General features: G+C 42.8%; 1 protein-coding gene and 1 long non-coding RNA gene across 6 annotated transcripts; both read right to left on the bottom strand.

The window, feature by feature from the left end:
- Positions 1–15,982: 15,982 nt before the first annotated feature.
- On the bottom strand, positions 15,983–37,265 carry LOC124020197 (NACHT, LRR and PYD domains-containing protein 3-like). Of its 5 annotated transcripts, XM_046335525.1 has the most exons (11): positions 37,107–37,265; positions 27,241–27,357; positions 26,777–26,861; positions 26,415–26,643; positions 23,484–25,275; positions 23,029–23,202; positions 22,748–22,921; positions 21,248–21,421; positions 17,447–17,620; positions 17,034–17,080; positions 15,983–16,637 (listed from the first exon to the last, which is right to left on the bottom strand). In XM_046335525.1, exons 1-11 carry the CDS (start codon positions 37,232–37,234, stop codon positions 16,114–16,116), a joined length of 3,618 nt encoding a protein of 1,205 aa, XP_046191481.1. In that variant the 5' UTR covers positions 37,235–37,265; the 3' UTR covers positions 15,983–16,113. The 5 variants fall into 5 exon arrangements, with proteins under 5 accessions (XP_046191481.1, XP_046191484.1, XP_046191482.1 ...); XM_046335528.1 differs by lacking the exon at positions 21,248–21,421; XM_046335526.1 differs by lacking the exon at positions 22,748–22,921.
- Positions 37,266–37,325: 60 nt separating this feature from the next.
- LOC124020199 lies at positions 37,326–41,927 on the bottom strand. Its single transcript, XR_006835930.1, has 3 exons — positions 41,706–41,927; positions 39,211–39,278; positions 37,326–37,475 (listed from the first exon to the last, which is right to left on the bottom strand). It is a non-coding gene; the product is annotated as an uncharacterized LOC124020199 (long non-coding RNA).
- Positions 41,928–72,089: the final 30,162 nt, after the last annotated feature.

Genomic DNA, 72,089 nt, shown 5'->3' with positions numbered 1-72,089 from the left:
TTTGTGGGAGCAAGATGTACATATAGGGAGAAACTTAATACTGTACCACAAGAGAAAGATACACTTAGAGTGCATTTGCCATTCTGGTAAAATGCATTGTCTATTGTATAGGACAGGACCAGGTAAGGCCATGAGAGCATAGGACAGCTGGACCAAGGTGGAGAGCAAATGACCAACGGACAGCTGGACAAACATGAAGGTCAAAGTCCTAATAAGGACAGGACCACACCAAGCTGAACATAAGGGGCCCAAATAAGACCATGTACAAGGATGTCCTGTCACCATTATAACTTGACTGAAAGCAGATATGGGCGTTATCGAGCTGAACAAGCAGGAAGCACATATTGAAAGATAATGGTGGCAGATGGACTGAGGGAAGTAACTTTATTTGCATGTGGGATGGACTCATATGCTGTATGTGTATAAATCAGAGCCAATGCTCTGGAAAAGGGTGTTTTCCGCGGACCATCTAGGCTTCTGATATGTTTGTATTTAAAGCCTATATTGAATTCACAAGTTCTTGTAAGTGTTATATTTTGTAACGGTCCTCCACGACACCACACACACACACACACACACACTGGACACACACACACGCACATACACAACACATACTGGACACACACACACACACTGGAAACACACACACACTGGACCCACACACGCACTGGACACACACATGCTGACACACACACTGGACTCACACGGACACACGCTGTACTCACACACACTGGACTCTCGCACACACACACACACACACACACACACACACACACACACACACACACACACACACACACACACACACACACACACACACACACACACACACACACACACACACACACACACACACACACACACATACTGGAAATTAATTCGTCAACACATCATCCTCATCAACACATCATCAACACATCATCCTCATCCTCATCAACACATCATCCTCATCATAGATCAACACATCATCCTCATCAACACATCATCCTCATCCTCATCAACACATCATCCTCATCAACACATCATCCTCATCATAGATCAACACATCATCCTCATCAACACATCATCCTCATCAACACATCATCAACACATCATCCTCATCATCACACATCATCCTCATCATCATCACATCATCCTCATCAACACATCATCCTCATCAACACAACACATCATCCTCATCAACACATCATCCTCATCAACATCATCATCCTCATCAACACATCATCCTCATCAACACATCATCCTCATCAACACATCATCCTCATCAAAGATCATCACATCATCCTCATCAACACATCATCCTCATCATACATCATCACATCATCCTCATCAACACATCATCCTCATCATACATCAACACATCATCCTCATCAACACATCATCCTCATCAACACATCATCCTCATCAACACATCATCATCATCATCCTCATCAACACATCATCCTCATCATACATCAACACATCATCCTCATCAACACATCATCCTCATCAACACATCATCCTCATCAACACATCATCCTCATCAACACATCATCCTCATCAACACATCATCCTCATCATACATCAACACATCATCCTCATCAACACATCATCCTCATCAACACATCATCCTCATCAACACATCATCCTCATCAACACATCATCATCAACACATCATCCTCATCATACATCAACACATCATCCTCATCATAGATCATCACATCATCTTTATCACCAACATCATTGACATCATCATCATTGAATGTATAAACCTGTTCAGATGCATGCAGTATATGATCTTCTTCCTCTTTTTTGTATTGGGTCTGCCATGTTTGGAGGAGTCAAAAATATATACAAAAATAATTGTGTATATAAAAATAAATAAATAAATACATTATAATAATATATAACAATTCATATTTTTAAAATGTATTAATAATAAAAATTATAAATGCTTTTTTTAAACAGTTCATTTATAATATATTAACATATCAATATATCCTAACTCACTGTTTCTTTTTCTCACTGTTTGGACTTTAGGGAAATGGGTGTCTGTTGCTTGTTGACTAAAACTGTTTTCCTGCAGAGTCATGGAATTCATATTTTCTTCCCCGTTGTCCTCTTCTTGGATAGACTCTGCTTGATCCCTGCAGGCACTGTCTGAGTCTGAAACAATTTTATTAAAACATTTAAATCGTTTTTAACAGTCTTTAAAAGTAATAACTATAATAATACAGGCCTTACCGTATCCGTAAAGAGCTCTTCACTCCATTCATGTTGCTTCTTCGTCCTCTATAACAATCACTTCTGTTGGGGTGTTGGTTCTTTACCCTCTATAACAATCACTTCTGTTGGGGTGTTGGTTCTTTATCCTCTATAACAATCACTTCTGTTGGGGTGTTGGTTCTTTACCCTCTATAACAATCACTTCTGTTGGGGTGTTGGTTCTTTACCCTCTATAACAATCACTTCTGTTGGGGTGTTGGTTCTTTATCCTCTATAACAATCACTTCTGTTGGGGTGTTGGTTCTTTATCTATAACAATCACTTCTGTTGGGGTGTTGGTTCTTTACCCTCTATAACAATCACTTCTGTTGGGGTGTTGGTTCTTTATCCTCTATAACAATCACTTCTGTTGGAGTGTTGGTTCTTTATCTATAACAATCACTTCTGTTGGGGTGTTGGTTCTTTATCTATTACAATCACTTCTGTTGGGGTGTTGGTTCTTTATCCTCTATAATAATCACTTCTGTTGGGGTGTTGGTTCTTTATCTATAACAATCACTTCTGTTGGGGTGTTGGTTCTTTATCCTCTATAATAATCACTTCTGTTGGGGTGTTGGTTCTTTATCTATAACAATCACTTCTGTTGGGGTGTTGGTTCTTTATCTATAACAATCACTTCTGTTGGGGTGTTGGTTCTTTATCCTCTATAACAATCACTTCTGTTGGGGTGTTGGTTCTTTATCCTCTATAACAATCACTTCTGTTGGGGTGTTGGTTCTTTACCCTCTATAACAATCACTTCTGTTGGGGTGTTGGTTCTTTATCCTCTATAACAATCACTTCTGTTGGGGTGTTGGTTCTTTATCCTCTATAACAATCACTTCTGTTGGGGTGTTGGTTCTTTATCCTCTATAACAATCACTTCTGTTGGGGTGTTGGTTCTTTACCCTCTATAACAATCACTTCTGTTGGGGTGTTGGTTCTTTACCCTCTATAACAATCACTTCTGTTGGGGTGTTGGTTCTTTATCCTCTATAACAATCACTTCTGTTGGGGTGTTGGTTCTTTATCCTCTATAACAATCACTTCTGTTGGGGTGTTGGTTCTTTATCCTCTATAACAATCACTTCTGTTGGAGTGTTGGTTCTTTATCCTCTATAACAATCACTTCTGTTGGAGTGTTGGTTCTTTATCTATAACAATCACTTCTGTTGGGGTGTTGGTTCTTTATCTATAATAATCACTTCTGTTGGGGTGTTGGTTCTTTATCTATAACAATCACTTCTGTTGGGGTGTTGGTTCTTTATCTATAATAATCACTTCTGTTGGGGTGTTGGTTCTTTATCCTCTATAACAATCACTTCTGTTGGAGTGTTGGTTCTTTATCTATAACAATCACTTCTGTTGGGGTGTTGGTTCTTTATCTATAATAATCACTTCTGTTGGGGTGTTGGTTCTTTATCTATTACAATCACTTCTGTTGGGGTGTTGGTTCTTTATCCTCTATAACAAACACTTCTGTTGGGGTGTTGGTTCTTTATCTATAACAATCACTTCTGTTGGGGTGTTGGTTCTTTATCTATAACAATCACTTCTGTTGGGGTGTTGGTTCTTTATCTATAATAATCACTTCTGTTGGGGTGTTGGTTCTTTATCTATAACAATCACTTCTGTTGGGGTGTTGGTTCTTTACCCTCTATAACAATCACTTCTGTTGGGGTGTTGGTTCTTTATCCTCTATAACAATCACTTCTGTTGGGGTGTTGGTTCTTTATCCTCTATAACAATCACTTCTGTTGGGGTGTTGGTTCTTTATCTATAACAATCACTTCTGTTGGAGTGTTGGTTCTTTATCCTCTATAACAATCACTTCTGTTGGGGTGTTGGTTCTTTATCTATAACAATCACTTCTGTTGGGGTGTTGGTTCTTTATCTATAACAATCACTTCTGTTGGGGTGTTGGTTCTTTATCCTCTATAACAATCACTTCGGTTGGGGTGTTGGTTCTTTACCCTCTATAACAATCACTTCGGTTGGGGTGTTGGTTCTTTACCCTCTATAACAATCACTTCTGTTGGGGTGTTGGTTCTTTATCCTCTATAACAATCACTTCTGTTGGGGTGTTGTTTGAGAACCAAGGGTTCTCTCTTAACTTATACCACCTGGTGATTTCAGCTCTCTCTATCTGCTTGTAACCTGATACCAAACATACAACCTGACCTCAGACACAAACAAACACACACACCCCAATGAAACAATTTCTCTGGTGTAGAGAGAGAGAGGTGTAGAGAGAGAGAGAGAGAGAGAGAGAGAGAGAGAGAGAGAGAGAGAGAGAGAGAGAGAGAGAGAGAGAGGGCGAGAGAGAGAGAGAGAGAGAGAGAGAGAGAGAGAGAGAGAGAGAGAGAGAGAGAGAGAGAGAGAGAGAGAGAGAGAGAGAGAGAGAGAGAGAGAGAGAGAGAGAGAGAGAGAGAGAGAGAGAGAGAGAGAGAGAGAGAGAGAGAGAGAGAGAGAGAGAGAGAGAGAGAGAGAGAGAGAGAGAGAGAGAGAGAGAGAGAGAGAGAGAGAGAGAGAGAGAGAGAGAGAGAGAGAGAGAGAGAGACAGAGAGAGAGAGAGAGAGAGAGAGAGAGAGAGAGAGAGAGAGAGAGAGAGAGAGAGAGAGAGAGAGAGAGAGAGAGAGAGAGAGACAGAGAGAGAGAGAGAGAGAGAGAGAGAGAGAGAGAGAGAGATAATAGAGAGCTGTCATTCATTGAAGGTAAATACAATTTTTCTTTCATGTATTTTTATTTTCTTGTAAATCTTTAATACAGAAATACGTACATATTACTATTATTAAAAAGTTCACACTATACAATATTAAACTATGACCTTAATATTTTTTTTGCAAAACCCTTATATAAATCATACACATTATCATTACACAATACTACACATTACTACACAATACACGTTATTATTACACAATACTACACATTACTACACAATACACATCATTATTACACATTACTACACAATACACATTATTATTACACAATAGTACACATTACTACACAATACATGTTATTATTACACATTACTACACATTACTATACAATACACATTATTATTACACATTACTACACATTACTACACAATACATGTTTATAGAACAGGGCTCCGGGCAGCCGAGCGGAAATGGAGGAAAACTCGCCTCCCTGCGGACCTGGCATCCTTTCGCTCCCTCCTCTCTACATTTTCCTCTTCTGTCTCTGCTGCTAAAGCCACTTTCTAACACTCTAAATTCCAAGCTTCTGCCTCTAACCCTAGGAAGCTCTTTGCCACCTTCTCCTCCCTCCTGAATCCTCCTCCCCCTCCCCCCCTCCTCCCTCTCTGCAGATGACTTCGTCAACCATTTTGAAAAGAAGGTCGACGACATCCGAGCCTCGTTTGCTAAGTCAAACGACACCGCTATCACCGTTATCCTGGACAACACCCTGTCGTTCTCAACTAACATCAAGGCGGTGGCCCGTTCCTGTAGGTTCATGCTCTACAACATCCGCAGAGTACGACCCTGCCTCACACAGGAAGCGGCGCAGGTCCTAATCCAGGCACTTGTCATCCCCTGTCTGGATTACTGCAACTCGCTGTTGGCTGGGCTCCCTGCCTGTGCCATTAAACCCCTACAACTCATCCAGAACGCCGCAGCCCGTCTGGTGTTCAACCTTCCCAAGTTCTCTCACGTCACCCCGCTCCTCCGCTCTCTCTACTGGCTTCCAGTTGAAGCTCGCATCCGCTACAAGACCATGGTGCTTGCCTACGGAGCTGTGAGGGGAACGGCACCTCAGTACCTCCAGGCTCTGATCAGGCCCTACACCCAAACAAGGGCACTGCGTTCATCCACCTCTGGCCTGCTCGCCTCCCTACCACTGAGGAAGTACAGTTCCCGCTCAGCCCAGTCAAAACTGTTCGCTGCTCTGGCCCCCCAATGGTGGAACAAACTCCCTCACGACGCCAGGACAGCGGAGTCAATCACCACCTTCCGGAGACACCTGAAACCCCACCTCTTTAAGGAATACCTAGGATAGGATAAGTAATCCTTCTCACCCCCCCTTTAAGATTTAGATGCACTATTGTAAAGTGACTGTTCCACTGGATGTCATAAGGTGAATGCACCAATTTGTAAGTCGCTCTGGATAAGAGCGTCTGCTAAATGTCTTAAATGTAAATGTATGTAAAATAAGACTGTTGATTATTATTTTCAGAGAGAAAAAGAAGAATCAACATTTTCCTCCTTTTCAGGGGCCTTTTATAACCTGACACCCCCATCAGTCTCTCCTTTTCAGGGGCCTATCGTAATCGCACACTCCATCAGTCTCTCCTTTTCAAGGGCCTATTATAACCCGACAGACACCCCATTAGTCTCCACATCCCCGTCTTCAAGCTGGGAGGGCCTCAGACTTTGCCTCCTCCACGCTGGCTGTCCATGACCTTCCAGGTCCTATTGTAACCTGACACCCCATTAGTCTCCACAAGCCTCAGACGTTGCCTCCTCCACGCTGGCTGTCCATGGCCTTCCAGGTCCTATTGTAACCTGACACCCCATTAGTCTCCACAAGCCTCAGACGTTGCCTCCTCCACGCTGGCTGTCCATGGCCTTCCAGGTCCTATTGTAACCTGACACCCCATTAGTCTCCACAAGCCTCAGACGTTGCCTCTTCCACGCTGGCTCTCCATGGCCTTCCAGGTATCGTATGTTTTCTTTTCCCTGATAGATCAACCCTCTTGACGTTCAGCCCAAGTTTTGTCTTGAGGACAAAAGGGACCATCTTCGTAAATGTTCCCGATGGTGGGAAACTGCTGTACTTGTTTTATCCTGTCAAGCACTATAAACCAATCTCACCACTTGAAGCCAAAGACAGGCACTGTAAACCAATCTCTCCACTTGAAGCCAAAGACAGGCACAACGTAGTTAACCACTGTACAAGTGTTTGAAAATACATATGAGCCAACAGATTTGGTTGCATTTGCGCTACTGAATTCAGAAAAACCTCAAATTGTCACTTCAGAGTCTGGACTATACGCTACTGAAGAGATTCTTATGGCTTTCAGATCATCTCTCCTGCAGACTTCCTCTTCCAACACGTACCCAGGCAGGGATGTTCAGCTCAGGGCCTGTTAGATCTGACATAGAGCAAGTCTTATCTTAAGCCATTCTCTCAAAACAAAGGTTTTTGGCTGAAAAAAAGGTTGTTGAGACAGCTGTGTGTGAAAATCTTCACTGTTGAATCGTTGGAAAATATAACCCTTATGGCCTTCAGTCATATCAATCCATTAAAACAATCAGGTGCATCACAAAGAATGGCTTTGATGGTTTTGTCATTGTGGACCATAGACCTAGAATTGGTCTAGGAGACATGATTTCTGTGGTTTATCTATCTTGAGGTTTCTTGTTCACAGGACAAGTCTAACACTAACTTATAACTCAGTCAGACCGACCCGGAAATGACTTGTTCATTCTACAAGGGGTCAAAAGGTCACTACACAGCAGCTCCATAAGTTCAAACACATTTTCTTCCAGTTCAACAAGATCCCCACACATCAATCATCAGGCCATTACTTTTTATTACAAACATTTGCTTTACTTTGAAGAAACAGCTGCACTATCAAGTTACATAAGCACACCCTAAATAGCATGAGGATATCCGGACAGGATGTCCTTAAAAGGGCATAAACCTACCCTAAATAGCATGAGGATATCCGGACAGGATGTCCTTAAAAGGGCATGAACACAGGACACAGGAATAACTCATCAATCACTTTTTGACAGCAGCCGTTGACTATATTCTCTCTTACAGTTCTACAGGAATATTAAATGATATGTTAAATATATTCTCTCTTACAGTTCTACAGGAATATTAAATATATTCTCTCTTACAGTTCTACAGGAATATTACATGATGTGTTAAATATATTCTCTCTTACAGTTCTACAGGAATATTAAATATATTCTCTCTTACAGTTCTACAGGAATATTACATGATATGTTAAATATATTCTCTCTTACAGTTCTACAGGAATATTAAATAATGTCTTAAATATATTCTCTCTTACAGTTCTACAGGAATATTAAATGATGTGGTAAATGTGTTATTTTAATTGTAATTGAAACAATTGTGTGATTCCAAGTGTCTTATTGTTCGTAACAACTCAGTTTGCTGCTATAGGCAGTTAGCTGCCTACTGTGACAGCTAGTGTCGTAGATAATTGTTACAGAAATATAATACTGTCTATAGAAATATAATACTCTCAGAAGAAACTTTTGAATTCAATGTAGACTTTAATGCAAGTTATTAAAGCTGTGCTGGTCCGCGGGAAAGCCGCCGCTTCTTAGCACTGGCTCTGCTTTTATACATACATAGTATTTGTGTACATCACATATGTAAATAAAGTTACTCCCCCTTAGTATCTGCTTTTGGTAACAACGATGGCAGAACTCTTTCCATGTTCTAAAAATAATGTATGTACTGCATGCCTATGTTTTACGTGTTAGTCATCAGTTATCTTGCCTACATCTTTCTTCCTGTACCCTGCTGACCACAGCACGTTCAGCTGTCATGAATGCACGTATGGTCTTGGTTAATGTATTCCTTCAAAAATAGAGTATGGTCTAGGTGTCATATGGCCTGGATATCATCTTCTCTTAATGTGCATGTCCTTGCTACTTCAGCCTAGCAGCCAAACCTATCTACATGCAATGCTGAGCTTACTTCAACTGGTTGCAACATTGTAACTCTGTTGGGAATAGTTGAAGACCATGTTTAGTTTCCAAGTGCTACTGAATAAGCTCAAGTTCAACTCAAACATGCTCCAACATGATACATGTCATTATTCTAGTCTATCAATCCATTTGAAATCATTATCTGCAGCGCAGGTTGCTCTCTGCCATACTTTACATAACACAAGGGCAGCATATTGATATAGCCTAGTGCATCAGAACTGATAGGATACTGCCTGTTCTCTGAGCTCTTTATGTTCATGGAGGCTGATGTCCCTTTATACAACAGGCTGGACAGTCCATGTCCTTACAACAGGCTGGACCAGTCCATGTCCTGTACAACAGGCTGGTCCATGTCAGTCCATGTCCTTACAACAGGCTGGACAGTCCATGTCCTTACAACAGGCTGGACAGTCCATGTCCTTACAACAGGCTGGACAGTCCATGTCCTTACAACAGGCTGGACAGTCCACAACAGGCTGGACAGTCCATGTCCTTACAACAGGCTGGACAGTCCATGTCCTTACAACAGGCTGGACAGTCCATGTCCTTACAACAGGCTGGACAGTCCATGTCCTTACAACAGGCTGGACAGTCCATGTCCAGGGCTGGACAGTCCATGTCCTTACAACAGGCTGGACAGTCCATGTCCTTACAACAGGCTGGACAGTCCATGTCCTTACAACAGGCTGGACAGTCCATGTCCTTACAACAGGCTGGACAGTCCATGTCCTTACAACAGGCTGGACAGTCCATGTCCTTACAACAGGCTGGAACATGGGCTGGACAGTCCATGTCCTTACAACAGGCTGGACAGTCCATGTCCTTACAACAGTCCATGCTGGCTGGACAGTCCATGTCCTTACAACAGGCTGGACAGTCCATGTCCTTACAACAGGCTGGACAGTCCATGTCCTTACAACAGGCTGGACAGTCCATGTCCTTACAACAGGCTGGACAGTCCATGTCCTTACAACAGGCTGGTCCATGTCAGGCTGGACCATGTCCTTACAACAGGCTGGACAGTCCATGTCCTTAGGCTGGACCCATGTCCTTACAACAGGCTGGACAGTCCATGTCCTTACAACAGGCTGGACAGTCCATGTCCTTACAACAGGCTGGACAGTCCATGTCCTTACAACAGGCTGGACAGTCCATGTCCTTACAACAGGCTGGACAGTCCATGTCCTTACAACAGGCTGGACAGTCCATGTCCTTACAACAGGCTGGACAGTCCATGTCCTTACAACAGGCTGGACAGTCCATGTCCTTACAACAGGCTGGACAGTCCATGTCCTTACAACAGGCTGGACAGTCCATGTCCTTACAACAGGCTGGACAGTCCATGTCCCATGTCAGGCTGGACAGTCCATGTCCTTACAACAGGCTGGACAGTCCAGTCCATGTCCTTACAACAGGCTGGACACAACAGGCTGGACAGTCCATGTCCTTACAACAGGCTGGACAGTCCATGTCCTTACATGGACAGTCCATGTCAACAGGCTGGACAGTCCATGTCCTTACAACAGGCTGGACAGTCCATGTCCTTACAACAGGCTGGACAGTCCATGTCCAACAGGCTGTCCATGTCCTTAAACAGGCTGGACAGTCCATGTCCATGTCCCTTACAACAGGCTGGACAGTCCATGTCCTTACAACAGGCTGGACAGTCCATGTCCTTACAACAGGCTGGACAGTCCATGTCCTTACAACAGGCTGGACAGTCCATGTCCTTACAACAGGCTGGTCCTTGGACACAGTCCATGTCCTTACAACAGGCTGTCCATGTCCTTACAACAGGCTGGACAGTCCATGTCCTTACAACAGGCTGGACAGTCCATGTCCTTACAACAGGCTGGACAGTCCATGTCCTTACAACAGGCTGGACAGTCCATGTCCTTACAACAGGCTGGACAGTCCATGTCCTTACAACAGGCTGGACAGTCCATGTCCTTACAACAGGCTGGACAGTCCATGTCCTTACAACAGGCTGGACAGTCCATGTCCTTACAACAGGCTGGACAGTCCATGTCCTTACAACAGGCTGGACAGTCCATGCTGGACAGTCCATGTCCTTACAACAGGCTGGACAGTCCATGTCCTTACAACAGGCTGGACAGTCCATGTCCTTACAACAGGCTGGACAGTCCATGTCCTTACAACAGGCTGGACAGTCCATGTCCTTACAACAGGCTGGACAGTCCATGTCCTTACAACAGGCTGGACAGTCCATGTCCTTACAACAGGCTGGACAGTCCATGTCCTTACAACAGGCTGGACAGTCCATGTCCTTACAACAGGCTGGACAGTCCATGTCCTTACAACAGGCTGGACAGTCCATGTCCTTACAACAGGCTGGACAATCCATGTCCTTACAACAGGCTGGACAGTCCATGTCCTTACAACAGGCTGGACAGTCCATGTCCTTCCTTACAACAGGCTGGACAGTCCATGTCTGGACAGGCTGGACAGTCCATGTCCTTATGTCCATGTCCTTGGACAGTCCATGTCCTTGCACAGGCTGGACAGTCCATGTCCTTACAACAGGCTGGACAGTCCATGTCCTTACAACAGGCTGGACAGTCCATGTCCATGTCCTTACAACAGGCTGGACAGTCCATGTCCTTACAACAGGCTGGACAGTCCATGTCCTTACAACAGGCTGGACAGTCCATGTCCTTACAACAGGCTGGACAACAGGCTCCATGTCCTTACAACAGGCTGGACAGTCCATGTCCTTACAACAGGCTGGACAGTCCATGTCCTTACAACAGGCTGGACAGTCCATGTCCCTTTATAACAGGCTGGACAGTCCATGTCCTTACAACAGGCTGGACAGTCCATGTCCTTACAACAGGCTGGACAGTCCATGTCCTTACAACAGGCTGGACAGTCCATGTCCTTACAACAGGCTGGACAGTCCATGTCCATGTCCTTACAACAGGCTGGACAGTCCATGTCCTTACAACAGGCTGGACAGTCCATGTCCTTACAACAGGCTGGACAGTCCATGTCCTTACAACAGGCTGCAGTCCATGTCCTTACAACAGGCTGGACAGTCCATGTCCTTACAACAGGCTGGACAGTCCATGTCCTTACAACAGGCTGGACAGTCCATGTCCATGGACAGTCCATGTCCTTACAACAGGCTGGACAGTCCATGTCCTTACAACAGGCTGGACAGTCCATGTCCTTACAACAGGCTGGACAGTCCTGTCCTTACAACAGGCTGGACAGTCCATGTCCTTACAACAGGCTGGACAGTCCATGTCCTTACAACAGGCTGGCTGGACAGTCCATGTCCATGTCCTTACAACAGGCTGGACAGTCCATGTCCTTACAACAGGCTGGACAGTCCATGTCCTTACAACAGGCTGGACAGTCCATGTCCTTACAACAGGCTGGACAGTCCATGTCCTTACAACAGGCTGGACAGTCCATGTCCTGTCCTTACAACAGGCTGGACAGTCCATGTCCTTACAACAGGCTGGACAGTCCATGTCCTTGGACAACAGGCTGGACAGTCCATGTCCTTACAACAGGCTGGACAGTCCATGTCCTTACAACAGGCTGGACAGTCCATGTCCTTACAACAGGCTGGACAGTCCATGTCCTTACAACAGGCTGGACAGTCCATGTCCTTACAACAGGCTGGAGGCTGGACAGTCCATGTCCTTACAACAGGCTGGACAGTCCATGTCCTTACAACAGGCTGGACAGTCCATGTCCTTACAACAGGCTGGACAGTCCATGTCCTTACAACAGGCTGGACAGTCCATGTCCTTACAACAGGCTGGACAGTCCATGTCCCCATGTCCTTAGGCTGGACAGTCCATGTCCTTACAACAATGTCAGGACAGTCCATGTCCTTACAACTGGACAGGCTGGACATCCATGTCCTTACAACAGGCTGGATGTCCTTACAGTCCATGTCCTTACAACAGGCTGGACAGTCCATGTCCTTACAACAGGCTGGACAGTCCATGTCCTTACAACAGGCTGGACAGTCCATGTCCTTAGTCCATGTCCTTGGCTGGAACAGGCTGGACAGTTCCATGTCCTTACAACAGGCTGGACAGTCCATGTCCTTGCAACAGGCTGGAGGTAGAAGTCTGATGTCCTTACAACAGGCTGGACAGTCCATGTCCTTACAACAGGCTGGACAGTCCATGTCCTTACAACAGGCTGGACAGTCCATGTCCTTACAACAGGCTGGACAGTCCATGTCCTTACAACAGGCTGGACAGTCCATGTCCTGGACAGTACAACAGGCTGGACATGTCCATGTCCATGTCCTTACAACAGGCCATGTCCTTACACAATCCATGGCTGGACAGTCCATGTCCTTACAACAGGCTGGACAGTCCATGTCCTTACAACAGGCTGGACAGGTCCTGGCTGGACAGTCCATGTCCTTACAACAGGCTGGACAGTCCATGTCCTTACAACAGGCTGGACAGTCCATGTCCTTCCTTACAACAGCAACAGGCTGGACAGTCCATGTCCTGGACAGTCCATGTCCTTGCAACAGCAGGTCCTTAGAAGTCTGATGTCCCTTTATACAACAGGCTGGACAGTCCATGTCCTTACAACAGGCTGGACAGTCCATGTCCTTACAACAGGCTGGACAGTCCATGTCCTTACAACAGGCTGGACAGTCCATCTACAACAGGCTGGACAGTCCATGTCCTTGCAACAGGCTGGACAGTCCATGTCCTTGCAACAGGCTGGACATTCCATGTCCTTACAACAGGCTGGACAGTCCATGTCCTTGCAACAGCAGGTAGAAGTCTGATGTCCCTTTATACAACAGGCTGGACAATCCATGTCCTTACAACAGGCTGGACAGTCCATGTCCTTACAACAGGCTGGACAGTCCATGTCCTTACAACAGGCTGGACAGTCCATGTCCTTACAACAGGCTGGACAGTCCATGTCCATGTCCTTACAACAGGCTGGACAGTCCATGTCCTTACAACAGGCTGGACAGTCCATGTCCCATGTCCTTAAACAGGCTGGACATTCCATGTCCTTACAACAGGCTGGACAGTCCATGTCCTTTCAACAGCAGGTAGAAGTCTGATGTCCCTTTATACAACAGGCTGGACAGTCCATATCCTTACAACAGGCTGGACAGTCCATGTCCTTACAACATGCTGGACAGTCCATGTCCTTTACAACAGGCTGGGCTGGACAGTCCATGTCTTTACAACAGCAGGTAGAAGTCTGATGTCCCTTTTTGGGAACCCACTAAGTTACTGATGAACTCAATCTGAACCTTTCAGCATTAACTAGTGGTTCTGGTGAAACATGTCCTTTAAGTCTCTTCACAACATCCCCATACGTCTTATTACCTGTTCTGTCTGGATGTAACTGGCTGACTAGTAAATTACATGTCTTTGGCCCCATTACACTAAAAACTTTAAGCACAATATTGTCCTCAACCATGTAATTTACAAGAACAAAATATTCAAACCGTTCTGTATATCAGCTCCGCTGCTCAATGGTTCCATCAAACTGTCCAATGTTTCCAACAATTCTAGATATTTTTCATTTCTCAATAGGCTCCTGTGTCACGTTCTGACATTAGCTATTTTATTATGTCTTTGGTTTAGTATGGTCAAGGCGTGAGTTGGGTGGGTAGTCTATGTTCTTTTTTCTACGTTGTGTATTTCTGTGTTTGGCCTGGTTCTCAATCAGAGGCAGCTGTCATTCGTTGTCCCTGATTGAGAATCATACTGAGGTAGCCTGGTTTCACTGTTGAGTGGTGGGTGGTTATTTTCAGTCTTTGCGTGTCTGCACCAGACAGAACTGTTTCAGTTGTTTCTTTGTTGTTTGTTATTCATTTTTTCCATTAATTAAGATGAACACTTCCCACGCTGCGCTTTGGTCCTCACCTTCTGACACCGATGACAGCCGTTACATCCTGATTGTCATTCACTTTAGCTTTTTTATTGTCCTCAACCACAGCAATATTTTCCTCAGTCATGTAAACTTCATTAATTTCGCTCATTTAGCAGTTTTTAATTCCAAAGTTTCTCACTGTTGAATAAATATCCTGTCCTTTAATCAAGGTATATTCCTCCCTTTCTAATCAAGTTATTTTCCCGCTCAGACATCCGTCTCGAGTCTTTTTCTGTGGTCCATGACGATGCTAACTCTCTCTTAGCAAGCTCAACTTTGCACTTGCCTCTGCTAGCAATACACTGTGCTAACATTAGCCAAGACTGTATCACAGAAAATAACAGTTTTAAAAAGTTGTTAAAACATACTTCTTCCAGACAGACTAGTTCCTGTAGATTCAGACTCATCGCCAATCTGTTGTTATGTTTTGTTGGTTTCATAACCAGGTCTGTATAACAACTCAATAATGATGAGACGGGAGACAGGAATCAGTTCAACCATTTATCTGGAACGTGATCATCTCAACACATACAAACCCCCATGATGCTGTGCGACACAACCCCAATACACAACAAATACATCATACATAAGTAAAATGGACAGTAAACAAAACTCAGAGGACTTTAAATGTTCCGTTCTAGAAAGTAGGACCATGGGACAGGGTCAGAAAGGTCAGTATGTTTGATACATGTTACAGAGGTGACATAACAAGCAAAAGGTCATTATAACACAGTGAAGTAGACGTGGGTGTGTGTCCTGTATGTGTGTGTGTGTGTGTCCAGCGTGTGTGTGTGTGTCCAGCGTGTGTGTGTGTGTGTGTCCAGCGTGTGTGTGTGTGTGTGTGTGTGTGTGTGTGTGTGTGTGTGTGTGTGTGTGTGTGTGTGTGTGTGTGTGTGTGTGTGTGTGTGTGTGTGTGTGTGTGTGTGTGTGTGTGTGTGTGTGTGTGTGTGTGTGTGTGTGTGTGTGTGTGTGTGTGTGTGTGTGTGTGTGTGTGTCCAGCGTGTGTGTGTGTCTGTATGTGTGTCCAGCGTGTGTGTGTGTCCAGTGTGTGTGTGACCAGCGTGTGTGTGTGTGTGTGTCCAGCGTGTGTGTGTGTGTCCAGCGTGTGTGTGTGTGTGTGTGTCCAGCGTGTGTGTGCGCACGTGTGTCCAGTGTGTGTATCCAGTGTGTGTCTGTGTATCCAGTGTGTGTGTCTGTGTATCCAGTGTGTGTGTCTGTGTATCCAGTGTGTGTGTGAGTGATCTGTGTGTATTTACAGGGACACTGAGGAGTCATCACCCCAAACCCCAAACCCTGGATAGAGGGGCTCAGTGAATGTGGAGGTGAATGTGATCAGGTGGGTCAGTGTGTCAGAGGAGGCTCTATAGAAGGACAGAGTGCCGGCTGGCCAGTCCAGATACACTCCTACTCTGTGGGAGCTGGAGGAGGGGACGTCTATGGTAGTGGGATTATTATTGTGCCAGGCAATGTAACTGTTGTCAGAGCAGGTCAGACTCCAGGACTTGTCATTCCATCCAAGCCAACAGTCATCACCCCTTCCTCTCCTGCTGATTCCTTTATTTGTCACTCCTATAACAGCCCCTCCACTCCACTCTACCTCCCAGTAATAGCGCCCAGTCAGACCCTCTCTACACAGCACCTGTCCACAGTCCTCAAATCTCTCTGGGTGATCAGGATACGGCTGCTCCTCTCTCCTCCATGTCACCTTTCTGTTCTCCTCAGACAGAGAGAGTTTTCTGTCTGCTGTGTTTAGGTTCAGTGTGAGATCACAGACATCTGATGGATGAAACCAGACACAATATTAGAAATCATCATCATTCACATTAGAATGTTAACTCACTTTTACTAATTAATTTAATGTAGATGTTTCTAGGTATCAAAAGGAGAAGTTAAGGTAACTTGAGACTTTTGTCAGTTATACTGTATGGTAATATAAAACACACTTATTCAGCTTAATTACAGATTTGTAATGTAACACGAAGGTGCCACACACACACACACACATTGTCAAAGCAACTCTTTGTAAACTTTGGTGTCCCTGATTTCTGTTTCTGTAGAACTACAGCTGATATTTAATATGACCAAGTAAGTAATGATGATGGTCTTTGACTTTGACTTAACTTGAATTAAGACTTATTCTTAGTCATATTCTTCACAGCAGTCAACACTCACATTTTCTAATCCCAGGTTTCATTCTGTTCTCTCCACCATGTTCCACACTGTAGCGGTAAGCAGAAGAACAGACAGTCATTGAGGGATACACCTGAACTCTCACACACACACACACACACACACACACACACACACACACACACACACACACACACACACACACACACACACACACACACACACACACACACACACACACACACACACACACACACACACACACACACACACACACACACACACTGGAGACACACACACACACACACACACACTGGAGACACACACACACTGGAGACACACACAGTCAGCATATAACTTTGTCCAAGTGGTGGATGTTGAATGAATGTTTGTCTTAACTAGCCCGATAAGTCAAACATGTCTGATATGAATATTGACATAAAACCTCTACATACTTGAGTTTCTCCAGTCTGCAGTGTGGATCCTCCCGTCTAACAGAGAGCAGTCTGACTCCCTTGTCTCCTGGGTGATTGTATCTCAGGTCCAGCTCTCTCAGGTGTGAGGGGTTTGACTTCAGAGCTGAGACCAGAGAAGCACAGCCTTCCTCTGTGACTAGACAGCCTGACAGCCTGCAAAGAGTCAAATCATATTAAAATCACACTGATATTCTTTGGTGGTGAAAATAGTGGCAGTATATATTTTCAACATATTCAGATACATCATTGTCCTGAAACCTTCCATATCTATTCATAAATGAATGGTTCATTATTAGAAAGGACAGTGAGGTATCAGATTTAGATTGTATTGAGTATACAGTCCACACCATATCTATTTAGACAGTGAGGTATCAGATTTAGATTGTATTGAGTATACAGTCCACACCATATATATGTAACGGATGTGAAACGGCTAGTTTAGTTAGCGGTGCGCGCTAAATAGCGTTTCAATCGGTTACGTCACTTGCTCTGAGACCTTGAAGTAGTAGTTCCCCTTGCTCTGCAAGGGCCGCGGCTTTTGTGGAGCGATGGGTAACGACGCTTCGTGGGTGACCGTTGTTGATGTGTGCAGAAGGTCCCTGGTTCGCGTCCGGGTATGGGCGAGGGGACGGTTTAAAATTATACTGTTACATATATATTTAGACAGTGAAGCTAACATTTTAAATGTGTCTCTATATATCTATTTTGGATTTGAGATCAAATGTTTCATTTGAGGTGACAGTTTATAATGTCACCTTTTATTTGAGGGTATTTTAATACATATCTGTTTCACTATTTAGAAAATGTATTGAGTCTATTTGAAGTCATAGTGTATTAAAGTAGTCAACAGAATTTGGTCCCATATTCATGGATCATAATGACTACATCATTATTATTATTATTATTATTATTATTATACTGTGATGTAGAGACATGATTGAGAATTGAATGAATCATGAATAATAGAGTGAGATAGTTACAGAGGCTACAACAAAACATACTAACCTCTCACCATTACCAATAACAGAGGCTACAACAAAACATGCTAACCTCTCACCATTACCAATTACAGAGGCTACAACAAAACATGCTAACCTCTCACCATTACCAATAACAGAGGCTATAACAAAACATGTTAACCTCTCACCATTACCAATAACAGGAGAGGTCAGCATTTATTCTGATCTTTGTGCCTCTATAACTTTCTCATTCATCATCATTCACAATTCATTCCTGATTATTCATAATCATGGTAGCATCCACATGAATGTAGGAGTGTTCAGAAACATCTATTCTTACTGACAATACAAGTGAAGTGACTCCAAAATGACATTACATTATTCACCATTCAGTTTCTATGGTGAAAAACACAACCAAGACAAACTGCAAATGCATTCAACAAGTTAGTAGAATCACAAGCTTGATGTAATCACTGCAGGCATGGAATATGGGACCAAATACTAAACGTATGACTACTTTAATACACTATAATAACAGTAAAATATCCTGAGACCATTCATGTGTGGGGTTGCTTCTCAGCCAAGGGAGTGGGATCACTCACAATGTTGCCTAAGAACACAGCCATGAATAAAGAATGGTACCAACACATCCTCCAAGAGCAACTTCTTCCAACCATCCAGGAACAGTTTGGTGACGAACAATGCCGTTTCCAGCATGATGGAGGACCTTGCCATAAGGAGAAAGTGATAACTAAGTGGCTCTGGGAACAAAACATTTATATTTTGGGTCCATGGCCAGGAAGCTCATTGAGAACTTGTGGTCAATCCTCAAGAGGCGGGTGGATAAACAAACACCCACATATTCTGACAAACTCCAAGCATTGATTATGAAAGAATTGGCTGCCATCAGTCAGGATGTGGCCCAGAAGTTAATTGACAACATGCCATCAGTCAGGATGTGGCCCAGAAGGTAATTGACAGAATGCCATCAGTCAGGATGTGGCCCAGAAGGTAATTGACAGCATGCCATCAGTCAGGATGTGGCCCAGAAGGTAATTGACAGCATGCCATCAGTCAGGATGTGGCCCAGAAGGTAATTGACAGCATGCCATCAGTCAGGATGTGGCCCAGAAGGTAATTGACAGCATGCCATCAGTCAGGATGTGGCCCAGAAGGTAATTGACAACATGCCATCAGTCAGGATGTGGCCCAGAAGGTAATTGACAACATGCCATCAGTCAGGATGTGGCCCAGAAGGTAATTGACAGAATGCCATCAGTCAGGATGTGGCCCAGAAGTTAATTGACAGCATGCCATCAGTCAGGATGTGGCCCAGAAGGTAATTGACAACATGCCATCAGACAGGATGTGGCCCAGAAGGTAATTGACAGAATGCCATCAGTCAGGATGTGGCCCAGAAGTTAATTGACAGCATGCCATCAGTCAGGATGTGGCCCAGAAGGTAATTGACAACATGCCATCAGTCAGGATGTGGCCCAGAAGGTAATTGACAGCATGCCATCAGTCAGGATGTGGCCCAGAAGTTAATTGACAGCATGCCATCAGTCAGGATGTGGCCCAGAAGGTAATTGACAACATGCCATCAGTCAGGATGTGTCCCAGAAGTTAATTGACAGCATGCCATCAGTCAGGATGTGTCCCAGAAGTTAATTAACAGCATGCCATCAGTCAGGATGTGGCCCAGAAGTTAATTAACAGCATGCCATCAGTCAGGATGTGTCCCAGAAGGTAATTGACAGCATGCCATCAGTCAGGATGTGGCCCAGAAGTTAATTAACAGCATGCCATCAGTCAAGATGTGGGCCAGAAGGTAATTAACAGCATGCCATCAGTCAGGATGTGGCCCAGAAGGTAATTAACAGCATGCCATCAGTCAGGATGTGGCCCAGAAGTTAATTAACAGCATGCCATCAGTCAGGATGTGTCCCAGAAGGTAATTAACAGCATGCCAGGGTGGAGTGCAGCAGTCTTGGAAAAGAAGGGTCAACACTGCAAATATTGATTATTTGCTTCAACTTCATGTTGTTATACATGCTCCAGCAGGTATATCTCTCTAGTCACCCCCAAAACCAATTCTTTCTTTGGCCGCCTCTCCTTCCAGTTCTCTGCTGCCAATGACTGGAACGAACTACAAAAATCTCTGAAACTGGAAACACTTATCTCCCTCACTAGCTTTAAGCACCAACTGTCAGAGCATCTTACAGATTACTGCACCTGTACATAGCCCACCTATAATTTAGCCCAAACAACTACCTCTTTCCCAACTGTATTTAATTTATTTTGCTCCTTTGCACCCCATTATTTTTATTTCTACTTTGCACATTCTTCCATTGCAAAACTACCATTCTAGTGTTTTACTTGCTATATTGTATTTACTTTGCCACCATGGCCTTGTTTGCCTTTACCTCCCTTCTCACCTCATTTGCTCACATTGTATATAGACTTGTTTATACAGTATTATTGACTGTATGTTTGTTTTACTCCATGTGTAACTCTGTCATTGTATCTGTCAAACTGATTTGCTTTATCTTGGCCAGGTCGCAATTGTAAATGAGAAATTGTTCTCAACTTGCCTACCTGGTTAACTAAAGGTGAAATAAAAATTAAAAAATGTAATTGTTAATAAAAGCCTCCTAATATGAAACATTGTATCTCAAATCCAAAATGCTGGAGCATAACACCACATTTAAAACTAAGCTTCACTGTCCAAACACATATGGTGTGGACTATGTGTGTCTGGTAAACACATGTGGATCTGGTGAACAGTTATCACTTGTTGACCAACTACAGGAATACTGACCTCAGAGTCTCCAGTTTACAGTGGGGATCCCCCAGTACAGCAGAGAGCAGCTTCACTCCTGAATCCTTCAGGTCATCGTTACTCAGATCCAGCTCTCTCAGGTGTGAGGGGTTTGAAATGAGAACTGATGCCAACACTTTACAGGACGTGTCTGTGAGTTTACAGCCAGTGAGTCTGAAACACAGAGAAATACAATTACAGACAGGTTGTATTGAAATGTTAAGCTTAGCTTTCCCTGTTTACACTGTAACCTGTGCACGAAAAATGTGTGAGGGGTTTGACCTCAGAGCTGAGACCAGAGAAGCACAACCTTTCTCTGTGATTAGACAGCCTGACAGCCTGCAAAGAGTCAAATCATATTAAAATCACACTGATATTCTTTGGTGGTGAAAATAGTGGCAGTATATATTTTTCGACATATTTAGATATATTAGTGTCCTGAAACCTGCCATATCTATTCAGAAATTAATGGTTTGGAAATCAAATGTTTCATATGAGGTGACATTGTTACTCAGATCCAGCTCTCTCAGGTGTGAGGGGTTTGACCTCAAAGCTGAGACCAGAGAAGCACAGCCTTCCTCTGTGACTCCACACCTTTTATTTGAGGATATTTTTAATACATATCTGTTTCACCATTTAGAAAATAAAAGCACTTTATGTATCTAGTCCCCCTATTTGAAGAGGTCATAAGATTTCTGACCAATTAATTCACTCAGTGTATTAAAGTAGTCAAAGGTTTAGTATTTGTCTGAAATTCTGATATTCCTTGAACACAACGACTACATCAAGCCTGTGACTCAAACTCCTTGATTGCTTTTGCAGTTTGTTTTGGATGAGTTTTGGGTTATGTTTTGCCCAATAATAAAATGGTGGGTGATGACTGAAGTCATTTTATTTATAATTGAGTAGATAACATGTTTTTAAACACTATTAAATTCACCCTGAGGATCCATGATTAAGAAAAATCATTAATAATAATGAGTGAGAAAGTTACAGAGACTACTATAGAACATGCTAACCTCTCACCATTACCAATAACAGAGGCTACAACAAAACATGCTAACCTCTCACCATTACCAATAACAGAGGCTACAACAAAACATGCTAACCTCTCACCATTACCAATAACAGAGACTACAACAAAACATGCTAACCTCTCACCATTATCAATAACAGAGGCTACAACAAAACATGCTAACCTCTCACCATTACCAATAACAGAGGCTACAACAAAACATGCTAACCTCTCACCATTACCAATAACAGAGACTACAACAAAACATGCTAACCTCTCACCATTACCAATATAAGGTGACATTCTGTACTGTCATCTAATATGAAACATTATATCTCAAATCCAAAATGCTGGAGCAAAGCACCACATTTAAAACTGTAAGCTTCACTGTCCAAACACATATGATGTGGACTATGTGTGTCTGGTAAACACATGTGGATCTGGTGAACAGTTATCACTTGTTGACCAACTACAGGAATACTGACCTCAGAGTCTCCAGTTTACAGTGGGGATTCCCCAGTCCAGCAGAGAGCAGCTTCACTCCTGAATCCTTCAGGTCATTGTTACTCAGATCCAGCTCTCTCAGGTGTGAGGGGTTTGACCTCAGAGCTGAGACCAGAGAAGCACAGCCTTCCTCTGTGACTCCACAGCCTGACAGCCTGCAAAGAGATCATCATGTAATTGTGACTTTTTCAAATGAAATATAGAAACATGTATAGATCTGGTGAACAGTTATCACTTGTTGACCAACTACAGGAATACTGACCTCAGAGTCTCCAGTTTACAGTGGGGATTCCCCAGTCCAGCAGAGAGCAGCTTCACTCCTGAATCCTTCAGGTCATTGTTACTCAGATCCAGCTCTCTCAGGTGTGAGGGGTTTGACCTCAGAGCTGAGACCAGAGAAGCACAGCCTTCCTCTGTAACTCCACAGCCTGACAGCCTGACAAAGAGATCATCATGACTTCACAAACACACAATGTAACACCAGTAGTGTCGAAGGACAATGGCAGATGCATTTGGTTTATTCTCTCAAACAAGATATTGATTCATCTTCCGTCTCCTAGAATTGTATGGTCATATTGTTATACTAATGTGAAAATCCATTAATTTATTGAATATGTTATTCAATATAATATTATATACATATTATATTACATATTTTTCTCTAACTGAATCTTTCTTCCTGATGATTAGTTCTTATATGTCATTTTATTTACTCACAGAACAGCTCTGGAGGCTTTGACCACTGGCAGCAGCCTCAGAAGACCTTCCTCTGATCTGGAGTATTTCTTCAGGTCAAACACATCCAGCTCCTTTTCTGAAGTCAGCAACACAAAGACCAGAGCTGACCACTGTGCAGGTGACAGGTTGGGTTTTGAGAGACTTCCTGATCTCAGGTATCTTTGGATCTCCTCCACTAGAGAATGGTCATTCAGTTCATTCAGACAGTGGAACAGATTGATGCTCCTCTCTGGAGAGGGATTCTCCCTGATCTTCTCCTTGATGTACTTGACTGTCTCTTCATGGCTCTGTGAGCTGCTTCTTGTCTTTGTCAGTAGACCTCGTAAGTGCTTCTGATTGGACTCCAGTGAGAGGCCCAGAAGGAAGCGGAGGAAAAGGTCCAGGTTTCCCGTCTCACTTTGTAAGGCTTTATCCACAGCACTCTTATAGAAAGTAACTTCAGGCTTGTCTCTGAACAGCGAAGAAAAGATCCTGGACTTTGTTTGCGGTTTGTATATTAGATTCTCAGTGTTGTTGATGAATGAGAGGAACACATATACAGCAGCCAGAAACTCCTGAATGCTCAGATGAACAAAGCAGTACACCTTGTCCTGGTACAGCCCACATTCCTCTTTAAAGAGCTGTGTGCACAATCCTGAGTAGACTGAGGCTTCATTGACATCAATGCCAGACTCTTTCAGGTCTTCTTCATAGAAAATCAGATTGCCCTTCACAAGCTGTTGAAAAGCCAGTTTTCCAAGTGACATAATGCTCTCTTTATTCCAGTGTGGACCTGTCTCTTCTTTCCCAAGATACTTTTCAGTCTTCTGTTTGGTATGAAACACAGCAAGGTGTGTGTACATCTCAGTCAGTGTCTTGGGCATCTCTTCTCTCTTATGTTTCAGCATGTGTTCAAGGACTGTTGCAGAAATCCAACAGAAGACTGGAATGTGGCACATGATGTGGAGTGTTCTTGATGTCTTTATGTGTGAGATGATTCTGCTGGCCAGGTCGTCATCCCTGAATCTCTTCCTGAAGTACTCATCCTTCTGTGGGTCATTGAACCCTCGTACCTCTGTCACCTGGTCAACACATCCTGAAGGGATCTTATTGGCTGCTGCAGGTCGGGTAGTTATCCAGAGGAGAGCAGAGGGAAGCAGATTTCCCTTGATGAGATTTGTCAGCAGAACATCCACTGAGGTTGACTCTGTGACGTCCCAACAGATCTTGTTCTTCTGGAAGTCTAGGGGCAGTCGGCACTCATCCAGACCATCAAATATGAACAGAACTTTGTACTTGTTGTAGTTGGAGATTCTTGATTGTTTGGTTTCCATTGAGAAGTGATTGAGAAGTTCAATCAAAGTGTGTTTGTCCCCTTTCATCAAATTCAGCTCCCGGAAAGGGAATGAAAACACAAATTGGACATCCTGATTTGCTTTTCCTTCAGCCCAGTCCAGAATGAACTTCTGCACAGAGACTGTTTTTCCAATGCCAGCGACTCCCTTTGTCAGCACAGTTCTGATAAGTTTGTCTTGTCCAGTTAAGGGTTTGAAGATGTCGTTACATTTGATTGCAGTCTCTGGTCTTGCTTGTTTCCTGGTTGTTGTCTCAATCTGTCTCAGCTCATGTTCATTATTGACCTCTCCTGTTCCACCCTCTGTGATGTAGAGCTCTGTGTAGATCTTATTGAGAAGTGTTGGGTTTCCTTGTTTAGCGATCCCCTCAAATACACATTGAAACTTCTTCTTTAGATTAGATTTGATTTCACGTTGGCAAATAACAGCAAGCTCATCTGAATGAAGAAATAACACAGAGGATATTAATATTACGTCTGTTTTAATGTCTACAGTATTGATGGACTGTTATAAAGTTGTACATTATAATAATTTATTCTCTTAACTGACTGTATAAATGTGTAAATGTTTTCATAATGCATTACAGACTGGTGTGACTGATTATATAATTATTGATATTATTGATGGTATTATTAATGTTCTCTCTCTCTCTAAATGAATCAACACAACACATCCCTGCTGCTACTTGATGAGGTCACTAGGTGTTGTGTTAAGGCTGCTACAATATCATTGAGTTACACAGCTACTTTCGCTGTACTTTAGCTACAGCTTGTTGTGGAATTATCAGAATTAGTTGAGTAACATAGATAAGATGTGTTATTTTCATGATATAGTTATTTCTCATAAGAATGTATTTGGTTACCACTATAGTGGTGGCCACTGGCAGTTATCTGTTCTATGTCAGGACTAAGTTGCATGGGCCGCAGAGAGGGGAGAGGTCAAGGGGACATCATGTGTAAACATATCTTTTCGGTGTGGCAGTGACTCTCTACATTTCTCATCGGGGAAAGAAGGGTGACAGTGTCTGGAATCATTCTATGCTCCCTCTTTGTTGACCTATAGGGTCACTCTCCTCTCTGTGAGTTTGTCCTCTGATTGGTTGTATTTAGAATTGGTTCTATCTAAATGACAATTTGATATATATCATAGAGTGGGGGTAATGTCTTGGTACAATTTTGTACCAAGGACGAGATAAGAGCTTTGTTTAGGAGACCAAACTGAACGATAATTTATAGCCCACTCTGTCTGACTAGGGGATATTCTCTCTGAAGTAAGGTTTTTTCTTTGTAAGTTCCTAAGACCTGTGTTTTGTCATATCGTCTAGGAGGGGGTGGATCTTTGCTATAAAGGATCCCATTTGCCATTGTGTAAGGGACTCTCAACTTTTCATTAGAGATACTGACATGTTGAAAGTCAAAATGCTATTGCAAAAGCTTAATTATTATTAAAGGTAAAGATTAAGCATAACTCTGACTCGTGTGATTTGCTCTCTCATCATTTGGTAATTAAGGAAATTTTCACGACAAGCTTTTAAATGTTATAAAACATCATTCAACATGAGGCAGACAGATCTTACATTTCTCCAGTGTGTCAGCAAGCTCCTTCTGGTTCATTTTCCTCAGGATGTGCAGTGTGATCTTCAGAGCCCCCTCTCTGGCACTGCTCTCCTGCTGCTCATCTTCAGCATCCACCACTTCCTTATCCTGCTTCTGACTCTCAAAGCCTTCTGGGAGTTCTGGACTAAGAATCCTCTTGAACATCTTCAGCTCGTTCCTCACAAATGTCATAATTTTCTCTTCAAGCAACTGAAATAAATCAAATAAATAAATTAAGCAAGAGATTTAAATTCTTTCTCATTAACACATTAATGAATGATGAATGACAGATCAACTTTACTTGAGGTAAACAAAAACAAATGTACACAACAGGACCACATACACTGAATATGGAGGCCAGGTCTGTTTGATGACTCTGGGAAGACTGACCACTGAGAATCTCTGACTCTGATCTCTCCTGTTGGTTTCTGTGGACAAAACATGAGATTACATCTCCTCATCCAGGGAGTACAGGTACACACACACACACACACACACACACACACACACACACACACACACACACACACACACACACACACACACACACACACACACACACACACACACACACACACACACACACACACACACACACACACACACACACACACACACACACACACACACACACACACACAGAGTGAATGATGTGTTTGTTTAATATTGCTTTAGGACTATGAAAATGGACAAAAGGATGAGCCTATGGATTATGAAAACAACAACAATAAATGGGAAATTGGGAGGAGAAATGACTAGAGACAGTGTTGTTTATCTCACTGACCAGGACCCATGAGTTCTTCTTACCTTTGTTCAGAAGAAAAGTCTCCCTTTCTAAACTCTATAGGATGACGCAGAGACTTGTCACTCTTCATGGACACACAGCTGGGAACAGGGGAGGCTGGTCTCTCCTGCTTGATTGGTCTTCAACACAACAGAGACAAACATTACATCTCTCATCTACTCTGAGCTCAGATGGGGAAACATAAGAAGAGTTTCATTCCATAACGCTTTAAATTCATATTCAGATATTTATATTTATCAATTTTCAGAAATGTTAGTAAATGAGCTTTTATTGTTTAAAGAAGTTATGTTTATGTTAATAGGTTATGTTTATTTTTTGCTACATGAGGGTACCTGCTTCTATAAATCAATGAGGAGATGCAGCGCGAATTGCGTCACAAATAGAACTGACTTCTAGACGAGCACAAGCAGTGACGAGATTAATTTATCATTAAGCAACTCGAGCGTTGTAGTCAGTCTGTCAGCCCCGCTAAAAGGCTGGTGTCGTTACTCTGCCTTCTCCGGGGGCATGTTGAGGTAAATTTACTAACCGGGAAGGTTGAATGATGTAATTTATTAGAGGGCTGGAAGATGCACTCGCGAGGTTGTTTACTCACAATATCAGATATTAAGATGATTTTTATAATGAATGTATACTGAGGTTGAGGTTCTGACTAGTGATTATTTACCCGGGGTTCAATACCTGCTATTGAGGCGCCCTGAAAATAATATTCAAAAGTTTGGTCTTGGATACAGAGGGTTTAAACACTAAAGTTACCGTCCATCTAGTGAAGAGAGGAGAACCGGACAGAGGTAGCCAGCATCCGGCAACGAGAGAGGGAGAAGCCTCACCGGGATTTAACAGGTGGAAGAAACAACCGGGGAGCTCCATCTGTCCACAAGAAATGCCGGTGATGATGTAGTGGTAGCTATGGTAACTAGGATGCTGCTGGTAGAGTAACTAGCTAGATTACCGAGCTCACCGTAACGAAAAAAGCTAATTGAACAGTAAACTGTCTCAACACTGTAACAAACTCCATCGTTATTCCCCAAGATCACCTCAGTCCACTCTGCGCGTAACCAGACAATCTCCTTGGCGCCACACTGAACGTGGACGCGGACAATTCTGTACGGGGACGCGGACAGTTCTGTACGGGGATGAGAACAGTTCTGTATGGGGATGAGGACAGTTCTGTACGGGGACGAGGACAGTTCTGTACGGGGACGAGGACAGTTCTGTACGGGGACGCGGACAGTTCTGTACGGGGACGCGGACAGTTCTGTACGGGGATGAGAACAGTTGTGTACGGGGATGAGAACAGTTCTGTACAGAGATGAGGACAGTTCTGTACGGGCAGAGGACAGTTCTGTACGGGGACGAGGACAGATCTGTACGGGGATGAGGACAGTTCTGTATGGGGATGAGGACAGTTCTGTACGGGGACGCAGACAGTTCTGTACGGGGACGAGGACAGTTCTGTACGGGGACAAGGACAGTTCTGTACGGGGACGAGGACAGTTCTGTACGGGGACGCGGACAGTTCTGTACGGGGACGAGGACAGTTCTGTACGGGGATGAGGACAGTTCTGTACGGGGACGCAGACAGTTCTGTACGGGGACGAGGACAGTTCTGTACGGGGACGAGGACAGTTCTGTACGGGGACGAGGACAGTTCTGTACGGGGACGCGGACAGTTCTGTACGGGGACGAGGACAGTTCTGTACGGGGATGAGGACAGTTCTGTATGGGGACGAGAACAGTTCTGTACGGGGATGTATGTATGTTCAGTACTGAGTCAATGTGCATGTAGTTGAAGTGCAGGGTACCAGGTAGTTGAGGTAGTAATGAGGCTATAAGGAGAACCAGTACTGAGTCAATGTGCAGGGTACCAGGTAGTTGAGGTAATAATGAGACTATAAGGAGAACCAGTACTGAGTCAATGTGCAGGGCACTAGGTAGTTGAGGTAATAATGATACTATAAGGAGTACCAGTACTGAGTCAATGTTTTTTAATTTTTAAATTTTACCTTTATTTAACCAGGCAAGTCAGTTAAGAACATATTCCTATTTTCAATGACGGCTTGTGAACAGTGGGTTAAATGCCTGTTCAGGGGCAGAACGACAGAATTGTACCTTTGTCAGGTCGGGGGTTTGAACTCTCAACCTTACGGTTACTAGTCCAACGCTCTAACCACTAGGCTACGCTGCCGCCCAATGTGCAGGGTACCAGGTAGTTGAGGTAATAATGAGGCTATAAGGACTACCAGTACTGAGTCAATGTGCAGGGTACCAGGTAGTTGAGGTAATAATGAGACTATAAGGAGTACCAGTACTGAGTCAATGTGCAGGGTACCAGGTAGTTGAGGTAATAATGAGACTATAAGGAGTACCAGTACTGAGTCAATGTGCAGGGTACCAGGTAGTTGAGGTAATAATGAGACTATAAGGAGAACCAGTACTGAGTCAATGTGCAGGGTATAAGAAGTACGGGGATGCGGACAGTTCCAGAACGCGGACATGAACAGTGCAACACAATCAACTAAACCAGGTCTTTACAGTGGGTTACATTAGTAATATTCATTTTGGATTATTATGTAAAACAAACATTCTATGTCTTTTTATAACATTATGTTGATATCTGGGTCCATATCGCCAAAGTGTCTCAGAGTAGAAAATTGGTCGTATAAGTGCTGAGAATAAAGACATTTTACACTTATGGGTATAAGTGGGTGGGTCGGCAGATATTTAGGACACCTGGTGAGCTGTCCTAAGTAGTTAAGAGTTAACAGCAGGTGTCCTAAGTAGTTAAGAGTTAACAGCAGCTGTCCTAAGTAGTTAAGAGGTAACAGCAGGTGTCCTAAGTAGTTAAGAGTTAACAGCAGGTGTCCTAAGTAGTTAATAGTTAACAGCAGGTGTCCTAAGTAGTTAAGAGTTAACAGCAGGTGTCTTGATAATACTATAGAATAATGCAGTGAGTCAGTGGTTCCTGCACCACATGTAATTGCTTTGTAGTAGTTAAAATAATGTTTTATATTTCTATGTAATCAACCCATAAATAATATAGACCTACATGCAACAGTATGTCTTGTGCTTTTGGCAATAATTTATGTAAGGGAATACCCCCTGTATTGGACAAAAATGAATGGCAAGTCATTGGCATCGGACAAACCATATACACATTGGCCAATACCACACAATTCGGCGTTGATTCATGCAAAGTGTATTGCAAATGCCATATGGCAATTGCCAGTTGTAACACTTTAAAAATTCAACAGGGGGCGAATCCGCTCCACCGGGGTTTTTCATATTGGAAATGTAACCCAAGTCAACGTCCAAAAGTAAAATTTTGAAAAAAATGATTTTTTTGTCAAAAACTTATCACCCCTTAAAAAAGTGCTTTCTGGACCGTTTTTCGAAATTCTTTCGATTTTTTTTGTCAATTACACATGTGTAAGAACTGTATGAATATACTTTTGTCCAATTTGATTATCATATAATTATTTATTTTTTACATGCGCATAAGGAATATGTTTTGTCCAATTTCAATATCATTTCATAGGAAGTCAAAAGTCAAAAGTCAAAAATGTCAAAATTTTGTAAAAAACTTCACACACCCTTAAAAAAGTGCTTTCTGGACCGTTTTTCGAAATTCTTTCGATTTTTTTGTCAATTACACATGTGTAAGAACTGTATGAATATACTATTGTCCAATTTTATTATCATAATTTTTTTTTTACATGCGCATAAGGAATATGTTTTGTTCAATTTCAATATGATTTCATAGGAAGTCAAGAGTCAAAAGTCAAAAATGTCAAAATTTTGTAAAAAACTTCACACACCCTTAAAACAGTGCTTTCTGGACCGTTTTTCGAAATTCTTTCGATTTTTTTTGTCAATTACACATGTGTAAGAACTGTATGAATATACTTTTGTCCAATTTTATTATCATATTTTTTAAATATTTTTTTTTTAATTGTGCATAAGGAATTTTTTTGTGGGCCAAATGCCATAAGAAATTTGACATGCTCAAAATCCTGCAGAAATGCAAAATTGACTGGCCTGATGAACTCGGGATGGCCGGGCAGTGATAGTTGTTCCTTTCCATCACTCGTTGTGTTGACTTCATCATGTCCATTTTGTGATGGTTTTTCACTATATAATCATATTGCAAGTGCACGTGCATTTGCAATATGGTTCAATGGACAATTACTATATGAAATTTGACATGCTCAAAAATCCTGCAGAAATGCAAAATTGACTGGCCAGATGAACTCGGGATGGCCTGACAGTGATAGTTGCTCCTTTCCATCGCTCGTTATATTGACTTCATCATGTCCATTTTGTGATGTTTTTTCACTATAGAATCATATTGCAAATGCTCGGGCATTTGCAATATGTTTCAATGTGCATTTACCATATGAAATTTGACCTTGCTCAAAAATGCAAAATTGACTGGTCTGATGAACACAGGATGGCCGAGCAGTGATAGTTGTACATTTCGATCACTCGTTGTGTTGATTTCATCATCTCCGTTAGGTGATGTTTTTTCACTATAGAATCATATTGTAAGTGCACGTGCATTTGCAATATGTTTCAATGTGCATTTACCATATGAAATTTGACCTTGCTCAAAAATGCAAAATTGACTGGTCTGATGAACACAGGATGGCCGAGCAGTGATAGTTGTACATTTCCATCACTCGTTGTGTTGATTTCATCATGTCCATTAGGTGATGTTTTTTCACTATATAATCATATTGTAAGTGCACGTGCATTTGCAATATGTTTCAATGTGCATTTACCATATGAAATTTGACATGCTCAAAAATGCTAAATTGACTGGTCTGATGAACACAGGATGGCCGAACAGTGATAGTTGTACATTTCCATCACTCGTTGTGTTGATTTCATCATGTCCATTAGGTGATGTTTTTTCACTATAGAATCATATTGTAAGTGTACGTGCATTTGCAATATGTTTCAATGTGCATTTACCATATGAAATTTGACATGCTCAAAAATGCAAAATTGACTGGTCTGATGAACACAGGATGGCCGAGCAGTGATAGTTGTACATTTCCATCACTCGTTGTGTTGATTTCATCATGAACATTAGGTGATGTTTTTTCACTATAGAATCATATTGTAAGTGCACGTGCATTTGCAATATGTTTCAATGTGCATTTACCATATGAAATTTGACATGCTCAAAAATGCAAAATTGACTGGTCTGATGAACACAGGATGGCCAAGCAGTGATAGTTGTACATTTCCATCACTCGTTGTGTTGATTTCATCATGTCCATTAGGTGATGTTTTTTCACTATAGAATCATATTGTAAGTGAACGTGCATTTGCAATATGTTTCAATGTGCATTTACCATATGAAATTTGACATGCTCAAAAATGCAAAATTGACTGGCCTGATGAACACAGGATGGCCGAGCAGTGAGAGTTGTACCTTTCCATCACTCGTTGTGTTGATTTCATCATGTCCATTTGTTTATGCTTTCTCACTTTTGCAAAGTCACTGTGCATTTGCAATATGGTTCAATGGGCAGGTACCATCACGAATTTGTCATGCTATAAAAATCCTGCAGGAATGTGAAATTGACTGGCCTGATGAACACAGGATGGCCTGGCAGTGATAGTTGTTCCTTTCCATCACTCGTTGTGTTGATTTCATCATGAACATTAGGTGATGTTTTTTCACTATAGAATCATATTGCAAATGCACGTGCATTGTTGTGCAACTGGTAACCCAAAAATAAAAATATGGTTGTAAATGCATTTACCGGGACGCCTATTGTCCATGCCCGCTATGGGAGTACCCTACTACGGCCCTCTATCTATGGGGTCCGTCCTGAGTGCTTTATGGACTGTTTAAAATATTCTGATGGATACGCATGTTGTGCAACTGGTGATTGAAAATAGGCACCTGGTAACCCCCCAAAAAATATGCTTGTAAATGCATTTACCGGTCATTCTGATATTAATGCTTGCTATGGGAACACAGGATGGCCGGGCAGTGATAGTTGTACATTTCCATCACTCGTTGTGTTGATTTCATCATGTCCATTTGTTTATGTTTTCTCACTTTTGCAAAGTCACTGTGCATTTGCAATATGGTTCAATGGGCAGGTACCATCACGAATTTGTCATGCTATAAAAATCCTGCAGGAATGTGAAATTGACTTGCCCGATGAACTCGGGATGGCTGGGCAGTGATTCTGGTTCATCTCAATGGCTCGTTAGGGTTGATTTCAGAATGTCACTTTTGGTGATGGTACCTCACTGTTTAAACATATTGCAAATGGACAAGAGTCACCAGCAAGTCACCGTCCATCAGTCAATTAGATATCATTCTGACACCAAACTGATACAAACTGACACTAAACCCACTTTTGCCAACCTGTTTAGTAGCCAACTATCACATACTTCAGAGCTGGCCCAGAATTCACAACGCCTTTGGTTCAAACCATAAAAAAAACATAAAACACGTAGTTACGTTCTAGCTGCGGGTCCATTTCTTATGTTACGTGTAGGCCTAGCTGAGGCGACCCCGAATCCCAAGTTTCGGCTCGATCGGTCATTTGGTGTCCGAGCAAAACCCTAATTGGTGCTGAAAATCCACTTTTTTCCATGACTTGCTACGGGGTCCTTGAATGAGCTATCGGACAGAAACGTTGGGGACTGTCTATATGGGCCGAGACGGTCGCAATGCACCTAGTCTTGTGTCTCTGAGACATTTCTAAATGTCGCCATTTTCGTAATGGTCAAAATGAATTGAAGTCATTGCAAATGTACGAAGCTGTTTCTCGGTCCGAGAACCGTCTAGAGCCACGTAACTCACCACGCACTATCGACCTGAGGTCTAGAACAGGATTTTAAAGTTTCGGAACTCTAGGTCTGACGGTTCTTTTTTAGCTCAAACAAAGCTAACTATTGGAGGCACTGTCTGTCTCTACAAACCCCAATACGTCCCTCCTTCCAAGTTGTGTGTCTGTGTGATTTAGTTTTTCCTTTGAAATTTTATGGGAAAAATGACTGATTTACAGTTCATGGGGGTTGCCTAATCACACATATGAAGTTTTGGACAGATCTGACTTTTTTAACCCCTCGAAACAGCCCCTGAGACACCAATTAAGGCACTTCCGGTTGGCACAGGAAGCTATAAGTCAACACATATCCTCACTGGGCTATGCCTTTACAGAATCCTGAGTTTTAAGTCCTTACGTTAAGAATTGACTGATTTACACAGGGTTGAATGCACTGTCTATCAAACTGCCGGCAGGTAATGGAAAAACACTTTTAGGGTGATTTTAACCACTTCCGGTTGGTCCAGGAAGCTTAGAATCAACACAGGTAGACCTCATACTGGCCTGATGGACTGTTACCAAAGACAGGTTCATACGGCATTCATAACCCATATAGACTTCAGGTTGAATTTAGGGGTAAAGGCAATGTATTCCTATGGGGAGAGAAGTCAATGCAAACTCTTTGAAGTAAACACCTTCTTTTAACTATTAAGGGTTAATGCCACACGGTCAACGTTAGGCTTGCACGGATCGGAAGGACCTTAGGAACATACCTGAGGTCGAATTGTGCTTCTCACCCTAACGGTTCTCTCACTGTCACCCAAAAGCAAATGACGTTGTGGGGCAGGCTTCATTTTGGGCCTACTTTTCTAATGGTCGCTGCGCTCAGACCGAGCGAGCTACGGTCAAGCGGGATATCTCGTTGAACTCGGCACGGCCTAGACATTATGTTTATGCCATTGCCTGCTCTCTGTGTCTTTGAGAACCGCACTTTTTCACTCCATCCTTGCTGTGTGTGCGTGTGAGAGCTTTTCTTTGACATCTGCTGGGAGAAATGACTGATTTACAGTTCATGAGGGTTACCTAGTCACACATATGAAGTTTTGAAAAGGTCTGACCTTTTTAACCCATGGAAACTGCCACTGTGACACCATTAAAGGCACTTCCGGTTGGCACAGGAAGCTATAAATAAACTCATATCATGATTGGGGTATGCCTTTACAGAATCCTGAGTTTTAAGTCTTTACGTTAAGAACTGAGTTATTTACGGAGGGTTTAGTGAGTGTGTGTTATTTCAGAAAATCATAGAAAATCACAGAAATCTCGCAGAGCTCCGCAGCACACTTTAAAAAGATTCGTAAGAACACCGTGCAACTGGATCTGTAACCGTTGAAAAAAAAACACCTATCCGTGAACATCACCAAGGTGTCGTTGTACGATTTCTCTTAAATGACGATAGATAAATGGCTGGTTCTTTTTTATTGACACCGGAGGCTCCTTGACTTTGACGTGAAGTGGAAAAATAATTTCTCTATTTTCATTTTGGACCTTTAATCCCAGATAAATGGCCATAACTCAAAAACTGTTGAGGCCTAGACGCCATCTTGTTCGGGGCCAACTGCGCATTATACCGCCCCTACGCTCACCGAGTTTCGGCTTCTAAATATTTTCAGTTTTCGAGATAAGGCCCCGTCGTGAATCGTGATGTTTTGTCCAATAGCAATATGATTGCTTATGCCCTCTTGTGGGAATTTCCGGGACATCGGAAAAATGACCTAAATCTTATTATTTTTGTAAAACGGAAACCGAATGTCCGACAAAGTTCATTTGATGACTTCCTGGTAGGTCCGGCCCCGCCGCTCGGCCCGACGCCGTCCGCGAATTTTACAAACGATTTCGGACGTCTAGTAAGGGACCGTACATTTGCAATATGGACTTTCTCACTAACCATACAGGTACTGCCGAAATCTTCCCTTATGTATGTAAAATAATTATGTATAACAAGTGATACCATGTATGTCTGCATAGCATTTTTTCTTCATTTTGTCAGATTAACTCATGTTTATTCCCCAAGATTAACTCAGGGTTTCACCCAGCCTAAAGGTGGCTGGTTTGAATCCCGGGCGCTGGAAAAAACAGGCGGACTTGATCTGACCACTGGAGGGCTGCTGGATTCACATCCTCAAAACATGAACCTTTTGTTGAACTCTAGAGGTTCTTCTTCACTGAACCAAAAATATACAAAACTTTTAGTGGTTCCATATTGAAGGAAGTGATAGAAGCCCTGTTTTATAAGGAACCTTCTGTTCTAAGAGTGAATAATAATAAACACGTTTTTCTTTTGATGATTTAATTATCTACATCATGTTATTTCAAGTTATCCATTTGGAGCGCAACATCACGTTGTTAAAAAAGAATCCTAATAATCCCAAATTCTGCTTGTAACAACGATCAGAATTGGTTAAAAAAAAATCCATTTTATTAGTCAATAATTAAGAAAAGGCAAAGTGGTCGTGTCATGTGACAATTCTATCAAATGTCTAACATTGCAACGAGTACAGTCAGGATGCTGAGGAACCCCTGCAGTACCTCTACAGACCCCGGATTGAGAACCCCTGCAGTACATCCACAGACCCCGGATTGAGAACCCCTGCAGTACCTCCAAAGACCCCGGATTGAGAACCCCTGCAGTACCTCTACAGACCCCGGATTGAGAACCCCTGCAGTACCTCCACAGACCCCGGATTGAGAACCCCTGCAGTACCTCTACAGACCCCGGATTGAGAACCCCTGCAGTACCTCCACAGACCCCGGATTGAGAACCCCTGCAGTACCTCCACAGACCCCTGATTTAGCAGATGCTCTTATCCAGAGTGATTTACAGTAAGTGCTTTCATCTTAATGAAGATAACTACGTGAATATATATATATGCCCATCTAAAATCTATTAGTTAAAAATCTGAGAACAGTAATATTGAAGGAACCCATAAGCAACCATTTCTGATTAAAACACAAATGTGAACATTTTGGAAATAAATTCATAATAATGATATAAAAATGTGTCATCTCACCTCTTAGCTTTGGTGTCATGTTCCCCAGAGAGACTCCTTTTAGAGGCAGGGCCCCCCTCCCCTCTCTCCCCAGAGACACTCATTTTAGAGGCAGGGCCCCCCTCCTTTCTCTCCCCAGAGAGACTCATTTTAGAGGCAGGGCCCCCCTCCTCTCTCTCCCCAGAGAGACTCATTTTAGAGGCAGGGCCCCCCTCCTCTCTCTCCCCAGAGACACTCATTTTAGAGGCAGGGCCGCCCTCCTCTCTCTCCCCAGAGAGACTCATTTTAGAGGCAGGGCCCCCCTCCTTTCTCTCCCCAGAGAAACTCATTTTAGAGGCAGGGCCCCCCTCCTCTCTCTCCCCAGAGACACTCATTTTAGAGCACTGACCCCTAAACAGAGATCCAAAATGTTGGTTGTGGTTAACAAAGTAATTATTTAATGTTAATTGTTATCATTTATTAATTTTATCTTATTAAACATTTACTAACAGACATATAAACAATCAGATGATTTAATGCATCACATGGAAACGTAGTTGTGACATTTCATCTCCATGGTAACTGTCTGTAATTATAATAATAATAGGTCACTGTTTGTTAAGGTAGTTATAGACAGTACAGCAATAATAATAATAATAATAATAATAATAATAATAATAATAATAACAATAATAAGTCACTGTTTGTTAAGGTAGTTCTAGACAGTACAGCAACAATAATAATAATAAGTCACTGTTTGTTAAGGTAGTTATAGACAGTACAGCAACAATAATAATAATAATAATAATAAGTCACTGTTTGTTAAGGTAGTTATAGACAGTACAGCAACAATAATAATAATAATAATAATAATAAGTCACTGTTTGTTAAGGTAGTTATAGACAGTACAGCAACAATAATAATAATAATAATAATAATAAGTCACTGTTTGTTAAGGTAGTTATAGACAGTACAGCAACAATAATAATAATAATAATAATTATAACAATAATAATAAGTCACTGTTTGTTAAGGTAGTTATAGACAGTACAGCAACAATAATAATAATAATAATAATTATAACAATAATAATAAGTCACTGTTTGTTAAGGTAGTTATAGACAGTACAGCAATAATAATAATAATAATAATAATAATAAGTCACTGTTTGTTAAGGTAGTTATAGATAGTGGCTATTTATTGTCTTTCAATCTGTTATTTGGTTATAATGTATAGTAGTGGGTTGTTAGTGACATGTAGATGTTATATTATGTAAAGTAGACTAGATTATAATGTATAGTAGTGGGTTGTTAGTGATATGTTATATTATGTAAAGTAGACTAGGTTATAATGTATAGTAGTGGGTTGTTAGTGATGTGTAGATGTTATATTATGTAAAGTAGACTAGGTTATAATGTATAGTAGTGGGTTGTTAGTGATATGTTATATTATGTAAAGTAGACTAGGTTATAATGTATAGTAGTGGGTTGTTAGTGATATGTAGATGTTATATTATGTAAAGTAGACTAGGTTATAATGTATAGTAGTGGGTTGTTAGTGATATGTAGATGTTATATTATGTAAAGTAGACTAGGTTATAATGTATAGTAGTGGGTTGTTAGTGATATGTTATATTATGTAAAGTAGACTAGGTTATAATGTATAGTAGTGGGTTGTTAGTGATATGTAGATGTTATATTATGTAAAGTAGACTAGGTTATAATGTATAGTAGTGGGTTGTTAGTGATATGTTATATTATGTAAAGTAGACTAGGTTATAATGTATAATAGTAGTTTGTTAGTGATATGCAGATCAAGGTCTATACCTCGGCTATAACCTACATATCATAGATGACCAGTCTAAACCTGTTCAGATCAGTTCACAGAGACCATCAGGTTTGTCAGCATGATAAGTGATCATAGTTCCAACCTACTCTGACTATTTAATGTCTGACATCGACTAACCTTATAATAGTTTGTAGAAAGCCAAGACCAACGAGAGTTTGCCCATCTTTCCTACGTCTCCACACATTTATCTGACTTCTAATGTACTGAGAAATATGTGTCACAGTTTCAACAGCTATTTTATAACTGCGTAGGCTACAAACATACTTTTAATTTCATATGAGGAAATCACATAACTTACAGTCACTGGTGCAGACGCCTGTTTTCTTACAGATGAAGTAGCTTTCATAGGCAACTCATTCAACCAGCCTAAACAACAGTAAATAAAAGATGTCAAATGGTCAAAGGAGAACACATGAAAGACAGGTGTTTTGCTACAGATGTAGGATCATAATTTGAGACAGTTTACTGAAGCAGAAAAATTATGTGGATTATATGTAATGAAGTTCGTCTGTTGTTTGAAGAGAGTCAGACCGAAATGCAGCGTGTAGGTTACTCATGACATTTAATGAAGATAATGCGGTACATGAAATAACTGAAAATATGAAAACAACAAACGAGTGAAACTAATTACAGCCTATCTGGTGACTAACACAGAGACAGGTACAATCACCCACGAAATACAACGCGCACTCAGGCTACCTAAATACGGTTCCCAGTCCGAGACAACGAGAATCAGCTGACTCCAATTAGGAATCGCCTCAGGCAGCCAAGCCTAACTAGACACACCCCTAATAATACACACTCCCAATTAATACAAACCCCAATACAAAATACAACATATAAACCCATGTCACACCCTGGCCTACCCAAACATATAACAAAAACACAAGATACAATGACCAAGGCGTGACATTATATAATTAACATTTTAAAGTGGAAAGTGGAAATGACAAGCTTCAGAAGCCTTTTAAAACATCAAATATACACTGCAAGTTTTAGTTTTCCTGCAACAGGGTGATCAAATTCAGATCCTACATCTGTACAGAGATTAACAGTTTCTTCCCCGTGGTTATAGCCTTTAGCTCTATGCTCAGTCTACCTAGTTCAATATATTGTTGTACGTAAACTTTGTGCAAACTCCACCGCCTGTATTCTGTCTCTTAATGTTTTCTTTCACTAGCAGCACCATCACTACACTATAGAGGAACTATGATACAATTACATTATCATATGAAATGTAGTGGAACTATGATACAATTACATTATCATATGAAATGTAGTGGAACTATGATATAATTACATTATCATATGAAATGTAGAGGATCACTACACTATAAAGGAACTATGATACAATTACATTATCATATGAAATGTTAAATGTAGAGGGTCACTACACTATAGAGGAACTATGATACAATTACATTATCATATGAAATGTTAAATGTAGAACTATAATATATGAATATTGATATATTGAATTTGACTTGACCACGTCCAGTCAGCTCCATGTTGTATGATTAAACTGACACCAACCTGTCTCAGTAGAAGTAGACTGTTAGGAGTGTTTTACTTCACTATACTAACATTACACCATACATTTAATTTATCTACTGTTAGGAGTGTTTTACTGTCATTCACTATACTAACATTACACCATACATTTAATTTATCTACTGTTAGGAGTGTTTTACTGTCATTCACTATACTAACACTACACCATACATTTAATGTCTCTACACACTTTACAATAATCCCTGGCAGGATTCTCACCTTGTAGCCTGAATTCACGACCAGAACATGTCAAGTTATTGAGATATTTTCTGTTCTGTTCTGTATATTCTGATGGATGAGGCCTGAGCTGGAATGTGAAGCCAACTGAAGCTGGCTAACTTTAGAAAACCAGTATATCTAGCTAGTATCATAGTTTACCCCTCAGGCTACAATCAGGTTTCAGCATCAGGCAGGTATCAACATGCCGAGTCGTAGGCAACAACCTGGGTTGTATTCATTAGTTTACTCCACAGCCAACAGTATTAAAATGTTGCCTAAACAGTTCACTCTAAACGCTGTACAACGTGACCTAAACGGTTTATGTTGCCAAACGTTTTGCTACGATGGGCACTAATGAACACACACAACCTGTTTTGAGGAAGTGTAAGTTGTTGTTAGGCTTTCCACAAAATGTAAAAGTCTCTCTTTCACACAAAATACCTTCCTTAGTGTAAAGAGTTAACTGTAGATTAGAAATATAAAATGTTTGTTTGTTGCTTGTTGTGTTTTAAGAAGACTATACGATACAGGGGAACACAGGTGGGCAAAGAAGAAATTCACCTCCCGCATTTAATTTACATCAAATACATTTTAAGGAGAGTAGGACTATTATAACACTGTCCACCAGAAATATCATCAACTATATGAAAACACATAACAATATCATCAACTATATGAATATACATAACAATATCATCAACTATATGAAAACACATAACAATATCATCAACTATATGAATACACATAACAATATCATCAACTATATGAATATACATAACAATATCATCAACTATATAACAATATTATCAACTATATTAATACACATAACAATATCATCAACTATATGAAAACACATAACAATATCATCAACTATATGAAAACACATAACAATATCATCAACTATATTAATACACATAACAATATCATCAACTATATTAATACACATAACAATATCATCAACTATATGAAAACACATAACAATATCATCAACTATATGAAAACACATAACAATCGTCGTCTTACCTTTTATCTCTCAGTAGAAACAGAGTCTGAATGATCATCAGGTCGTCAAAAGTTACTTTCATTTGCTCTGCTCATTTACATATCAGGTTCTGCCTGTTCTCTCTCCCTCTCTCTTTACAGCTCTTACAATGTGCCTTGGCATACATTCTACAACTGTCTGGAACTCTATTCTTCTGTCTCTCTCCATCATATCCTATTCCTCTGTTGCTGTCTCCGTGTCTTGTCTGTTTCTCACTCCATCACCAGAAAATGTTGAGGGTTAGGCCTGCTACAATACAACTTTCACAACATAACAACACAACTACATAACACCATTAAATACAGTTGAGGGTTCCTACAATACAACATGACAACACAACTACATAACACCATTAAACACAGTTGAGGGTTACTACAATATAACATGACAACACAACTACACAACACCATTAAATACAGTTGAGGGTTCCTACAATACAACATGACAACACAACTACATAACACCATTAAATACAGTTGAGGGTTCCTACAATACAACATGACAACACAACTACATAACACCATTAAACACAGTTGAGGGTTACTACAATATAACATGACAACACAACTACACAACACCATTAAATACAGTTGAGGGTTACTACAATACAACATGACAACATGACAACACAACTACATAACACCATTAAATACAGTTGAGGGTTACTACAATACAACATGACAACACAACTACATAACACCATTAAATACAGTTGAGGGTTACTACAATACAACATGACAACACAACTACATAACACCATTAAATACAGTTGAGGGTTACTACAATACAACATTCACAACATGACAACACAACTACATAACACCATTAAATACAGTTGAGGGTTACTACAATACAACATGACAACACAACTACACAACACCATTAAATACAGTTGAGGGTTACTACAATACAACATGACAACATGACAACACAACTACATAACACCATTAAATACAGTTGAGGGTTACTACAATACAACATGACAACACAACTACATAACACCATTAAATACAGTTGAGGGTTACTACAATACAACATGACAACATGACAACACAGCTACATAACACCATTAAATACAGTTGAGGGTTACTACAATACAACATGACAACACAACTACATAACACCATTAAATACAGTTGAGGGTTACTACAATACAACATGACAACACAACTACATAACACCATTAAATACAGTTGAGGGTTACTACAATACAACATGACAACACAACTACATAACACTATTAAATACAGTTGAGGGTTACTACAATACAACATGACAACACAACTACATAACACCATTAAATACAGTTGAGGGTTACTACAATACAACATGACAACACAACTACATAACACCATTAAATACAGTTGAGGGTTACTACAATACAACATGACAACACAACTACATAACACCATTAAATACAGTTGAGGGTTACTACAATACAACATGACAACACAACTACATAACACTATTAAATACAGTTGAGGGTTACTACAATACAACATGACAACACAACTACATAACACCATTAAATACAGTTGAGGGTTACTACAATACAACATGACAACACAACTACATAACACCATTAAATACAGTTGAGGGTTACTACAATACAACATGACAACACAACTACATTGTGTAGGACAGTAGTTCAGGTGGCTGTTTGTGTTTGTAGGACAGTAGTTCAGGTGGCTGTTTGTGTTTGTAGGACAGTAGTTCAGGTGGCTGTTTGTGTTTGTAGGACAGTAGTTCAGGTGGCTGTTTGTGTAGATGCTGTTTGTATTTGTAGGACAGTAGTTCAGCTGGCTGTTTGTGTAGATGCTGTTTGTCTTTGTAGGACAGTAGTTCAGCTGGCTGTTTGTCTTTGTAGGACAGTAGTTCAGGTGGCTGTTTGTCTTTGTAGGACAGTAGTTCAGGTGGCTGTTTGTGTAGATGCTGTTTGTCTCTGTAGGACAGTAGTTCAGGTGGCTGTTTGTGTAGATGCTGTTTGTCTCTGTAGGTCAGTAGTTCAGGTGGCTGTTTGTCTCTGTAGGACAGTAGTTCAGGTGGCTGTTTGTGTAGATGCTGTTTGTCTCTGTAGGACAGTAGTTCAGGTGGCTGTTTGTGTAGATGCTGTTTGTCTCTGTAGGACAGTAGTTCAGGTGGCTGTTTGTGTAGATGCTGTTTGTCTCTGTAGGACAGTAGTTCAGGTGGCTGTTTGTGTAGATGCTGTTTGTCTCTGTAGGACAGTAGTTCAGGTCGCTGTTTGTGTAGATGCTGTTTGTCTTTTTGGGACAGTAGATCAGGTGGCTGATTGTCTCTGTAGGACAGTAGTTCAGGTCGCTGTTTGTGTAGATGCTGTTTGTCTTTTTGGGACAGTAGATCAGGTGGCTGATTGTCTCTGTAGGACAGTAGTTCAGGTGGCTGTTTGTGTAGATGCTGTTTGTCTCTGTAGGACAGTAGTTCACGTGGCTGTTTGTGTAGATGCTGTTTGTCTTTGTAGGACAGTAGTTCAGGTGGCTGTTTGTCTTTGTAGGACAGTAGTTCAGGTGGCTGTTTGTATAGATGCTCTTTGTCTTTGTAAGACAGTAGTTCAGGTGGCTGTTTGTCTTTGTAGGACAGTAGTTCAGGTGGCTGTTTGTCTTTGTAGGACAGTAGTTCAGGTGGCTGTTTGTGTAGATGCTGTTTGTCTTTTTATGACAGTAGTTCAGGTGGCTGTTTGTGTAGATGCTGTTTGTCTCTGTAGGACAGTAGTTCAAGTGGCTGATTGTCTCTGTAGGACAGTAGTTCAGGTGGCTGTTTTGTCTTTGTAGGACAGTAGTTCAGGTGGCTGCCCTTGCACTTAGTCTGCCTCCTGTCCCTCCCATCGTCATGGTTACACCTTCCTGAAAACAATGACTCCATTCTTTGCTGAAACCTGTTCTGCCAGTTCATGTCCTTAAAGACTAGAATGTTCCAATGTGGTTCGCCAAAGAGATGACAAGATAGTTCACACATGCATCTTTCAGGGTAACTGTCAAACAGACATGTCACCTTTCTGGTTGGTCCATAACTAGTTTCCTGCTTGTAGCAGGCCGTGTTAACAGGAATCCTCTTCTCTAACTAGAAGTCATGTGATTTCATGAGGATGTTGTTCTGCAGTGAGAGTGTAATGCAAGTCAAGGTGTCCTGGGATGAATGTCAACTAGATTTATAAACAGCATTGTTAAATTAACTGTTGTAATAATCAATGCTGTCATTTTCTTTCTGTTGGTTAGTTTTTATTAAAGTGTTTGATTGTCACAGACATCAGATTGGTTCAGTGAAATGTGTTGTTTTACAGGGTCAGTAATAGTAGTATGATAGGTGTTGTTTTACAGGGTCAGTCATAGTAGTATGATAGGTGTTGTTTTACAGGGTCAGTCATAGTAGTATGATAGGTGTTGTTCTACAGGGTCATAGTAGTATGATAGGTGTTGTTGTACAGGGTCATAGTAGTATGATAGGTGTTGTTGTACAGGGTCGTAGTAGTATGATAGGTGTTGTTTTACAGGGTCCTAGTAGTGTGATAGGTGTTGTTTTACAGGGTCATAGTAGTATGATAGGTGTTGTTGTACAGGGTCGTAGTAGTATGATAGGTGTTGTTGTACAGGTTCAGTCATAGCAGTATGATAGGTGTTGTTTTACAGGGTCAGTCATAGTAGTATGATAGGTGTTGTTTTACAGGGTCAGTCATAGTAGTATGATAGGTGTTGTTTTACAGGGTCAGTCATAGTAGTATGATAGGTGTTGTTTTACAGGGTCAGTCATAGTAGTATGATAGGTGTTGTTCTAAAGGGTCAGCCATAGTAGTATGATAGGTGTTGTTGTGCAGGGTCAGTCATAGTAGTATGATAGGTGTTGTTTTACAGGGTCAGTCATAGTAGTATGATAGGTGTTGTTTTACAGGGTCAGTCATAGTAGTATGATAGGTGTTGTTTTACAGGGTCAGTCATAGTAGTATGATAGGTGTTGTTGTACAGGGTCAGTCATAGTAGTATGATAGGTGTTGTTGTGCAGGGTCAGTCATAGTAGTATGATAGGTGTTTTACAGGGTCAGTCATAGTAGTATGATGGGTGTTGTTTTACAGGGTCAGTCATAGTAGTATGATAGGTGTTGTTGTACAGGGACTAGAATGTCCCTGATAGGTGTTGTTTTACAGGGTCAGTCATAGTAGTATGATAGGTGTTGTTTTACAGGGTAAGTCATAGTAGTATGATAGGTGTTGTTTTACAGGGTCAGTCATAGTAGTATGATAGGTGTTGTTTTACAGGGTCAGTCATAGTAGTATGATAGGTCTTGTTGTACAGGGTCAGTCATAGTAGTATGATAGGTGATGTTTTACAGGGTCAGTCATAGTAGTATGATAGGTGTTGTTGTACAGGGTCAGTCATAGTAGTATGATAGGTGTTGTTGTACAGGGTCAGTCATAGTAGTATGATAGGTGTTGTTTTACAGGGTCAGTCATAGTAGTATGATAGGTGTTGTTTTACAGGGTAAGTCATAGTAGTATGATAGGTGTTGTTTTACAGGGTCAGTCATAGTAGTATGATAGGTGTTGTTTTACAGGGTCAGTCATAGTAGTATGATAGGTCTTGTTGTACAGGGTCAGTCATAGTAGTATGATAGGTGATGTTTTACAGGGTCAGTCATAGTAGTATGATAGGTGTTGTTGTACAGGGTCAGTCATAGTAGTATGATAGGTGTTGTTGTACAGGGTCAGTCATAGTAGTATGATAGGTGTTGTTTTACAGGGTCAGTCATAGTAGTATGATAGGTGTTGTTTTACATGGTCAGTCATAGTAGTATGATAGGTGTTGTTGTACAGGGTCAGTCATAGTAGTATGATAGGTGTTGTTGTACAGGGTCAGTCATAGTAGTATGATAGGTGTTGTTTTACAGGGTCAGTCATAGTAGTATGAAAGGTGTTGTTTTACAGGGTAAGTCATAGTAGTATGATAGGTGTTGTTTTACAGGGTCAGTCATAGTAGTATGATAGGTGATGTTTTACAGGGTCAGTCATAGTAGTATGATAGGTCTTGTTGTACAGGGTCAGTCATAGTAGTATGATAGGTGTTGTTTTACAGGGTCAGTCATAGTAGTATGATAGGTGTTGTTTTACAGGGTCCTAGTAGTGTGATAGGTGTTGTTGTACAGGGTCATAGTAGTATGATATGTGTTGTTGTACAGGGTCATAGTAGTATGATAGGTGTTGTTGTACAGGGTCGTAGTAGCATGATAGGTGTTGTTTTACAGGGTCCTAGTAGTGTGATAGGTGTTGTTTTACAGGGTCATAGTAGTATGATAGGTGTTGTTGTACAGGGTCATAGTAGTATGATAGGTGTTGTTGTACAGGGTCCTAGTAGTGTGATAGGTGTTGTTTTACAGGGTCATAGCAGTATGATAGGTGTTGTTTTACAGGGTCCTAGTAGTGTGATAGGTGTTGTTTTACAGGGTCATAGTAGTATGATAGGTGTTGTTGTACAGGGTCAGTCATAGTAGTATGATAGGTGTTGTTGTACAGGGTCATAGTAGTATGATAGGTGTTGTTGTACAGGGTCGTAGTAGCATGATAGGTGTTGTTTTACAGGGTCCTAGTAGTGTGATAGGTGTTGTTTTACAGGGTCATAGTAGTATGATAGGTGTTGTTTTACAGGGTCCTAGTAGTGTGATAGGTGTTGTTTTACAGGGTCATAGTAGTATGATAGGTGTTGTTGTACAGGGTCAGTCATATTAGTATGATAGGTGTTGTTGTACAGGGTCATAGTAGTATGATAGGTGTTGTTTTACAGGGTCCTAGTAGTGTGATAGGTGTTGTTTTACAGGGTCAGTCATAGTAGTATGATAGGTGTTGTTTTACAGGGTCGTAGTAGTATGATAGGTGTTGTTTTACAGGGTCCTAGTAGTGTGATAGGTGTTGTTTTACAGGGTCAGTCATAGTAGTATGATAGGTGTTGTTTTACAGGGTCAGACATAGTAGTATGATAGGTGTTGTTTTACAGGGTCAGTCATAGTAGTATGATAGGTGTTGTTGTACAGGGTCAGTCATAGTAGTATGATAGGTGTTGTTTTACAGGGTCAGTCATAGTAGTATGATAGGTGTTGTTTTACAGGGTAAGTCATAGTAGTATGATATGTGTTGTTTTACAGGGTCAGTCATAGTAGTATGATAGGTGTTGTTTTACAGGGTAAGTCATAGTAGTATGATAGGTGTTGTTTTACAGGGTAAGTCATAGTAGTATGATAGGTGTTGTTTTACAGGGTAAGTCATAGTAGTATGATAGGTGTTGTTTTACAGGGTCTGACATAGTAGTATGATAGGTGTTGTTGTACAGGGTCATAGTAGTATGATAGGTGTTGTTGTACAGGGTCATAGTAGTATGATAGGTGTTGTTGTACAGGGTCGTAGTAGCATGATAGGTGTTGTTGTACAGGGTCGTAGTAGCATGATAGGTGTTGTTTGGGAACCGCCACGTCTCTGAGACACAATCACTTCCTATTGGTCAGCCGAAGGGAAAAGCCCACGTCTCTGAGACACAATCACTTCCTATTGGTCAGCTGCAGGGAACCGCCCACGTCTCTGAGACACAATCACTTCCTATTGGTCAGCTGCAGGGAACAGCCCACGTCTCTGAGACACACTCACTTCCTATTGGTCAGCTGCAGGGAACCGCCCACGTCTCTGAGACACACTCACTTCCTATTAGTCAGCTGCAGGGAACCGCCGACGTCTCAGGAGATATGTATTTTAGGCAGTAAGTATAACTGTCTGGGCCTTGGAGAATCTGTCCCTAAAAGACCATCTGTTTATCTGTAATGTACTTATCCTCATGCAGTTTATCTCCTGGATTCATCTTTGTTTTTTCTGGTTGTGTTGAGAGGGACAATGGAACATAGTGTTTAACATGATCCTATTGTCTATTGGCTTCAAGAAGATATTCACTTTATCCATTACAACAATCTGAGCCCCCTTACCTGCTGGTTTAACATGATCCTATTGTCTATTGGCTATAAGAAGATATTCACTTTATCCATTACAACAATCTGAGCCCCCTTATCTGCTGGTTTAATCACTACATTTCTAGAGATTGATTTGTTTAAACATGTATTAGGTTAAGCTGATAAAAAGGTCTGGTTCTGAATTGTGAAAAGGAAGCCACCTCCCTACGTATCAGAGTCTGTATATTTTCTGACACAGACTCCAACTGAGATTCCCAATGTGAGGGGTTTGGAAATAGTATATGAGGAAAATCTGTTTCATATTCAAAATGATCTGATAACTTCAATCTTCTATGATAGATCCCCTCTGGAGCTCCTCTCAGTCCACCTGTTTAGGAGGGGGTTTCTCTGTACTGCTTGACATATGAGACTCAATGGAGGCCCAGTGGTTAGACAGGGTACATCCAAGAGCCTCTGCTGTCGTCTAGAGGGTGTTTCTCTGTACTGCTTGACACATGGAGACCCAATGGAGGCCCAGTGGTTAGACAGGGTACATCCAAGAGCCTCTGCTGTCATCTAGAGGGTGTTTCTCTGTACTGCTTGACACATGGAGACCCAATGGAGGCCCAGTGGTTAGACAGGGTACATCCAAGAGCCTCTGCTGTCATCTAGAGGGTGTTTCTCTGTACTGCTTGACACATGGCGACCCAATGGAGGCCCAGTGGTTAGACAGGGTACATCCAAGAGCCTCTGCTGTCATCTAGAGGGTGTTTCTCTGTACTGCTTGACACATGGAGACCCAATGGAGGCCCAGTGCAAGTGCTCAAAGTCAGAACAAAACAATTGTTTGTCAGGCTGGGATCTATAAAGCAGTATGTTCTTCAATTAGATGCCAACTAATATTTATACAGGGACAATAGGTGGAGCAGGAGGAAGAATGGTGGTCCTGATTTACACAGGGACAATAGGTGGGGCTCCTGGTCCTGATTTACACAGGGACAATAGGTGGGGCAGGAGGAAGAATGGTGTTCCTGATTTACACAGGGACAATAGGTGGGGCAGGAGGAAGAATGGTGTTCCTGATTTACACAGGGACAATAGGTGGGGCAGGAGGAAGAATGGTGTTCCTGATTTACACAGGGACAATAGGTGGGGCAGGAGGAAGAATGGTGTTCCTGATTTACACAGGGACAATAGGTGGGGCAGGAGGAAGAATGGTGGCCCTGATTTACACAGGGACAATAGGTGGGGCAGGAGGAAGAATGGTGTTCCTGATTTACACAGGGACAATAGGTGGGGCAGGAGGAAGAATGGTGTTCCTGATTTACACAGGGACAATAGGTGGGGCAGGAGGAAGAATGGTGTTCCTGATTTACACAGGGACAATAGGTGGGGCAGGAGGAAGAATGGTGTTCCTGATTTACAAAGGGACAATAGGTGGGGCTCCTGGTCCTGATTTACACAGGGACAATAGATGAGGCAGGAGGAAGAATGGTGGTCCTGATTTACACAGGAACAATAGGTGGGGCTCCTGGTCCTGATTTACACAGGGACAATAGGTGGGGCAGGAGAAAGAATGGTGGTCCTGATTTACACAGGGACAATAGGTGGGGCTCCTGGTCCTGATTTACACAGGGACAATAGGCGGGGCTCCTGGTCCTGATTTACACAGAGACAATAGGTGGGGCTCCTGGTCCTGATTTACACAGGGAGAATAGGTGGGGCAGGAGGAAGAATGGTGGTCCTGATTTACACAGGGACAATAGGTGGGGCTCCTGGTCCTGATTTACACAGGGACAATTGGTGGGGCAGGAGGAAGAATGGTGGTCCTGATTTACACAATTCCTCTTTTTTCTTTAGAGCTTCAGATTGAGATTGTTGTTATTCTCCAATATGTTTTTCTTCAGTGTTGCACACTGGGTTCTCCAAGGGGAAAACTCTCCCTATTCTCCTCTTGACAGTTGGAGCTCCAGGCTTTTGATGGGAAATGTCAACTGTTGGTATCGATTTATTTGGTCCCAAAAAGACCAAAATAAAAGTGTATTTGTCTAGTTTTATCTGAGTCCCCAGTTAGAATCCAGTTAGAATCCATGTGGTTCATTTAAACGTTTCTAAAAAGACTAAAAGTGCATTTAAAAAATGGCTCCACAGCCCCCTCAACCAACGACTGTTCCTGACTATCTTGGAACAGCGGTGCCAGACCAGATTATCGTAGCCGCAGGTTTTCTGTCCAAAAACCTTCATTTGATAGCAACTGGTTCACAAGAAGAGAGTGTCTGGAATACTGAGTTACTGAAGATGTGTGGGTCCATCTTCTGGGAGGTGGTTAACTAGTCTGTATATATAAAGTTCTGTGTGGGTCCATTTACAGGGTCAGTCATAGTAGTATGATAGGTGTTGTTGTACAGGGTCATAGTAGTATGATAGGTGTTGTTGTACAGGGTCATAGTAGTATGATAGGTGTTGTTGTACAGGGTCATAGTAGTATGATAGGTGTTGTTGTACAGGGTCATAGTAGTATGATAGGTGTTGTTGTACAGGGTCATAGTAGTATGATAGGTGTTGTTGTACAGGGTCATAGTAGTATGATAGGTGTTGTTGTACAGGGTCATAGTAGTATGATAGGTGTTATTTTACAGGGTCAGACATAGTAGTATGATAGGTGTTGTTTTACAGGGTCAGTCATAGTAGTATGATAGGTGTTGTTGTACAGGGTCAGTCATTAGGCCTCCTAATTGTCCCTAGAATTTCTAAGCAAACAGCTGGAGGCAGGGCTTTCTCCTATAGAGCTCCATTTTTATGGAACGGTCTGCCTACCCATGTCAGAGACGCAAACTCGGTCTCAACCTTTAAGTCTTTACTGAAGACTCATCTCTTCAGTGGGTCATATGATTGAGTGTAGTCTGGCCCAGGAGTGGGAAGGTGAACGGAAAGGCTCTGGAGCAACGAACCGCCCTTGCTGTCTCTGCCTGGCCGGTTCCCCTTTTTCCACTGGGATTCTCTGCCTCTAACCCTGTTACGGGGGCTGAGTCACTGGCTTGCTGGGGCTCTCTCGTGCCGTCCCTGGGGGGGTGCGTCACCTGGGTGGGTTGATTCACTGTTGTGGTCGGCCTGTCTGGGTTTCCTCCCCCCTTGGGTTGTACCGTGTCGGAGATCTTTGTGGGCTATACTCGGCCTTGTCTCAGGATGGTAAGTTGGTGGTTGAAGATTTCCCTCTAGTGGTGTGGGGGCTGTGCTTTGGCAAAGTGGGTGGGGTTATATCCTTCCTGTTTGGCCCTGTCCGGAGGTGTCCTCGGATGGGGCCACAGTGTCTCCTGACCCCTCCTGTCTCAGCCTCCAGTATTTATGCTGCAGTAGTTTATGTGTCGGGGGGCTAGGGTCAGTTTGTTTATCTGGAGTACTTCTCCTGTCCTACTCGGTGTCCTGTGTAAATCTAAGTGTGCGTTCTCTAATTCTCTCCTTCTCTCTTTCTTTCTCTCTCTCGGAGGACCTGAGCCCTAGGACCATGCCCCAGGACTACCTGACATGATGACTCCTTGCTGTCCCCAGTCCACCTGGCCATGCTGCTGCTCCAGTTTCAACTGGCCTGGGCCCTAGGACCATGTCCCAGGACTACCTGACATGAGGACTCCTTGCTGTCCCCAGTCCACCTGGCCATGCTCCTGCTCCAGTTTCAACTGTTCTGCCTTACTATTATTCAACCATGCTGGTCATTTATGAACATTTGAACATCTTGGCCACGTTCTGTTATAATCTCCACCCGGCACAGCCAGAAGAGGACTGGCCACCCCACATATGCTCTCTCTAATTCTCTCTTTCTTTCTCTCTCTCGGAGGACCTGAGCCCTAGGACCGTGCCCCAGGACTACCTGACATGATGGCTCCTTGCTGTCCCCAGTCCACCTGACTGTGCTGCTGCTCCAGTTTCAACTGTTCTGCCTTATTATTATTTGACCATGCTGGTCATTTATGAACATTTGAACATCTTGGTCATGTTCTGTTATAATCTCTACCCGGCACAGCCAGAAGAGGACTGGCCACCCCACATAGCCCGGTTCCTCTCTAGGTTTCTTCCTAGGTTTTGGCCTTTCTAGGGAGTTTTTCCTAGCCACCGTGCTTTTACACCTGCATTGTTTGCTGTTTGGGGTTTTAGGCTGGGTTTCTGTACAGCACTTTGAGATATCAGCTGATGTACGAAGGGCTATATAAATAAATTTGATTTGATAGTAGTATGATAGGTGTTGTTTTACAGGGTCAGTCATAGTAGTATGATAGGTGTTGTTCTACAGGGTAAGTCATAGTAGTATGATAGGTGTTGTTTTACAGGGTCCTAGTAGTGTGATAGGTGTTGTTTTACAGGGTCATAGTAGTATGATAGGTGTTGTTGTACAGGGTCATAGTAGTATGATAGGTGTTGTTTTACAGGGTCATAGTAGTATGATAGGTGTTGTTGTACAGGGTCAGTCATAGTAGTATGATAGGTGTTGTTGTACAGGGTCATAGTAGTATGATAGGTGTTGTTGTACAGGGTCATAGTAGTATGATAGGTGTTGTTTTACAGGGTCAGTCATAGTAGTATGATAGGGGTTGTTGTACAGGGTCAGTCATAGTAGTATGATAGGTGTTGTTTTACAGGGTCAGTCATAGTAGTATGATAGGTGTTGTTTTACAGGGTCAGTCATAGTAGTATGATAGGTGTTGTTGTACAGGGTCATAGTAGTATGATAGGTGTTGTTGTACAGGGTCATAGTAGTATGATAGGTGTTGTTGTACAGGGTCGTAGTAGTATGATAGGTGTTGTTTTACAGGGTCCTAGTAGTGTGATAGGTGTTGTTTTACAGGGTCATAGTAGTATGATAGGTGTTGTTGTACAGGGTCGTAGTAGTATGATAGGTGTTGTTGTACAGGTTCAGTCATAGCAGTATGATAGGTGTTGTTTTACAGGGTCAGTCATAGTAGTATGATAGGTGTTGTTTTACAGGGTCAGACATAGTAGTATGATAGGTGTTGTTGTACAGGGTCAGACATAGTAGTATGATAGGTGTTGTTTTACAGGGTCAGTCATAGTAGTATGATAGGTGTTGTTTTACAGGGTCTGACATAGTAGTATGATAGCTGTTGTTTTACAGGTTCAGTCGTAGTAGTATGATAGGTGTTGTTTTACAGGGTCCTAGTAGTGTGATAGGTGTTGTTTTACAGGGTCATAGTAGTATGATTGGTGTTGTTGTACAGGGTCGTAGTAACCTTGGTGACCATGGAGCAAATTAGATGTAAGTGTCTTGCTTAAGGGCACATCGACAGATTTTCACCTTGACGGGTCAGGTTTTCAAACCAGCGATACCAGTTACTGACCCACCACTCTAACCACTAGTCTATCTGACCATACCAGTTACTGACCCAACACTCTAACCACTAGTCTATCTGACCCTACCAGTTACTGACCCACCACTCTAACCACTAGTCTATCTAACCATACCAGTTACTGACCCAACACTCTAACCACTAGTCTATCTGACCATACCAGTTACTGACCCACCACTCTAACCACTAGTCTCTGACCATACCAGTTACTGACCCACCACTCTAACCACTAGTCTACCTGACCATACCAGTTACTGACCCACCACTCTAACCACTAGTCTATCTGACAACCACCACTCTAACCACTAGTCTATCTGACCATACCAGTTACTGACCCACCACTCTAACCACTAGTCTACCTGACCATACCAGTTACTGACCCACCACTCTAACCACTAGTCTATCTGACCCTACCTGAACATGTGGACACCTCCTAGTGGTCTGGTTGTTAGGAGTGTTTATCAGACCATGTGGACACCTCCTAGTGGTCTGGTTGTTAGGAGTGTTTATCAGACCATGTGGACACCTCCTAGTGGTCTGGTTGTTAGGAGTGTTTATCAGACCATGTGGATACCTCCTAGCTGTCTGGTTGTTAGGAGTGTTTATCAGACCATGTGGACACCTCCTAGTGGTCTGGTTGTTAGGAGTGTTTATCAGACCATGTGTACACCTCCTAGTGGTGGGGTTGTTAGGAGTGTTTATCAGACCATGTGGACACCTCCTAGTGTTGGGGTTGTTAGGAGTGTTTATCAGACCATGTGGACACCTCCTAGTGGTCTGGTTGTTAGGAGTGTTTATAAGACCATGTGGACACCTCCTAGTGGTGGGGTTGTTAGGAGTGTTAATCAGACCATGTGGACACCTCCTAGTGGTCTTGTTGTTAGGAGTGTTTATCAGACCATGTGGACACCTCCTAGTGGTGGGGTTGTTAGGAGTGTTTATCAGACCATGTGGACACCTCCTAGTGGTGGGGTTGTTAGGAGTGTTTATCAGACCATGTGGACACCTCCTAGTGGTCTGGTTGTTAGGAGTGTTTATCAGACCATGTGGACACCTGCTAGTGGTGGGGTTGTTAGGAGTGTTTATCAGACCATGTGGACACCTCCTAGTGGTGGGGTTGTTAGGAGTGTTTATCAGACCATGTGGACACCTCCTAGTGGTGGGGTTGTTAGGAGTGTTTATCAGACCATGTGGACACCTCCTAGTGGTCTGGTTGTTAGGAGTGTTTATCAGACCATGTGGACACCTGCTAGTGGTGGGGTTGTTAGGAGTGTTTATCAGACCATGTGGACACCTCCTAGTGGTGGGCTTGTTAGGAGTTTTTATCAGACCATGTGGACACCTCCTAGTGGTGGGGTTGTTAGGAGTGTTTATCAGACCATGTGGACACCTCCTAGTGGTGGGGTTGTTAGGAGTGTTTATCAGACCATGTGGAAACCTCCTAGTGGTGGGTAGTTAGGGGTGTTTATCAGACAATGTGGACACCTCCTAGTGGTCTGGTTGTTAGGAGTGTTTATCAGACAATGTGGACACCTCCTAGTGGTGGGGTTGTTAGGAGTGTTTTATCAGACCATGTGGACACCTCCTAGTGATGGGTAGTTAGGAGTGTTTATCAGACCATGTGGACACCTCCTAGTGGTGGGGTTGTTAGGAGTGTTTATCGGACCATGTGGACACCTCCTAGTGGTCTGGTTGTTAGGGGTGTTTATCAGACCATGTGGAATGTGGACACCTCCTAGTGGTCTGGTTGTTAGGAGTGTTTATCAGACCATGTGGACACCTCCTAGTGGTCTGGTTGTTAGGAGTGTTTATCAGACCATGTGGACACCTCCTAGTGGTCTGGTTGTTAGGAGTGTTTATCAGACCATGGGGACACCTCCTAGTGGTGGGATTGTTAGGAGTGTTTATCAGACCATGTGGACACCTCCTAGTGATCTGGTTGCTAGGAGTGTTTATCAGACCATGTGGACACCTCCTAGTGGTGGGGTTGTTAGGAGTGTTTATCAGACCATGTGGACACCTCCTAGTGGTCTGGTTGTTAGGAGTGTTTATCAGACCATGTGGACACCTCCTAGTGGTCTGGTTGTTAGGAGTGTTTATCAGACCATGCTGACACCTCCTAGTGGTGGGGTTGTTAGGAGTGTTTATCAGACCATGTGGACACCTCCTAGTGGTCTGGTTGTTAGGAGTGTTTATCAGACCATGGGGACACCTCCTAGTGGTGGGGTTGTTAGGAGTGTTTATCAGACCATGTGGACACCTCCTAGTGGTCTGGTTGTTAGGAGTGTTTATCAGACCATGTGGACACCTCCTAGTGGTCTGGTTGTTAGGAGTGTTTATCAGACCATGCTGACACCTCCTAGTGGTGGGGTTGTTAGGAGTGTTTATCAGACCATGTGAACACCTCTTAGAACTACCCCTCCCGATGAATTGTCATCAACTTACACTAATTAGCAAAACGCAACGGACAAAAAAATCTTACTAGAAAATATTCATATTCATGAAATCACAAGTGAAATATATTGAAACACAGCTTAGACTTTTGTTAATCACCCTGTCAACTCAGATTTTGAAATTATGCTTTACAGCCAAAGCAAGACATGCATTTGTGTAAGTTTATCGATATCCTAGCATAGCATTATGCAAAGCTCATGTTGGTCACGAAAATCAGAAAAGCAATCAAATTAACAAGAAGGTATTTAAATGGTAATAACCAGACTTTTTTCCCACAGATATTATTGGCGAATGTATTCCAGTAAGTTGTGACATAAGGAATGGATACAATCTCCCTTTGAAATAAAGCATGTATAGATCTGTTGTTCTGAGGGAGCAAGGAGAGAAACAGTTTCCCCATTGGAGAGTCAACTGGATTAAGGAGGGCAGGTCAACAAGGTGAGGTCTGGTTACACCTCTAAATAACATGAGTTCCAGATGGAACAGCATCAGAGACTATGGAGAACTCTCTAGGAGGGCAGGTCAACAAGGTGAGGTCTGGCTACACTTCTAAATAACATGAGTTCCAGATGGAATAGCATCAGAGACTATGGAGAACTCTCTAGGAGGGTAGGTCAACAAGGTGAGGTCTGGTTACACATCTAAATAACATGAGTTCCAGGTGGAATAGCATCAGAGACTATGGAGAACTCTCTAGGAGGGTAGGTCAACAAGGTGAGGTCTGGTTACACCTCTAAATAACATGAGTTCCAGATGGAACAGCATCAGAGACTATGGAGAACTCTCTAGGTGTTACAGGGATATTGTAACAAGATAAGAATTCCTCGGTGGTAATATGTTTCCTTTTAGAGACTATAATACATGACAACCAGGTCATTTTAGTTTCTCTTAGAATCACAACCTCAGTGGAACAACAGTTTGTCATTTCCCACAGGTACAGTTCTCCTGAACAAACAAGTGCAGGACAGAGGAATAGCAATTCTTACCTTGTTCTAAACTCAATCACCTTCTTCATCCTCATCATTCAGTTCATTGAAATGCAGTTTTGAAGTTTCACAATTATCAGTTTCTGTTTGGTTTATGCCGCCCATTCATTCACTGTCAGCTACATCAGCCCATTCATTCACTGTCAGCTACATCAGCCCATTCATTCACTGTCAGCTACATCAGCCCATTCATTCACTGTCAGCTACATCAGCCCATTCATTCACTGTCAGCTACATCAGCCCATTCATTCACTGTCAGCTACATCAGCCCATTCATTCACTGTCAGCTACATCAGCCCATTCATTCACTGTCAGCTACATCAGCCCATTCATTCACTGTCAGCTACATCAGCCCATTCATTCACTGTCAGCTACATCAGCCCATTCATTCACAGTCAGCTACATCAGCCCATTCATTCGCTGTCAGCTACATTAGCCCATTCATTCACTGTCAGCTACATCAGCCCATTCATTCACTGTCAGCTACATCAGCCCATTCATTCACAGTCAGCTACATCAGCCCATTCATTCACTGTCAGCTACATCAGCCCATTCATTCACTGTCAGCTACATTAGACAAATTAGCGCCTTGGAATCCAAGAGCATAGTCAGTGCTCTACCTCCCCCTTGTGGTGGTGTGTAGCAATGCAATAAGCAGTCACGCAGGGTAATGTACTAAACCACAAATTACCTCTAAATCCTGCAGCATAATCTCAAAACTTAATTCAGGAACTAAGTAGATCTGTAAGTAGATCTGTAAGTAGATCTGTAAGTAGATCTATAATTAGATCTGGAAGTAGATCTGGAAGTAGATCTGGAAGTAGATCTATAATTAGATCTATAATTAGATCTATAATTAGATCTGGAAGTAGATCTATAATTAGATCTGGAAGTAGATCTGGAAGTAGATCTGTAGGTAGATCTGGAAGTAGATCTGTAGGTAGATCTGGAAATAACTTCATCTTTAGAAAGCAACACTCAACCTTTCAAGGATAAATCCCTCTGCAACCATTGGTTCAACTTGTTTTCATTTGTTTTCTTCAATAATAAGTACACACATTGAATGAGCATATTTTCTGTGGATCCTTAATATGGTAATCCCAAGGTATGTTACATTTTCCTTAAATGGAATATTGCAGATAGAGGGGCTCACACAGCCTGTAACATATGTCTATCACACAGTCTATAACATATGTCTATCACACAGTCTGTAACATATGTCTATCCCACAGTCTGTAACATATGTCTATCACACAGTCTGTAACATATGTCTATCACACAGTCTGTAACATATGTCTATCACACAGTCTGTAACATATGTCTATCACACAGTCTGTAACATATGTCTATTACACAGTCTGTAACATATGTCTATCACACAGTCTGTACCATATGTCTATCACACAGTCTGTAACATATGTCTATTACACATGAAGACAGATTGGGTCTCCTCTGTAATCTATCACAGTCTGTAACATATGTCTGTCACACAGTCTGTAACATATGTCTATTCCTCATGAAGACAGATTGGGTCTCCTCTGTAATCTATCAGACAGTCTGTAACATATGTCTATTCCTCATGAAGACAGATTGGGTCTCCTCTGTAATCTATCAGACAGTCTGTAACATATGTCTATTCCTCATGAAGACAGATTGGGTCTCCTCTGTAATCTATCAGACAGTCTGTAACATATGTCTATTCCTCATGAAGACAGATTGGGTCTCCTCTATAATTGCGTCCAACACTGCTTTCATTCTTTTTGCAAATATAGAAGCTAATATTTTGTAGTAGTTGTTGAGCAGACAGACGGGATGTAAATTATAGAGGAGAAGCAAGTCTTTCTTGGGCTTATGTATGAATGTAATCAGACCTGGAGTCAGACTGGGAGGGAGAGCATTATTTACAATGTAATCAGACCTGGAGTCAAACTGGGAGGGAGAACATTATTTACAATGTAATCAGACCTGGAGTCAGACTGGGAGGGAGAGCATTATTTACAATGTAATCAGACCTGGAGTCAGACTGGGAGGGAGAGCATTATTTACAATGTAATCAGACCTGGAGTCAGACTGGGAGGGAGAGCATTATTTACAATGTAATCAGACCTGGAGTCAGACTGGGAGGGAGAGCATTATTTACAATGTAATCAGACCTGGAGTCAGACTGGGAGGGAGAGCATTATTTACAATGTAATCAGACCTGGAGTCAGACTGGGAGGGAGAGCATTATTTACAATGCTTTCAGAAAAGACCAACAGAAAAGGGACTAACTGTTCTGTAAACAGTTGTGTAAAACTCAGCAGATACACCATCAGTCCCAGGAGACCTCCAACAGAAAAGGGACTAACTGTTCTGTAATCAGTTGTGTAAAACTCAGCAGATACACCATCAGTCCCAGGAGACCTCCAACAGAAAAGGGACTAACTGTTTTGTAAACAGTTGTGTAAAACTCAGCAGATACACCATCAGTCCCAGGAGTGTCATGTTTGTCATTTATTATCATGTCTTGTCCCTGTGCTCCCCATTCTATTCGTTTCCCTCTGCTGGTCTTATTAGGTTCTTTCCCTCTTTCTATCCCTCTCTCTCCCCCTCCCTCTCTCACTCTCTCGCTCTCTCTTCTCTCTATCGTTCCGTTCCTGCTCCCAGCTGTTCCTATTCCCCTAATCAATCATTTAGTCTTCCCACACCTGTTCCCGATCCTTTCCCCTGATTAGAGTCCCTATTTCTTCCTTTGTGTTCCGTTCCTGTCCTGTCGGTTCCTTGTTTAGAATTCACCGTGCTGTGATTGTGTATCGCCCTGTCGTGTCGTGTTTTCCTCAGATGCTGCGTGGTGAGCAGGTGTCTGAGTCTGTCTGGTTCGAGTGCCTTCCCGAGGCAACCTGCTGTTCACCTGCTGTTCAAGATCGAGTCTCCAGTTTGTCCTCGTCATTTCGAGTGAAAGTTGTGTTTTTTTGTTTGTATTCACTTTACTGGATTAAAGACTCTGTTTTCGCCAAGTCGCTTTTGGGTCCTCTTTCACCTGCATGACAGAAGGAACCGACCAAGGAATGGACCCAGCGACTTCAGACGCTCGTTACACTGCCGTCGAGATCCAAGGAGCCATGCTCGGTAGACACGAGCAGGAATTGTCTGCTGCTCGCCATGCCGTGGAGAACCTGGCCGCTCAGGTTTCCGACCTCTCTGGACAGTTCCAGAGTCTACGTCTCGTGCCACCTGTTACTTCCTGGCCTGCCGAGCCTCCAGAACCTAGGGTTAATAACCCACCTTGCTACTCCGGGCAGCCCACTGAGTGCCGCTCCTTTCTCACGCAGTGTGAGATTGTGTTCTCTCTCCAACCCAACACATACTCTAGAGAGAGAGCTCGGGTTGCTTACGTCATTTCACTCCTTACTGGCCGGGCTCGAGAATGGGGCACAGCTATCTGGGAGGCAAGGGCTGATTGCTCTAACAAGTTCCAGAACTTTAAAGAGGAGATGATTCGGGTTTTTGACCGTTCAGTTTTTGGTAGGGAGGCTTCTAGGGCCCTGGCTTCCTTATGCCAAGGTGAACGGTCCATAACGGATTATTCTATTGAGTTTCGCACTCTTGCTGCCTCTAGTGAGTGGAACGAGCCGGCGCTGCTCGCTCGTTTTCTGGAGGGACTCCACGCAGTGGTTAAGGATGAGATTCTCTCCCGGGAGGTTCCTTCAGATGTGGACTCTTTGATTGCTCTCGCCATCCGCATAGAACGACGGGTAGATCTTCGTCACCGGGCTCGTGGAAGAGAGCTCGCATCAACGGTGTTTCCCTGCTCCGCATCGCAACCATCTCCCTCCTCTGGCTCAGAGACTGAGCCCATGCAGCTGGGAGGGATTCGCATCTCGACTAAGGAGAGGGAACGGAGGATCACCAACCGCCTGTGCCTCTATTGCGGAGTTGCTGGACATTTTGTTAATTCATGTCCAGTAAAAGCCAGAGCTCATCTGTAAGCGGAGGGCTACAGGTGAGCGCAACTACTCAAGTCTCTCCATCAAAATCCTGTACTACTTTGTCGGTCCATCTACGCTGGACCGGTTCGGGTGCTACATGTAGTGCCTTGATAGACTCTGGGGCTGAGGGTTGTTTCATGGACGAAGCATGGGTTCGGAAACATGACATTCCTTTCAGAGAGTTAGAGAAGCCTACGCCCATGTTCGCCTTAGATGGTAGTCATCTTCCCAGTATCAGATTTGAGACACTACCTTTAACCCTCACAGTATCTGGTAACCACAGTGAGACTATTTCTTTTTTGATTTTCCGTTCACCGTTTACACCTGTTGTTTTGGGTCATCCCTGGCTAGTATGTCATAATCCTTCTATTAATTGGTCTAGTAATTCTATCCTATCCTGGAACGTTTCTTGTCATGTGAAGTGTTTAATGTCTGCCATCCCTCCCGTTTCTTCTGTCCCTACTTCTCAGGAGGAACCTGGCGATTTGACAGGAGTGCCGGAGGAATATCATGATCTGCGCACGGTCTTCAGTCGGTCCCGAGCCAACTCCCTTCCTCCTCACCGGTCGTATGATTGTAGTATTGATCTCCTTCCGGGGACCACTCCTCCTCGGGGTAGACTATACTCTCTGTCGGCTCCCGAACGTAAGGCTCTCGAGGATTATTTGTCTGTGTCTCTTGACGCCGGTACCATAGTGCCTTCTTCCTCTCCGGCCGGGGCGGGGTTCTTTTTTGTTAAGAAGAAGGACGGTACTCTGCGCCCCTGCGTGATTATCGAGGGCTGAATGACATAACGGTTAAGAATCGTTATCCGCTTCCCCTTATGTCATCAGCCTTCGAGATTCTGCAGGGAGCCAGGTGCTTTACTAAGTTGGACCTTCGTAACGCTTACCATCTCGTGCGCATCAGAGAGGGGGACGAGTGGAAAACGGCGTTTAACACTCCGTTAGGGCATTTTGAGTACCGGGTTCTGCCGTTCGGTCTCGCCAATGCGCCAGCTGTTTTTCAGGCATTAGTTAATGATGTTCTGAGAGACATGCTGAACATCTTTGTTTTTGTCTATCTTGACGATATCCTGATTTTTTCTCCGTCACTCGAGATTCATGTTCAGCACGTTCGACGTGTTCTACAGCGCCTTTTAGAGAATTGTCTCTACGTAAAGTCTGAGAAGTGCTCTTTTCATGTCTCCTCCGTTACTTTTCTCGGTTCCGTTATTTCCGCTGAAGGCATTCAGATGGATTCCGCTAAGGTCCAAGCTGTCAGTGATTGGCCCGTTCCAAGGTCACGTGTCGAGTTGCAGCGCTTTTTAGGTTTCGCTAATTTCTATCGGCGTTTCATTCGTAATTTCGGTCAAGTTGCTGCCCCTCTCACAGCTCTTACTTCTGTCAAGACGTGTTTTAAGTGGTCCGGTTCCGCCCAGGGAGCTTTTGATCTTCTAAAAGAACGTTTTACGTCCGCTCCTATCCTCGTTACTCCTGACGTCACTAGACAATTCATTGTCGAGGTTGACGCTTCAGAGGTAGGCGTGGGAGCCATTCTATCCCAGCGCTTCCAGTCTGACGATAAGGTTCATCCTTGCGCTTATTTTTCTCATCGCCTGTCGCCATCTGAGCGCAACTATGATGTGGGTAACCGTGAACTGCTCGCCATCCGCTTAGCCCTAGGCGAATGGCGACAGTGGTTGGAGGGGGCGACCGTTCCTTTGTCGTTTGGACAGACCATAAGAACCTTGAGTACATCCGTTCTGCCAAACGACTTAATGCCCGTCAAGCTCGTTGGGCGTTGTTTTTCGCTCGTTTCGAGTTTGTGATTTCTTACCGTCCGGGTAGCAAGAACACCAAGCCTGATGCCTTATCCCGTCTGTTTAGTTCTTCTGTGGCTTCTACTGATCCCGAGGGATTCTTCCTTATGGGCGTGTTGTCGGGTTAACAGTCTGGGGAATTGAGAGACAGGTTAAGCAAGCACTCACGCACACTGCGTCGCCGCGCGCTTGTCCTAGTAACCTCCTTTTCGTTCCTGTTTCCACTCGTCTGGCTGTTCTTCAGTGGGCTCACTCTGCCAAGTTAGCTGGTCATCCCGGTGTTCGAGGCACTCTTGCGTCTATTCGCCAGCGCTTTTGGTGGCCGACTCAGGAGCGTGACACGCGCCGTTTCGTGGCTGCTTGTTCGGACTGCGCGCAGACTAAGTCGGGTAACTCTCCTCCTGCCGGTCGTCTCAGACCGCTCCCCATTCCTTCTCGACCATGGTCTCACATCGCCCTAGACTTCATTACCGGTCTGCCTTTGTCTGCGGGGAAGACTGTGATTCTTACGGTTGTCGATAGGTTCTCTAAGGCGGCACATTTCATTCCCCTCGCTAAACTTCCTTCCGCTAAGGAGACGGCACAAATCATTATCGAGAATGTATTCAGAATTCATGGCCTCCCGTTAGACGCCGTTTCAGACAGAGGCCCGCAATTCACATCACAGTTTTGGAGGGAGTTCTGTCGTTTGATTGGTGCGTCCGTCAGTCTCTCTTCCGGGTTTCATCCCCAGTCTAACGGTCAAGCAGAGAGGGCCAATCAGACGATTGGTCGCATACTACGCAGCCTTTCTTTCAGAAACGCTGCGTCTTGGGCAGAACAGCTCCCCTGGGCAGAATACGCTCACAATTCGCTTCCTTCGTCTGCTACCGGGTTATCTCCGTTTCAGAGTAGTCTGGGTTACCAGCCTCCTCTGTTCTCATCCCAGCTTGCCGAGTCCAGCGTTCCCTCCGCTCAAGCGTTTGTCCAACGTTGTGAGCGCACCTGGAGGAGGGTGAGGTCTGCACTTTGCCGTTACAGGGCACAGACTGTGAGAGCCGCCAATAAACGCAGGATTAAGAGTCCAAGGTATTGTTGCGGCCAGAGAGTGTGGCTTTCCACTCGCAACCTTCCTCTTACGACAGCTTCTCGTAAGTTGACTCCGCGGTTCATTGGTCCGTTCCGTGTTTCCCAGGTCGTCAATCCTGTCGCTGTGCGACTGCTTCTTCCGCGACATCTTCGTCGCGTCCATCCTGTCTTCCATGTCTCCTGTGTTAAGCCCTTTCTTCGCACCCCCGTTCGTCTTCCCTCCCCCTCCCGTCCTTGTCGAGAGCGCACCTATTTACAAGGTACATAAGATCATGGACATGCGTTCTCGGGGACGGGGTCACCAATACTTAGTGGATTGGGAGGGTTACGGTCCTGAGGAGAGGAGTTGGGTTCCGTCTCGGGACGTGCTGGACCGTTCACTCATTGATGATTTCCTCCGTTGCCGCCAGGATTCCTCCTCGAGTGCGCCAGGAGGCGCTCGGTGAGTGGGGGGGTACTGTCATGTTTGTCATTTATTATCATGTCTTGTCCCTGTGCTCCCCATTCTATTCGTTTCCCTCTGCTGGTCTTATTAGGTTCTTTCCCTCTTTCTATCCCTCTCTCTCCCCCTCCCTCTCTCACTCTCTCGCTCTCTCTTCTCTCTATCGTTCCGTTCCTGCTCCCAGCTGTTCCTATTCCCCTAATCAATCATTTAGTCTTCCCACACCTGTTCCCAATCCTTTCCCCTGATTAGAGTCCCTATTTCTTCCTTTGTGTTCCGTTCCTGTCCTGTCGGTTCCTTGTTTAGAATTCACCGTGCTGTGATTGTGTATCGCCCTGTCGTGTCGTGTTTTCCTCAGATGCTGCGTGGTGAGCAGGTGTCTGAGTCTGTCTGGTTCGAGTGCCTTCCCGAGGCAACCTGCTGTTCACCTGCTGTTCAAGATCGAGTCTCCAGTTTGTCCTCGTCATTTCGAGTGAAAGTTGTGTTTTTTTGTTTGTATTCACTTTACTGGATTAAAGACTCTGTTTTCGCCAAGTCGCTTTTGGGTCCTCTTTCACCTGCATGACAAGGAGACCTCCAACAGAAAAGGGACTAACTGTTCTGTAATCAGTTGTGTAAAACTCAGCAGATACACCATCAGTCCCAGGAGACCTCCAACAGAAAAGGGACTAACTGTTCTGTAAACAGTTGTGTAAAACTCAGCAGATACACCATCAGTCCCAGGAGTCCTCCAACAGAAAAGGGACTAACTGTTCTGTAATCAGTTGTGTAAAACTCAGCAGATACACCATCAGTCCCAGGAGACCTCCAACAGAAAAGGGACTAACTGTTCTGTAAACAGTTGTGTAAAACTCAGCAGATACACCATCAGTCCCAGGAGACCTCCAACAGAAAAGGGACTAACTGTTCTGTAAACAGTTGTGTAAAACTCAGCAGATACACCATCAGTCCCAGGAGATGTATTATTTTCTAGTTGTTCAATAGAATAAATGATGTGTTCAACTATAACAGGGTTTCATCACACTGTTCCCTGTCAGCCTCACCAACTGATTTCACATCCCCCAGACAATCAAAACAAAGAGTTGAGGACACCTCACAATACTGTAGAAGATGAGGACACCTCATAATACTGTAGAAGATGAGGACACCTCACAATACTGTAGAAGATGAGGACACCTCACAATACTGTAGAAGATGAGGACACATCACAATACTGTAGAAGATGAGGACACCTCATAATACTGTAGAAGATGAGGACACCTCACAATACTGTAGAAGATGAGGACACCTCACAATACTGTAGAAGATGAGGACACCTCACAATACTGTAGAAGATGAGGACACCTCACAATACTGTAGAAGATGAGGACACATCACAATACTGTAGAATATGAGGACACCTCACAATACTGTAGAAGATGAGGACACCTCACAATACTGTAGAAGATGAGGACACATCACAATACTGTAGAAGATGAGGACACCTCACAATACTGTAGAAGATGAGGACACCTCACGATACTGTAGAAGATGCAACTGAAGATGGAGATTAATGTGGGATCATCTGTGATGAGACAAGTCATATTTAAATGCTGAATTGTATTATTTTTAGAGTGGTATTTTTCTAACCTGAAAAAAAAAGATTTAATTTTGTTCATCCTCCTCCATTTCTTCCTACATCTGACAAAGGTTCCGTCTGCTTTCAGTTTATACATATCATCCATCTGGTGTTGTATATCAAACAGAACAGATTTATCCTCCTCTGAAAGACTTTCAACAGGCTTTTGAACAAGACAGGTGATCTTTGTAATTACACTTTCTTCTTCAGTTCTCCTGGTCTTGACAACAAAACTCTCATGTTTTCTTGCATATTTTCCAACCTTAAAAAGCTCCCAGTTATTACTGTATGAATTGTTATTCATAGCGTTGTTCCTGAAGTGTGTAATTACATTGTTTATCTCCATCTGGACCAACTCATGTTTTAATATAGAGCTATTAAGCTTCCAATAGGATGCTCTGCCAGGGCCATTATCAGAGATAAACAGTGTAATGTCAATATAAACAGCTATATGATCAGTAAGGGCCATTATCAGAGATAAACAGTGTAATGTCAATATAAACAGCTCTATGGTCAGAAAGGGGAGTGACCAGGATGTTAACAGAAATAGCCTGTTTATCAAAACATTTCGACACCAACCAAAGATCTGTGGTGATTGTCTGGAGTGGGTCTTATTACTCCAAGTGAAAGACTCGTCATTAGGAAACTTTACTCTCCAAATATCTACAATATCAAACCTTTCCATCAACTGCCTCAAACTAATATTCATAGAAATGAACTGTCCTGGAGGCCAAACTAATATTCATAGAAATTGACTGTCCTGGAGGCCAAACTAATATTCATAGAAATGAACTGTCCTGGAAGCCAAACTAATATTCATAGAAATGGACTGTCCTGAAGGCCAAACTAATATTCATAGAAATGGACTGTACTGGAGGTCATCGTTCAATTAAATTATTCCTAGATATATTAAAATCACCACCTAGAAACCCCAGTAAAGCATTGAGGAACTTGGTTAGCCTACTATAAGTAAAGCATTAGGGAACTTGGTTAGCCTACTATAAGTAAAGCATTAGGGAACTTGGTTAGCCTACTATAAGTAAAGCATTAGGGAACTTGGTTAGCCTACTATAAGTAAAGCATTAGGGAACTTGGTTAGCCTACTATAAGTAAAGCATTAGGGAACTTGGTTAGCCTACTATCAGTAAAGCATTAGGGAACTTGGTTAGCCTACTATAAGTAAAGCATTAGGGAACTTGGTTAGCCTACTATAAGTAAAGCATTAGGGAACTTGGTTAGCCTACTATAAGTAAAGCATTAGGGAACTTGGTTAGCCTACTATAAGTAAATCATTAGGGAACTTGGTTAGCCTACTATAAGTAAAGCATTAGGGAACTTGGTTAGCCTACTATAAGTAAAGCATTAGGGAACTTGGTTAGCCTACTATAAGTAAAGCATTAGGGAACTTGGTTAGCCTACTATCAGTAAAGCATTAGGGAACTTGGTTAGCCTACTATAAGTAAAGCATTAGGGAACTTGGTTAGCCTACTATAAGTAAAGCATTAGGGAACTTGGTTAGCCTACTATAAGTAAAGCATTAGGGAACTTGGTTAGCCTACTATAAGTAAAGCATTAGGGAACTTGGTTAGCCTACTATAAGTAAAGCATTAGGGAACTTGGTTAGCCTACTATAAGTAAAGCATTAGGGAACTTGGTTAGCCTACTATAAGTAAAGCATTAGGGAACTTGGTTAGCCTACTATAAGTAAAGCATTAGAGAACTTGGTTAGCCAATGGAGAATACGCTTTTCCATAGATTCAAGTCACTGATCATTTTCAAGTTTGGAATTGAACCAATAAATGTTGGTAATTGTAAAGGTTTTTCTCCTCGTTGTCTGAAGAGGAGAGGGGAGTAGGATCGGAGGACCAATATGCGGCTTGTTAAGTGTCCATGGTTCTTTTAATAAGAAATACTCAACATGAAGACAACTGATACAAAAACAATAAACATGAAACAAACGAAAACCGAAACAGTACCGTGTGGTGAAAACCACAGACATGGAAACAAACACCCACAAACAAGCAGTGAAACCCAGGTTACCTAAGTATGATTCTCAATCAGAGACAACTAATGGCACCTGCCTCTGATTGACAACCATACTAGGCCGAAACATAGAAATCCCAAAATCATAGAAAAACAAACATAGACTGCCCACCCCAACTCACGCCCTGACCATAGTAAATAAAGGCAAAACAAAGGAAATACAGGTCAGAACGTGACAGTAATAATGACGATGATGTTACAGTTGATGACAGGACAAAGAAAGTGACCAATAGGGTCCCAGTCTGAGTGTAAAATCCTTCCATTGAACTGATTCATTAGAGTGGTGACTCCAGCAGAGAGTTCAGAACCAGGAGACACAAATCATTTCCCCACTGAGATCTGTAGAAGTTGACATCAATCTGTTTGGCAAGAAAAAAATAAGGCATTGCGCTATACATTATTCCTTAACCCCTGGCATTGAGTGAAACTATAAACAACAAACTGGAATACAGAACAGAAAGTACTATGAGATAAACAATTACAAACTAGTAAAACTGAGAAGAAACGAGAGCTGCACAACATATAGATTTAAAGGATTGTTATGCTGACACTATTCTCACTCAAAGATAACTGTCAGACCTAGAATCAAAGATCTCACTGCCTTTACTGCAGGTAAAAATAGCAAAAAGTCAGAAAAAAAAATCCATTACTCTAGAAGTCCTGTGCAGTTAGATAGAACACACCTTCTCCAATCACTAAAGTTACATCACCTCAGAACCGGGTATGAGATCTGCTCACATCAGACGGAGATATCTAGGTAGGTTGACCATCAGTCAGTCTATGGCAGTAGTCAAGGAAGAAGGCTGATTTCAGATCAGTTGATGAAAGCCCTCTGATGGAGTAAGCCCTGTAACATAGAGACGCTGGGAGTCTGGAAGCAAGTGGTGAGTTTAATAATAAACGGAATATGGACCAATACAGGAAACAAGAGTAACCTACAGACATGAACCATAGTCAATACTGCCTGGGGAACAAGAGTAACCTACAGACATGAAACATAGTCAATACTGCCTGGGGAACAAGAGTAACCTACAGACATGAACCATAGTCAATACTGCCTGGGGAACAAGAGTAACCTACAGACATGAACCATAGTCAATACTGCCTGGGGAACAAGAGTAACCTACAGACATGAAACATAGTCAATACTGCCTGGGGAACAAGAGTAACCTACAGACATGAAACATAGTCAATACTGCCTGGGGAACAAGAGTAACCTACAGACATGAAACATAGTCAATACTGCCTGGGGAACAAGAGTAACCTACAGACATGAAACATAGTCAATACTGCCTGGGGAATGAACCTAAGGTAGTGCCAGATAAAGGGGAGGTAATGAGTGAGGTAATGGAGTCCAGGTGTGCCTCATGATGAAGCGCAGTTGCGTCTAATGATTAATGCCAGGTGCTTCTTATGATGGATGCCAGGTGCGTCTAATGATGGATGCCAGGTGCGTCTAATGATGGATGCCAGGTGCGTCTAATGATTGATGCCAGGTGCATCTAATGATTGATGCCAGGTGCGTCTAATGATGGATGCCAGGTGCGTGTAATGATTGATGCCAGGTGCATCTAATGATGGATGCCAGGTGTGTCTAATGATTGATGCCAGGTGCGTCTAATGATTGATGCCAGGTGCGTCTAATGATGGATGCCAGGTGCGTCTAATGATGGATGCCAGGTGCGTCTAATGATGGATGCCAGGTGCGTCTAATGATTGATGCCAGGTGCATCTAATGATTGATGCCAGGTGCGTCTAATGATGGATGCCAGGTGCGTGTAATGATTGATGCCAGGTGCATCTAATGATGGATGCCAGGTGTGTCTAATGATTGATGCCAGGTGCGTCTAATGATTGATGCCAGGTTCGTCTAATGATGGATGTCAGGTGCGTCTAATGATGGATGCCAGGTGCGTCTAATGACAACCCCTCCTGGACCACCCAAACCCACCCTACAACCCCTCCTGAGACCCCCCCAACCAACCCTCCATCCCCTCCTGGACCACCCCAAGTGCTGATCCAATGAGGTGGTAGACCCATGGATCCTAACAGTGTATAAAGTGCTGATCCAATGAGGTGGTAGACCCATGGATCCTAACAGTGGATAAAGTGCTGATCCAATGAGGTGTGGTGGTAGACCCATGGATCCTAACAGTGGATAAAGTGCTGATCCAATGAGGTGGTAGACCCATGGATCATAACAGTGTATAAAGTGCTGATCCAATGAGGTGGTAGACCCATGGATCCTAACAGTGTATAATGTGCTGATCCAATGAGGTTGTAGACCCATGGATCCTAACAGTGGATAAAGTGCTGATCCAATGAGGTGTGGTGGTAGACCCATGGATCCTAACAGTGTATACAGTGCTGATCCAATGACGTGAGGTGGTAGACCCATGGATCCTAACAGTGTATAAAGTGCTGATCCAATGAGGTGGTAGACCCATGGATCCTAACAGTGTATAAAGTGCTGATCCAATGAGGTGTGGTGGTAGACCCATGGATCCTAACAGTGTATAAAGTGCTGATCCAATGAGGTGGTAGACCCATGGATCCTAACAGTGTATACAGTGCTGATCCAATGAGGTGGTAGACCCATGGATCCTAACAGTGGATAAAGTGCTGATCCAATGAGGTGAGGTGGTAGACCCATGGATCCTAACAGTGTATAAAGTGCTGATCCAATGAGGTGGTAGACCCATGGATCCTAACAGTGGATAAAGTGCTGATCCAATGAGGTGAGGTGGTAGACCCATGGATCCTAACAGTGGATAAAGTGCTGATCCAATGAGGTGGTAGACCCATGGATCCTAACAGTGGATAAAGTGCTGATCCAATGAGGTGAGGTGGTAGACCCATGGATCCTAACAGTGTATAAAGTGCTGATCCAATGAGGTGGTAGACCCATGGATCCTAACAGTGGATAAAGTGCTGATCCAATGAGGTGAGGTGGTAGACCCATGGATCCTAACAGTGTATAAAGTGCTGATCCAATGAGGTGAGGTGGTAGACCCATGGATCCTAACAGTGTATAAAGTGCTGATCCAATGAGGTGGTAGACCCATGGATCCTAACAGTGGATAAAGTGCTGATCCAATGAGGTGAGGTGGTAGACCCATGGATCCTAACAGTGGATAAAGTGCTGATCCAATGAGGTGAGGTGGTAGACCCATGGATCCTAGCAGTGTATAAAGTGCTGATCCAATGAGGTGAGGTGGTAGACCCATGGATCCTAACAGTGGATAAAGTGCTGATCCAATGAGGTGAGGTGGTAGACCCATGGATCCTAACAGTGTATATAGTGCTGATCCAATGAGGTGAGGTGGTAGACCCATGGATCCTAACAGTGGATAAAGTGCTGATCCAATGAGGTGAGGTGGTAGACCCATGGATCCTAACGGTGGATAAAGTGCTGATCCAATGAGGTGGTAGACCCATGGATCCTAACAGTGGATAAAGTGCTGATCCAATGACGTGAGGTGGTAGACCCATGGATCCTAACAGTGGATAAAGTGCTGATCCAATGAGGTGGTAGACCCATGGATCCTAACAGTGGATAAAGTGCTGATCCAATGAGGTGGTAGACCCATGGATCCTAACAGTGTATAAAGTGCTGATCCAATGAAGTGAGGTGGTAGACCCATGGATCCTAACAGTGGATAAAGTGCTGATCCAATGAGGTGGTAGACCC

The sequence above is a fragment of the Oncorhynchus gorbuscha genome, unplaced genomic scaffold (genome assembly GCF_021184085.1).
Source record: "Oncorhynchus gorbuscha isolate QuinsamMale2020 ecotype Even-year unplaced genomic scaffold, OgorEven_v1.0 Un_scaffold_767, whole genome shotgun sequence".
NCBI classification, from domain to species: Eukaryota; Metazoa; Chordata; class Actinopteri; order Salmoniformes; family Salmonidae; genus Oncorhynchus; species Oncorhynchus gorbuscha.
This window is presented reverse-complemented; position numbering and strand designations above follow the sequence as displayed.

Excerpts from the sequence above, each read along its gene's own strand:
- LOC124020197 (XM_046335525.1), bottom strand. The coding sequence starts at position 37,234 with ATGAGTCTCTCTGGGGAGAGAAAGGAGGGGGGCCCTGCCTCTAAAATG. Across the intron at positions 26,862-27,240 it reads GACTTTTCTTCTGAACAAAG|AAACCAACAGGAGAGATCAG; the intron begins GTAAGAAGAACT and ends TTTTGTCCACAG. Across the intron at positions 21,422-22,747 it reads TGTAAACTGGAGACTCTGAG|ACTCACTGGCTGTAAACTCA; the intron begins GTCAGTATTCCT and ends TCTGTGTTTCAG.